At 45.9% G+C, this 72,089-nt stretch overlaps 1 protein-coding gene and 1 long non-coding RNA gene across 3 annotated transcripts; both read left to right on the forward strand.

Annotated features, from left to right (window-relative positions):
- The first annotated feature begins 3,201 nt into the window (after positions 1-3,201).
- On the forward strand, positions 3,202-3,666 carry LOC118727875 (ubiquitin-conjugating enzyme E2 L3-like). 2 transcript variants are annotated; one of them, XM_036453886.1, is made up of 2 exons: positions 3,202-3,222; positions 3,310-3,666. In XM_036453886.1, the coding sequence occupies exons 1-2, from the start codon at positions 3,202-3,204 to the stop codon at positions 3,664-3,666; spliced, it is 378 nt and encodes a 125-aa protein (XP_036309779.1). The 2 variants fall into 2 exon arrangements, with proteins under 2 accessions (XP_036309779.1, XP_036309778.1); XM_036453885.1 differs by having other exon boundaries at positions 3,202-3,666.
- A 20,205-nt stretch (positions 3,667-23,871) lies between these two features.
- Positions 23,872-33,531, forward strand: LOC123653016. The gene is made up of 3 exons (XR_006742640.1): positions 23,872-23,882; positions 26,543-26,548; positions 33,298-33,531. It is a non-coding gene; the product is annotated as an uncharacterized LOC123653016 (long non-coding RNA).
- The last annotated feature ends 38,558 nt before the right edge of the window (positions 33,532-72,089 follow it).

Genomic DNA, 72,089 nt, shown 5'->3' on the forward strand with positions numbered 1-72,089 from the left:
CCTTAAGTGGCTATTCTTTGTTATGAGAATTGTTTCTCAATAGTTTTAGTATTATGATATCCTTTCTTCTAAGAAGTGATGTCGATAGAAAATGTTCATTATCTTTCCCTCTTTTTTAAATTTGTCTTTATTTTACTAAATAAATAGTTGCTCACCTTATATCTAAAGAAATTTTTAATTTGACTCATTCAAAAAAAAAATCTTGAGATAATTATTTCTGAATTTTTCTGACTAGTATAAATTCTTTTGTAAAGCCTAGCAAAAATTTATTTTGAAAGAAATACATAAATTTTAGGAGAAACACATACACATACCTATCCTCCTTAGTATGATTTTATTTTTAAGTTTTTCTAATTCTTTTTTTTTATTATTTCTAATTCTTTTTTTCACTTATCATCACTGAAGGAAGAGTGTAGAAAAGCAAGAAGGTTTCTTGGCAATGTTGAGAGATTTTAGTAACAAAGGAATAATTGGATGCATTAGTGAATAAAGTGAAATTTAACAAAATATTTTTAAATTGTTTTTTTATGAAGCCACAAGAAATCATTTTTTGTTGGACAACAAAAGGTATTTTTGTCTATTGCAGAAGGAAAACTTTCAAAAATTTCTCAAAGTTTAGGCTGCAGCAAATGCTGATAAATATCTGATCACACACAAAAATTTTTTTTACGCAAATTATCTGACCTCATAGCATGATACTCAAGAAACAAAACCTCTACTGTGAAATAGACTCTGTTTCAAAAGCAGACTGAGGGGGGATGGGGGGGGGTTTGAAAATGCAGTTTAGGCTTAGACTAAATTTACATGCTAATAAGAACTTCCAAATAAAAGCTGCTTCACAATGGATACAACCAGTTAGCAGACTAACAAGATTCACACCAGAATAGGAATTAGACATGTTTGTCCTATGACCATATGTCTGGAGAGTTAGCCTGTCCTGGAGGTGTTGAGGGAACAAAATAGTTAAGAATCCCAGATAAATCAGAATATTGCATAATCTAGCAGCCTTCATACAAGGAAAATGCAAAGTTTATGTGTAACTTCTTGCAACTCCTTTCAGTGCTGGAAAAATGTATCTTTCAAAATGTTGTGTTCCTTCCCTCTCCTACAGTCTCTAGAATCTGAGACAAGGTGGCAAAGCAAAGAACACAGGTTTTAGAGCCACACAATCTAATCTATAGACCCTAACCACAAGTAAGTATTCCAACTTGAAATTCAGTTATATGAACCACATTTCAAGTGCTGGCTACCATGCTGAACAGCACAGACACAGAACATTTCCGTCTTTGAAGATGGGCCTGTTGGTCAGCTCTATTTTAGGGTCAAAGATCCCACTACCAAGAACTTGAGCTTCACTCAATTTACTTATCTGCAAAATAATATCTATCTCATAGGAACATTAGGAGACTCCAATGCATTAAGAGATCTTTGTAACCTATAAAATAAATAAATATTAGCTATTTTGGTGATGATGATGATGATGATGATGACAACAACAATGAATGACTTCTATATAGGAAAACTTCAGATAGTTAGAAATACAAAATCTAAGTCTTCACTCAGAGTGGACATAATCCTAGTCATAAGGTGTTTCCTCCAATCGTATGCTCTCCCTTTTTTTCTTAAAAGTTTCTCCTTCTCGCCGAGACCGGTTTGGCTCAATGAATAGAGCGTTGGCTCGGGGACTGAAGGGTCCCGGGTTCGATTCCGGTCAAGGGCATGTACCTTGGTTGCGGGCATATCCCCAGCAGGGGGTGTGCAAGAGGCAGCTGATCGATGACTCTCTCTCATCGATGTTTCTAACTCTCTCTCTCCCTTCCTCTCTGTACAAAATCAATAAAATATATATATATTTTTTAAAGTTTCTCCTTCTCTCCATGACTGGGGACAAAGAACTAGACTAGACCAGTGTTTTTCAACCTTTTTTGGGCAAAGGCACACTTGTTTCATGAAAAAAATCACGAGGCACACCACCATTAGAAAATGTTAAAAAATTTAACTCTGTGCCTATATTGACTATATATAAAGTAATTCTCTTGAATAGGAATCAAATAAACACAAAGAAAGTATTTTATAATTACTTTATTATGAAATATTAAGTAAACAAAATAGTGAAAAATTATAAAATTCTTGTCTTGTCTGCACCTACGGCACACCAGGCAACATCTCGCGGCACACTAGTGTGCCGCGGAACAGCGGTTGAAAAACGCTGAACTAGACAACATATAAGTGAATTTGAAACCCATTTGAACTCAATATGCAACTACTACTAAGTCTTTTTAAAAACCACATCAGACAGAATTCATGTTTTATACCTAATTTAATGTTTCTCAAGCTAATGTCCCCAACCTAAGGAGCCTTTCAAAATCTACAGGTAGGGAAGAGCAGGGCAGATGGGGAGAGGGGCCCTTAGCAGGGGATGTAGTGTTAGAATTATTGCCATTATTACAAAATTATTCCCAGAAGTTGTATGTTTTCCTACCCAGGCAACATTTAAAGCATCGGTTTGGTCTGAAATTGTTTTAGTTAAGTCTAATAATACTGTTTGGTATATGAAACTGCCATTTTTGTAGGTCAAAAATAAACACTGGCAATTGCTTACCTCAAATTGGCCTGTAGCATAGGGGCCAAGAGCTCAGGTTTTAGCTGACAGACTGGAGTTCAAATCTCACTCTGCCCCTTAATAACTGTGTTTCTGGGAAATGAATAGAATAATGGGGAAAACAAATGGAACTTGCAGACCAAATCTTTCAAAAACTCTGCATCCACGAGAAAAGAAAGTATTAAAGTGCTTTTGGGTGCCAAAAAGGCTGAGAACCAGTAATCTATTCCTCAAAGTAGGGCTTTTGATTGACAATAATATACTACCCCCTTCAGGCAACATTCATCAAGTAGAAGAGAGAACAGAGTCCAGTAAGCCAAGGAGCTCTCCTAAAAAAAATAATAAAAATATAAATAAAAAGACCCCAGAAGCCCATGCCCTTCAGACCTTAGGTTTATGGTAACTAAGTCAATTGTGCATCAAAAGCTACCCTAAGCCGCCCCTCCCCCGCTCCCGGAAGTGCAGAGGCTGCTCCGGAAGTGCAGAGGCTGCACCCGGAAGTGAAGAGGCCACTCCCGGAAGTTCCGGGGGAAAGGGGTCTCCAGCCGCCCAGCCAGGATGCACCCTGGGAAAGCAGTGCCAGGCCCGCCAGGTCCGAGATGGCGGCCAGCAGGAGGCTGGTGAAGGAGCTGGAGGAGATCCGCAGGAGCGGGATGAAAACCTTCCGTAACATCCAGGTGGACGACGCCAACGTGCTGACCTGGCAGGGGCTCGTGGTGCCCGACAACCCTCCCTACGACCAGGGCGCCTTCCGCATCGAGATCAGCTTCCCCTCGGAGTACCCATTCAAGCCGCCCAAGGTCACGTTCAAAACCAAGATCTACCACCCCAACGTCGACGAGAAGGGCCAGGTCTGCCTGCCCGTCATCAGCGCCGAGCACTGGAAGCCCGCCACCAGCACCCACCAGGTGGTCCAGGCCCTCGTGGCGCTGGTGAACGACCCCCAGCCCGAGCACCCGCTCCGCGCCGACCTGGCCGAGGAGTTCTCGAAGGACCGCCAGAAGTTCTGCGCCCACGCCCAGGAGTTCACCAGGAAGTATGGGGAGCAGCGGCCTGTGGACTGACACCTGCCGCGGGGGACCCCGCGAGGGTGACAGACACCCCAGCAGTGCAGACACCCCACCAAGCAGGCCTCTGACCCGGGCCTACCCCCTGGCGTTTGCTTGTGGCCGTTACGAACGTTCTACAGTTTTCTTAATCAAAAGTGATCTCAGGTAACCTGTAAGAAAGGATTAAAAGTTTAAGATGTAAAAAAAAAAAAAAAAAAAAAAAAAAAAAAAAAAAAAAAAAAAAGCTACACTGATTGGGGGGATGGAGGGGGAAAACACCAGCATTAACTGCAAACGCCAGAAACAGAGGTAAACGAACAAACAGAATAGAACTGTCAAGAGATTTTTGGTCTTGACCTTTTCGGTGGCCTGACAGCTTTGCCATATTACAGTAATGTTTAGTGTCACCACTTGAGAAAACTAGAAACATGTAGTATCGTACGGTCAGGATATTTCTACTTAAAAAAAAAAAAAGAAAGAAAGAAATTATTGCACTCAAGCTATGGTGCAGATAAAGGGCGGCCCAGTGCTCCCCAGGCAACTGCCTTCAGGAACACCTGCCCATCGGAGCCACACAGAGACCCGGGAGCAGACACCAAGGACTGTCAGCACCAGAGAGGACCCAGACGCAGAGAACAGCAGCTAAGACGCAGAATCCAAACAATCGGAAGGAGAAGCTGGAGAAGCAAGAACCCAGAGAGCTGGTCAGAGGAGAGCAGACTGTCAGATGGGGGCTGATGCGGCTGAAGATGAGTCCACAGACCTCAGCGAGCATGGTTACCTGCGGGCGAGCAGGACCCATTCAGAGTGACCAGAAAGGGGTGAACTTCTTTGTCCAGAAAACTCTCCCATATAGGATTCAGCAGGGGCCGGCGGTAACTGGGACAGTCTGGTAGAAAGGACATGGGCCTCAGATTCAGAGAGATCTGCGTTGTTCGGCCCAGCAGCAGCTTCGTGCCCAAGTGCAGGCACTGATTCCCTGAACTTTGGTTTCGTTATCTTTAAGACAAGAACACAATATGACTCTCGCAGTGTTGTGGTGAAGACCAGATGAGGACACACATACTGGAAAGTGCTGGGGTCAGTATGTGGTACTTAGTAGCTACTCAATAAAAGATCTGTCTCTTCTCTGTAGCGATGATGATTTATCTGGGTTTATTCTGTCACACCTGTACGTAATTGGTCATTCCCCTTTCCATCTGCCAAACACATTCCTTCTTAGGAAGGCGGTTCTGTTTATTCTGCCAAAGCAACAGGAATAACAATCTCCACTTTGAGGATTCCTTAGAATGAATATCTGAGCCTTATTTGGGGTCTTAACGCTGTTAGTATCCTTCAGCAGAATGTCAACACTAGAAAGACTGCATTGTTAGCGGACAGTGCCCGTGGAAAAGGAATCCTCAGAAAGCAGGAGTCACTCCCCCACACCTGCCAAGAAACAAAGAGCCCAAGCCCACGGCCTCCCAGCTGGAGCAGCTGTCCGGCCCTCCACCCTCCAGCAGAGCCCGGATGGGTCCCCTCCAGCCCTGCTCTCTGGACTTATCAAGAGCAGACATCTGCAGCGAGGTCTTTGGGGGACCACCCAGAGGGCAGCCCGAGAACCCTGGGGCTCCCCGAGAATTTGCAGAAAGGTCAAGAGTCACTTGCTCTAACAGTTGACTGAAAGCATCTCGGAGAGACCCGAGGGAAAGGTCAGCTTAAGATAGTGACAGGGCACAGCTTGAGGGGGAAAAGGGGAAAGGACAGAATTTCTTTTTTTTAAGTAGCAAAAAGTACATCTGTTTCTGGCCCCGCACAGGCTTTCGAGTCTGATTTTTATTTCGATGGCATTTCCTCGGCTTTTCCAATTCGCGTCTGAATCGCAGAATGTGTCCATTGTGCACTTCTGGGCGCGCGTCTCTGGGCCACAAAGCACAACGCTGCAAGTGCATTTTCTCACTTCATTAAGCGTTGCTTTAAAATGGCATCCAAATGTCCGCTCTCCCCAGCATGTCTGCAGGGGATCCTGTTACTTCTCCCCCCAGTGGGAACAGAAGGAGCGCCTGAGTCACAAGCTGTGATGTTTAATATTTTTCAATTTCGCATGTCTGCCTCTGCAGGCTGGTTACAGGGCCGGCCTGGCCCGCCGTGGCCATGTGTGAAAGGGTCCCCCGTGTCCCCGGGAGGTGCCCCTGGCCGCGTAGATCTGTCTAGGCTGCAGCCACCCAAACTGGCCTGCACCCCGGGGAGCCCTTTGCACTTCGCTGGGCGAGGTGCTGACTCCACCTCCCACGGGCAGGCCAGGACGCATCCTGCTGACTTAAGAAGATGCCACGTAAATTAGAACTCATGTAACCATATGGTTCAAACCTGCGGGTCATATTTTATACACAAATGACTATGACAGGCGGTATTTTTGTGCTGACAAGTTGTATTTCATCCATGCTTACTTAGAATTCCATGCTATCATTAAAAGCTAAGCAGTAGAACTGTATCATATTTTTTATGCAAAAGTTGATTGAGTTTCTTATTTAGAAAAAAAAAAAAAAAAAGGAAAAAGAAAAAGAAAAATTTACCCAGGCAGCTTTTGCTTCCTCCTTAACTCTAATTATCCAAGTGTTTGGTGCTTTGGTGGTTTCAGATATCCCAACAATAGGAGTTTGAAAAGACTTCTGGAACCCTAGTTTTCAGACTAACCCTCATTGAATGTGCTAAACAGCTATTTTATTGAAATCCCCAAAATAAAAAGTCTAATAGTTTACCTACCGCCCAGTGCTGTGTGACCTCTGGATGTTCAAACACAGAACCTACTGACTCGACCTTCCTTGATTCCATGAGCTCATAGCAAACCAGGGCAATGGTGAGTAAGAGAGTCTCCAGTACAGTGATCAGTAATCTCCAAGGCCTCTAGGTTGAGAAAGAAAATAGTGAGATGCTGGCTGGAGCAGTCTTCAGCCTGCTTCTTAGAAAACAAACCTTGGAAAAATAGCTCTCAGGTTTACTAGAATTCTAATTAACCTCACAGCCAGCATCCTAGAGGCTCGGTGACTATATTAAGATTGCAAGAACTAAGAGACTTCAGCACAAATCTTGAACTGAAACGGAAATATATACCTGAGTGTATATTCAAAATGGTTCCTGTAAATATGTCTTCCCTCTTGGGAAAATGTCTTAGACCCCCAATTCATTCTCTGCTTTACCTTTGCAATCCAAAGTAGCCCTCTTTTCTGAATCAAAACTAGGCATGTGGTTTGGGAGAGGATTTTTCTGATTTCTGCATGAATTGATAGAAAAATATTCTGGCAAAGCTACCAATTATAGTCACATTTAGTTGCATATATAACAAATGTCCTTTCTTAAAAAGAATAAAATTTCTTTTAAGTCAGTACTACCTTGACCGCTCTGGGCACATAGTTGCCAAACCAGAACATCAGGAAGTTCCTCCCCAAAAGTCTGAGAAAGCAGATCACTTCTCTCCAGGCAGGTGGGTCCTGGGTTTGAATCCTGTCTTTGCCTCTTACTTTCTTTGAGCAAATCCATAATGCCTCCAAGCTCAAAGTACAGTGTCTAATGCACTTGTGAAATTGTCATGTCTTCATCCTTCCCCCAACTGAAAGAACACCTGTGGCCCCCTGCCTCCCCTGCTCTGAGACTGCCCGGAGAGTAACTGTCTAGGAATAGGAGAGTGTAATGGACCTGAAATTTGATTGTCTCCCTCCCACTCTCCCCCCTCTGTGCTTGTTTCTTAAGGCTTCTTTGGCAATGGCTTAGGGACCAACTCATCCCAGGTACATTTTAATGAGAGACTCTGCAAAATCTTAAAGCCTTTACAGATTAAAAAGAATAATTTTCTTTTAATGAGCATGGGTCCTTCCATTTTAAAATAATCTGATTATTACCAAAAAAAATGGAAAATGCATGAACAAACAAAGCAGAAGAACCACCCATCATCCTGGTACCCAAGGCAAGCATCCTGAGGGTGTGACCGCCGGTTGACCTTTGAGCTGGACATGGGCAATCCCACCCCTGACCTTGGAATGTACAGTTCTGCCTGCCATCCCTGCAGCTGTTCCAAGGAGAAAGCCTAGAGAGAGGAAGGTGTTGCTGAGACCATCTGGATGATATGTGACGGAACCCAGTTAAGGCCTCTCTATAAACTTCTAAGATTCTGACGGGCAGGCGTGGAGATCTACTGGCATGTGGTTGCCCAAAACAAGCCTCGTTTATTCAAGTTCCCTCATTTATTAAAACCACCACCTACCAATCTGGGGTCACCTGCCTCTCTCTCAGGTCTTTCCTGGCCCGCCATGTAAGGGGGCCAACATTTCTTTTAGTCTTTTCTGTTTGCCTGTTTATTGTGACCTTTATTGGTGTATGTATGCTTTTAAAAGGGATGATTAATTACATTGTTGTTTTTAATTTTACTTAGAACAGAATGCGTGCACAAACTTTGTGTGTGTGTGTGTGTGTGTGTGTGTGTGTGTGTGTGTGTTTTCACTTAACATAACCCAGGGAACATTTTTCACATTATTATAGGCTTCTCAAAAACAGTCATTTTTAATGGCTGCAAAATAAGGGATACATTTTTAAATGTATAATTTCCAACTCTCTTAGGAGCTGTGGGGGATAAATGTATAAAACCAAAACTAAATATAGGTTCTCTAAAAGGCAGGGGTCGGGTTCTCTTCACTCCCTGCAGTAACTGTGGTACCTGCCTTAGTGCCTGGCCCCTGAGAGGGGCTCTTTAATGAGTAAGAATAAAAATGGTGAGAATGTGGAGCCCTAGATGCCTCTGAGGCTGCCTCCCTGACCAGCACTGCCCCTGGCTAGCTATGAGCTCATTCTTCATGATGATTGACAAGCAACTCACTCTCTCCAGGCTTTGCTTTCTTCTGTGATCCGTTGCTAAGACACAAGTAAGAGCAAATACAAGATTTATAAAAATAGCAACAGGTTTTTTTTTTTTTAAAGCACCTGTTTTCCATTTAACACCCTCATGCGCGTGTTTTAAAACCTACAGGGGAATTGTTTATTAGAGTTTTTCAGAAATCAGAAAAAAAGCAAGTTATAAGAAAGCCATCTCTGTGATCCTCTGATCCCCAGGTATCTAACTATGTTGGAAACTTCACACAAATGAATAAGAAACAGATGCAAAAATAAATTGTAAACGGTACGTTGCTCTATTTCGCCAACATATTGGATGCCCAGGAGAAACAAATCAAGATTTTTTTCCTGCCCTAAAGTATTTGTGTGAAATGCTGGCAAATGTGGTACCTACTTAGGTCCCAGGGTCTCATCACCAAGAGTGAGGGCAAGACCAGTCAGTGGCTCTACCCAAGGACCAGAAACTAATTCTCAGAAATTTTTCAAATAACTGAGCAGAGTACAAAAAAAAACCCTTATTTTTGCCCCTCTAAAACCTAAAGATGCATGACCTATAAATGTCCACAGACCTACTGTCTGAACAAAATTTGACTTTGGAAACAAATCTAATGTGGGCAAGAAAAATGTTAAAAGTTACAAACACTGTCAATACCATTTAGCTTCGTGGATTAGGTCTAGCTCTGCCAGCCCCAGGAGAAAGGGAAGGACAAGAATGGCCACATTCTCTTTTCTCTCCCAGCCCACAGCTGGGCCTCAGACAAGGGGAAGATTGTGAGGCCAAGCAAAGGTGGGTGAGAGGTTGGGAGGGGGAGCCGAGGAGGGAAAACTGGGATAAGTGGGGAGATATCATGTGATAAAAGAGAGGCAGAAAAGACTTTTTGGATTCAAAATTTTAATCTTTAATTACGTGAAAGGATGTTTATGCAAGAGGGTGACCTCTTTTTTCCAATCTCTTCTGGGGCAGGTCAAGCGAAAATGGACTTAAGCTGTAGCCGAGTGGGTTTAGGTAAGACAGAGAAAGGAATTTCCTGAATGTGGAGGTCGTTAAACACTGGAATGAGTTACTAAGGGAGTCTGTGGACACTCTTCCTCTGGGGAACATTTAAAAATAAGATAAATTTTCATCTGTCAGGGAGGGTTTAGGAGTAATCCAACCAGAAGGCTTCTCAAAGCATTTTCCAGCCCTATAACCTGAAGGCCAAATTCCCTCCCGTTTTATTTCTACAGTTAACTAGATGTGAGATGGATGCCGGGAGCAGAATTCGGGGTTTCGGATACAGTAACCAGAGGCGATGGCTTTCTGTTCTATAATAAGATACCACTTTGCAAGAAAGATGAAAGTCAGATTCCTTTCTGGGAGCCACATCAGGAAAAACATTCACAACTGGGCAAGTTAACTACCGCCCAGACCCCTTCCCTCTCATCCGGGAAAGACAGAGTGCCCTGCCCTCCTCTGGGCTGTTCTGTTCCCTCCGGTCTTCGGAGCGCACCTTTCCAGTTTTTAAGTTTATCTTTCCAGACCACCATCCCAAGAATTCCATTTTACAACTAACTAGTCAGTTTCTCCAAAGAGTCTTTTGAAACCTAATCAAATGTTTCCCCGGCAATTATTTGGCTCCCTTTCCAGCTCGGATATACAGTAGTAAAATACAAGCTTGCATTTTGAAAAATTGTCAGGCGCGTTCCATTGGCTTGATTTTTCTCCTGAGTTTTAAGCAAGTCAGTCTCTGGATTCCCACAGGCCTTGGGAGGGCAGATAGCCTGACCCAACCCATGGGCGCTCCCATCCCACTTTGTAGTTTACTAGCTTTGTGTGCAGGCCGTGGTGAGCCTTTCTTTTAAATGCTTCACGTCTCCTTTGTGTCGGGCCAGAGTGGGAATCTTAAAGGAAATGGATCCTCAAACCCGCCTCCATGATCATGGGACCTCCTCCTCTTCATTCTCAGCCTAACTCTCCTTTTTCCCTTTCACTTCTCCCACCTCATTCTCACTCCCTCAAGTCAAGACGTTTGTCAAAAGTTTCCTCTGAGTTCTCCAACCCCTTTGTCCAGCATGAACTCTTTGAATTCAAGTGTAAAGAAAAGGAATTTAGTTTAAGTAAGAAAAGGGAAGACTGGATAGGAAAAGAGGCTAGAGCTGCTCCCAGCAATGGGCTAGATGCTTCGTAACAGAGATCTCTGGAGCAAAGAGAGAAAGTACTTCGGGAACTTTCTGTTACATATGGCAGGAACTTTCTGGTACATATGGCAGGATTTGGGGCAAAACGTCCTAGGGAGACAGCACAAATTTATTCATCTTTGTGAATTAAAGTAGATCATTTAACTTACCCTTTTCTTGAAACCATCAAGTATTTATGGTTCTAAATTAAGGCAAGCACATTATAAGGATCCAAATAAAAGAAAATCATTATGTTTCCTTCTGTGGAAGCTCCCTCGAGAACTTCTAGTCTTGATGGGGCTCCGGTGAGGAGGGGGATTTCCTTAATCTTTCATAAGGGAAGTAAAAGCGGGTATTCTCATCTTGTAGGAGGTGGGGAGACCAGGAACGAAGTGATGACATAATTCACCCATTGTGGCCAAAACAATCATGGGAGCCTAAGCATTCATATGTATACATTCTTTACCAATACGCCCTGTTAGAATGAAATTTATTTATGCAGTTTTAAAAAATACATTTTATTGATTTTATACAGAGAGGAAGGGATAGAGATAGAGAGTTAGAAACATCGATGAGAGAGAGTCATCGATCAGTTGCCTCTTGCACACCCCCTACTGGGGATATGCCCGCAACCAAGGTACATGCCCTTGACTGGAATCGAACCTGGGTCCCTTCAGTCCCCAAGCCAACGCTCTATCCATTGAGCTAAACCGGTCCCGGCTATTTATGCAGTTTTAAATAGGTAGTAAGGTGTTTTTTAATGTGTGCATAAAAACATATTAAATTGAGCTTATGAGTAACATCCTTCAAATAACAAAGTGCCTCGTTAATATTTAACACACTGAGAGAAGCTGATCAACAGCAGTCAGTCTTCTTGGCAAGAACTGGTTTCATCAGCTTCTCCAGGTCTGCAACCCCAAGGCTCTAATCGGGTTTACCTAGAGAGCTAACCCCTGCCCCAGTTCATTCCAGGCCACTCAGAGCTCAACTTCCCGGTGGGGGGGTGGGCGGGGGGGAGGGAAGAGAAGAGAAGAGAGAGACATAACAAAAGATCCTTTGCATTGGTTCCATCTCTGGGGACCTACGTTCTCCTGGACATCCTCTTTACTGGTTATAGCCTGCACTGAGGAATTGTATGTTGGATGGTTAAACCAACTGTTAATTGGTAGTCCAGTCCTTCATGAAACAAACCTTGGACCTACAGGGTTTTTGTCCCCGGAAACATAGAGAGATCAACATGAGCATAGTTACTCCCTTTCAGCTCACCACATCCTTACCCCCATTCACCCAACCTCCACGCTTAAGCTCATTAGCAGATGAGAATATTTTCCCACATGGTCTGAGACTTCAACCTTAAACCCTTTGCCTTGGGACAGCCAGCTGGTTCTGTCTGGGTCCCTCTCCCCCACCTCAGACAGGCAGAACCCACATTGCCTGCTCACAGAAGCATGTAGCCCGGCCCGGGGGAGTTGGCCAAAGCTCGGGGTCCCGCGGAGCGTCGGGTCCTCAGCTAAAACTTCTGCAGACACAGCTGGTTCCACTACAGCCAAACAAATCACTCCTTTGAACAAAAAGCTTCAAAACTTGGAAGAGATGAAAGCTGCAGATCTCTGTAAATTATATATTATCCGCGTCTAGAATGCCCAGAGGGGTCATGAATTTAGAGACCTCCACAAAAACAACATCAACAAAAAGCCAATATCTGACACCTTATGTTCCTGAAACTCATTACAGCTCTGGGAATGAAAGTATAGAGAGAAAGAAACAAGCCGGGAATAAATTATTTAAAAGAGAAAAAGCTTTCATCATTTTCTTGCATTGTTCTTGAGCTTTTCCCAATTGTTTCAAAACCGCTGGGAAGAGAAGTGCTGTCTCCTCAATTATCCCTTGATTTCAAATTATCTCTGGTCTGGGCTGAAAACTACAGACGCCTCTAATCTTTAACCCTTTCTTCTCTTTCTAAAATGTCACCAGGAAAACCAATAAGGAGATTTAAATGGCATGTCATCTGAAAGACAGGTCTTTTTTTTTTAATCAGCCTCTCAAATTAAAAACAAACAAACAAACAAACAAAAAACGTTATCCCTTCTTTGAAGTGGGAAAATCCCTTGGGAGAAAGGTGCCAATTCTTCCCCGATACCTGAGATGTGACTATGTATTCTCACCCTTTATTCAGAGCACTTTCCCCCCACAATGCTTTGCTCCCCGGACCAGGGGACATTGCCCTTGTGCTGGTGCACAGAGCTGGAGCTGGACAAATTCGAGGTGTACAGTGGGTGTGGGCTGTAACTCCTCAGGATGCCCTGCTCACCTCCACACCCACAGGATCTCGCTCCCAGGAAGGACTCAATGAAGCCTGGTTGACTTGATGAACAAATGAATGAGCGATCGACTCTAAATCTCTAGGATACCCCCTCCACCCCCATCCATCTTTCCTAAGAATCACTCCTCGCTCGTTTCCTTCCTCTAAGACACTTCACTAATCAAAGGGATGCACCATATTCTGAGAGTCTTACACATTCTGTTTCTTATTTCATCTGAGAAAGAATGTACTGAGGAGTCCTCCCCACCGCATGTGGATTGAATTTCCATCTCTTCTCCCCATTTCCACCTTTCTTTTATTTCTGTCTCCATCAGAGCCCAGCACTCAATGCTCTGCAGAAATAATTTTCTGCTGAATGAGGTTTGGCCATAAGTCAAGGGCAGATTTATTAAGGCCCCTGCACAGCCTGTTCCCCGGCTTACTGTCGACATGACAGTTTAAATCTTTGATCACCCTTACACGTAACCCCTTCCCTGCTGCACAGGCTGGACCTGCAGGGTGAGCGCCTCCTGGCACACAAGCTGCGCTGAGAATGGTCTGAGCTCCCACGGACAGGACACCTTCTCTGGGACCCAGGGTGCCCAGCGCTTCCATCCATGATCCAGGTATCCCCCACCCTGCTCTTTTCCACCTGCTCTGCTTCCGAAGGTGCAGCCCCTGTCATCCACTTCTTCCTTAGGGAGCGGGAAAACGCCACTGCATTTTGTCACCAGGTAGCTGTCTTATTGAGTGGGTTAGCTGGGTGTTCTGGGAAAGACGTTGTTGTTTCAATTGGTTTTAGTGTCTTTTTAATGATTTTACTTTTTCTGGGACAGTGCACCCAACACCTGGTACCACCTCAGCTAGTCCTTTCAAAACCTTTGAGTCAGTTGGGTGGTGGGGTGACCCGGGATGCGATGATGATGACTTCTCCATGTAGTTGGGTGTCACTGCATATTCCATTTGGGCACTTTGGTTTCACACACACTTATCCTCCACAAAACAATGCTCAAAGCTGCTTGCACCACCGTGAAGGCTCCCAAAGGGTCACTCCATTCACACCAACAAAACACAAGATATCATGTGTTTTAAGACACCAGTGGGCACACGCCCTTGTTTCAGATGGCTCGATTTACAGCAGCCCCATTCGTTCCTCCTAAACCAGCAATTGCTGTGGCTATTCCTCCTCTGTGGGTAGCACCTGGCATGAATGGACGTTTTCTCCGTACGCCATCTCATTAGATTCTCATTAGATTCTCGCCATGTTTCCTACAAGGGGCAAGTACTGTCAGGGACACACTCATACAGGCAGCACACTAAGGTTTTACACTTGGGTCTTCTTTGGAGGTGCGCTCCTTACAGATGACCCCTTAAAAAACCAAACCGATGCTGAATAGCTCATGGAGATGGTTGTTAATAAAATATTTTTTTAAGTATAAACACAAATTCGAACTATGTAGAAAGGTATAAAAAAAAAAATACAAAAAATGAACCAAACCTCCCTAAGATAACCAAGCTCTACCATTTGGGTACATATCCTTCCAGGCTTTTTTTCTATGATACGTTATTATTTTAAGGTCAGGTAATGATCCATTGTATTCAGATCCTCTCACAAATCTCCTTAAGCACTTACTCATGGGGAGGAGGGATTAGACTCTGATGAATTGAAATTGTGTTGCCAAAGAGAACGAATCAGCCAATATGTTTATTTCTTTAAAAAGTCCTTTCATTAACTTAGTCTAGAAATAACCTTCAAAATTTTCTTACTTTTAAATGTTAAAATCAGAGCATGGCAAACTCGTTTTGAGTGATTCAGGAATGTTTGGAAGCAAAATATAAGATGTAGACTAGACTATAGGTTACCTTTTTTTTTTTTAAGGTAAATGACAGATGATGGAAAGATTTGGGCAGGAGAAATATCCCTCAACATTATGACGGGGAAGAATATGCCATCCAAATCAGTAAAGGGAGCCCTAATCTCCCACGGAGACAAGTAAAGAGGCATGGGGAGGGGGGCAGGCAGGGAGAAGAGAGAGGAACTAGGGGAACTTTCCAAGAATGGGGAGATCTTTTCACAAAGAGAAGCAGAAAATCATGTATAAACAAAACCAACACAACCCCAAACACTCACTGACCACAGTATCAACTGCAGGGTATATTTCTGTAAAGTTGCAATTAGTTCCAGAAAAAGAGGCGATTCTCAGAAAGCAGCCACCGAGTGGCATCATCAGAAAAGGGTTGCCAGAAGGGCTGGGAGAGGTCGGACATCTGCTGCTTTTGTTTAGACAAACACAAGCTCCTGCCCACACCCAGTGGCTGCCAGAGACACTTGAAGAGAAATACGAGTGCATTTTTCTTTCGACCGAAGAATCATTGCATCTGCTGACTGGAGTGTTGGTGTGGTCCTCGGGGCCTCACAGACCCGCTCTGAGGAAGGAAAAGGAAGCAATGCAGACGGTGCCCAAGGAGCTGGAGAAAGCGGGTTCTGCAGACCTGGCTCAGTGCTGTTGGGCGCTTGCGAAAGACCCTAAGTGTTCGCGGTGAGCCACAGAAGGCCGTGGGCTGCCACTGGGACCTCAGGTCCACCCTGCGGAAACAGCCCAAGCCCTGGACTCTGCATTCGGAAATTTTGGTTTGTCAGAGGGGTTGCATTTTTCTCCAGGCAAGCCCTCCCTTTTCTCTTTCTTTCTTTTCAAAAATATATTTTATTGATTTTTTTACAGAGAGGAAGGGAGAGGGATAGAGTTAGAAACATCAATGAGAAACATTGATCAGCTGCCTCCTGCACACCCCCTATTAGGGATGTGCCTGCAACCAAGGTACATGCCCTTGGCCGGAATCGAACCTGGGACTCTTAAGTCTGCAGGCGTACGCTCTATCCACTGAGCCAAACCGGTCAGGGCAAGTCCTCCATTTTCACTCACACCTGTCAGTGTACAAGGTCACCCACCAGCTTGCTTCTGGGATATTCTCATTAGCTGCTAAGTAAGTGGGGGGAACACTCACTCACCGAGGAATATATGTTCCCTCCCCGGACACATCCATCTCCTTGAAGCATTTCAGTGGGGCCCAGCAATGTTTTCAGGAAAGCATTTACCTCAGGGTTTAAGGGATATTTGACCATCTCTGCCAAAACTACAAACATTTTCTTTAAAAAAAAAACCCCACAAAACTCCATATTCTTTCATGAGCAGTTATAATAATAGAGGTATGCCATTTCTTGAATGTTTTCATATTTAAATGTTTCAAAACCATTTTTTGTAATTGAATTTGGTCTCATGAATTCTTATTCATTAAAAAAAAAAAGTTGGCTATCAATGATATGCTTGAAAAGCCACTTTCTCAACATTCCCCCCCCCCCCAAAAAAAAAAAAAAAAAAAAAACACTGTAAAAGCCACAGAGCATGGCAGACTCGTTGGGACAATGGGGGTAACTGACAGGTTTTGTGGGTGTGTAGTCTCCCCCCATGGCCCCAGGTTTCTGAGCCTTTGGGAGCCCCAGGGACAATGGCTCTGGTTTAATAACTGTGAAATGCTATTGAACCAGCAATCAAAACATATTCCCCACCGCGGAACAATATGATGCGGCAGGCAGCGCTCCTGCCAATCACAGGGCATTCAGGAAAAGGCGGCTTGAGCTCCTTTAGCAACAGGAATGCCCCTTTGGAAACTGTGTGTGGACAAGCATGAGGGTTTGGCAGCACCAGACAGCTATGCAGCCACACACCGCAGTCTGGATTGCGCGGCCCTGCTGAATTTATGTTCGCCGAGAAGCAAAACATCTCTCCTGTTTGCGAACGATAAATCATACTTGCGTGCTAGGGACCTCGGCCTTCACCGCATGCATTTGCACTCTTCGCAGGCATCATACATACATTAGAGCCCTTACTCTTTAGGTCCACATTTCCAAGGCTCCTTACGTGGCCGAGGAAGGCTAACCAAATGGCTACTCAAAGAAGGTTAGCAACCGTGCTCTCAGTGGGCAATTCTCTTTCTCCATGAGATCAGCGGCCAGCCTGATTAGGCAAATGATAAGGGTCTGGCTCTGCTTTTCAGCACACACATGTGTGGGAGAATTGGTGGGCACACACGCTACAATGGACATGTTTAGAAGCAATCATCACAGCAGATGGCTGCACCGTGTTGAGAAATCAAAATAACAAAAATGTGGGCAGAAGAAGCACAAAAGTTCAACCCCAATGTCACTTAGTGGAAGAACCCAGTTACCTCCAGCTTGAAAACCATGTGCCGTTATTATTCTCCAGCCTCAGCTCGGTGTGAATTAGGGATCTGAGGCAGCACAGCTAAGATGTGAAGTTGGGTTCCCAGACAAAAGGGACAAAAGGAAACCGTTCTCATGAGGACAGCGTGAATCAGCACAGAGATGATTGAAAAGGCATATTGTGTTCCATATTTTCCTTGGTCCTTGATGCTTTGGGGTCATTGTGTGAGTCCCAAAAGGGTTTGAAGAGAGGGGGCTGCAACAAGGAGGGGCTCCAGGAAGTGCAGTGACAGGACCCTCCTTTGAATTTGACACCATCTAGATCCTTCTTAGATTGCACAAGTCACATTTCACTGGTAAAGATGACATCTTTGGGGGGAGAAAAACAACCTAGTCTTTTCATCAGCTTATAGAAGGGGGCCAATAGGATAATAGCAATGGTCTCTTAGTAAGTTGTAAGTCCCTCTCCAGGCTGTGGTCTCCCTGAGAGACCTTATATCCTCTATCTTTCATTCCTTCACAGCATCTAACACAAGGCCTGCACATAGTAGGTTCCCCAAAAATTCTTGACAACTCAAGTCTACTCTCTCAGTAGCTAAAAATTCTATTCATGAAATCACATGAAACTGCACCTTTTGCAGGTCAACAATTTCATATTATTAAACCCACTACATTTACTATTACTATCAGCTCCTTTATTTATTCCACAAACACTTCCTAAGAGTTATTGTATGCCCACCACTGTCACTAGACCTAACTCCACTTACAAGTGAGAAGATGTGTATATTAGTTAAGAGTTTGCCACAACGTTAGTTGAACAATAGCTAAATCTTGTGTATTAGTCCCTATACCTTGTATGTTAGTCAGCCACCTTTCCATTGTCACAATCATAAGGCAGAAAAGTGAATTCAGTGGCTCATAAACTAGAAAGTTAAAAGGTAGATTTTTTTTTTCAGGGACAGAGATTCAAATAATAGCAATATTTTCTCCTCAGTGCCCACCCTGCTCCCTCCTTCCCTCCATATCTTTGTACTCCTTGTCTATATGATGGCTTCATACTCTATCATCATAGGGCTTTCCCCATATTTTCCCCATATATAAAAGCACCCCCAAATCTGTCCCAGTGCCCACATACAGGTTCCATGGAAGGATGTGATTGGTCTTACTTTGGCCACATGCCCAAGCCTTGGCCCAATCCCTGTGGAGAGGAAGACTGGATGTGGCCAGGCCTGGGTCATAGGCCTACTCCCTCACAAGCACCAGTATTATGGACTGGATATTTGTGTTTCCCCCCCTAAAAAAATTTCTGTGTTGAAACGTTACCCCCCAACATGACAATATTCAGAGATAGGGCCTTTGGAAGGTCAATAGGATAAGAAAAGGTCATGAGGGTGGAGCACATGAAGGGGATTAGTGCCCTGATAAAAGTCACGAGAGAGCTTGCTTTCTCTGTTCTCCACCAGGTGAGAATACAAGGAAAAGTGAGCAGTCTGCAACCCAGAAGAAGGCCCTCACCAGAACAGGACCATGCTGGCACCCTGATCTTGGACTTTCAGCCCCCAGAACTCTGAGAAACAAACCTGTGTTGTTCATAAGCTATTTCCGATCTATGGTACTTCATTATAGTAGCTCAAATGGACTAAGAGAGCCAGGGAATGAGGCTCCATTATTAACAACACATCAGATCCACCCAGGACAGAGAAGCAGCGATTTCCCAGTGGAAAAACAGGGGGGCAGACTCCAAAAATGGTGCCACCCTCCTGCCTGAGAGTCCCCAAATACTTTATTTGCTGATTTATGGACTATGTCCTCTTTACAAAACTGGTATCCATGAGACTGATAGGCCAAATCACTGCCACTTCTAACTTGGACCACTCTCCCTCGCCCCCAACAACAAGATGTCTTCATGGCTTGCTTCCTGTTAGGAGTAGGAGTTACTGGAGTTGGTACGCCTTTGCTGTGCCTAAAGGATGTGGTCTTCCTGAGAGCCAGGGAGTTCTGAACTGTATCACACCTTAGACTACACTGGGGCCACCTCAGCCCTAGTCCAAGTTCAAAATCAGATGCCCCTTATTTCACCGAAAAATAAACAAAGGGACAAGGCATCAGTGCAAACCCACCACCTATGGGCAGCCCTGCCAGTGGGAAGAGCTGCATTTCTAAAATGAGGCCCAAAATCACAGGCATTTCTGAATTAATTTGGGGAGGGCCAAGAGCATCAGGAAAGGACACCAAAATAGTTTGATTCTGCACATTTTCTTGTTTCAAGGTAATTTGTACCCTTGGTTTATGTGTGAGGAATAAAACGGATGATTAAAGGCATAGATGTGTTTGATGAATATTTGTTGAATGAAACTGGATTACATGAAGGGCTGCTCCGCCTTTTAATTAAGTAGCCGAGCATGCCGGGACTGGTGCACCGAGCTGTCATCCTGCAAGGTAAGTGGCAAACGTGGTAGCAATCAGGAGGCCGTGGGCACGGCACCCTGGCAGAAGTCACTGTGGTTGAGCAGAGGGTTCACTGTACGCGGTGGCCTGACATCACCCCGGGGCGGGCCCGGGAGAGGTCTTGGTTTTCCAGGACACTCTCGCTCAGCCAGCCTGCTCCGCGGTGTGCCCGGTCAGAGGTCTTCTCTGGTTTCAGGACCCTTTTCCTCACGAAGGAGCCACCGCAATACCCTGCCCTGGCCTTCCCGCTGCAGAGTGAGAGCGGCCTGGGGGAGAGCCAAGGCCGCGTTAATGAAACAAGGGTCACACATCTTGAAAGAATATGGTCGGTCCTGGGTCTGGGGACCCCCCCGCACTTCAGAGGCTCCATAGCGAAAAGGCATAGGAGCCCCGAGAATCAGTGCCACCCTGTGGCTCCTCCGGCACCGGCCGCCTCCCCCAGAGCACTGAGCTTGATGGGGATGAAGCCAGCGTTAGCCGCTCCCAGAGCGAAACCCACTGGCTCACCAGACTCCTCTCCTGCCTGCCTTGGCCATTGTATGCACCCACAGGACAACGCCTGGGGGGTGAATGGTGGTGGAGGCAAGGCCCGGTGCTTATTGCTACTGACACAGACACAGAACGCGGTCCCGCACTGGTCGAAACCACCCCTTGAATTATGAAGTAGGCCGCACGCAGTGGAACAAAATAATAATACTCCTATAGCATTTACCATGTACCAGGCACAGTGCTAAGGGCTTTCCACCTGTGAACTCATTTCATTACACAGTGATGTGCACACTGTGGTCGCCCCTATTTTACAGATGATGCTCACGCACGGGAAGGGGCAGGCCCAGCCTTTGAAAGCAGGCAGTTCAGCCCAAAAGGCCAAACTCTTAGCAGCGGTAAGCACTGCTCCAAACAGGGGTTTTGTCTTCTAAATAAGATGGCGTATATAGAATGTGTGTGGAATGCACTTAGCACACATTATTATCATTGTTATTGTTATTATTTAATGCCTAATCAATATATTACATCTAATTAATACTTATATTTCTAGGATTATGATTTTAACTAATTAATGGTAAAGGTGATCTGATTTGACTAAAACCACATGAGAACTAATGACAAAGGCCCTGGACCAGGAGGTGGCCAAGACTCAGCCTGTTTCCCTCCCCAAGTGGCTGATCTCCTGCTTCACAAACTTGCATCTACTTCCCCCGGCTCTGCCTGCGGAGGGGCTGGCTTTTTGCTAATCTGGTCTGAGCTCTTCAGATGCCACTCCAAGAGTGCATTAGTGCCGAATTGGCACTGAAGTTGCCGTATATTTAAACAGTACCACTTTTTGAAAGGAATTTTGAACCCAAATCAGTGCCCCCCCCCCCCCCCAAATGGAGTGAATTCAGCTTCAATGCATTATGGCCAATATGCGAATGTTACGTCCACCGCCACCAAACCACAGGACAGACGGACAGACTGCACTTGGGACTGAGTGGGCAGGAGGAGCTGGCCACACGCGGGTGCAGCAAACCCACTACCCCTCCCCCTGCCCCTCTGCGCCCCCTATCCCCACCCCCGGCAGAGGAGAGGGCACAGGGAGAATGAAAAACCGTCTGTTCCTAATTGTGCCTGCAGTGACTGAATTCAGGGACTGCCAGAGCCTCCAGCAGGACTGGGGTTTATTTTTGTTTTCCAGTTTGTGTGTTTATTTGCTTGCAAACCAGAGCAACTAACTGAGTGCCACCTACGGAGAATTTGGAGGACTAAGGTTCTTCATCCAGAGTTGTTGTTTCCTCCCCCCGACTAGAATAGACGTTGCCGCTTTAAGGACTTTTCTGTCGGCAGCAAACAGGCCTCTGCCTGCACTTCTTCGTGGAGCCATTAATGTTAAAAACAGAGCCACGGGCGCATTCCCAGTTGCAGACCAGGGAGAAGGCCCTGTGTCTCAGCAGCCCGGAGTGTGTTTGTTTTAGGCCGAGGGCAGGGCGGGCGGCGGAGGCATGGCTTCTGCTCGAAGGGGGCGGACCGTTAATGACCAGTGAAGGATGCACTCAGGAAGCCCCCGAGCCCATATTTCTGGGCCCGGGTGGGAAGGCTTCATTAATGTTCTGGAGGCACATCGTTCCCATGAAGTTTCCCGGGGCCACAGGGGCCCCCGCAGCCCCGGGACCAGCTGGGGCGGGAGGGCCGTGCGATGGCTCCCGGATGCTGGTATCAGTGGAGGGAAAGCGGAGACGCACACTGGGCTGCTCGGCTGCTGGGAAGCAGCTCGTGTTTGCTCCGTTTGGACGCTTTCATCTCGTAGCTGGTGGCCAAACGCTGGCCTCCATTTCTTCGGGGAGTGTTTGGCCTCGGGCGGCGGAGCGCGCTGTATTTACTTTAGCCATGTTTAGAGTTTCAGCTTGACAGGGTTGGCCAGCCCGTGCCAGCGGCCTTTCACGGTTCCGTTTAGCGTTTCTAAAACCGGCTTTTCCCCAGAGACCGCGCACACGGAGAGAACAAGACCCAGCGTCTGCATTCTGGCTGAAGAGGGAGGGGAGAGAGAAACATCGCTTTTGTTCGCCCACGGTACCCATCGGGGTGCATGACACTACGTATCACCGGTGGTCCCAGGAAGAGCCGGGAGACAGACACCCCAATATTCTGATTGGGAAAGGGGGAGAGGGGAGGAAAAACAGGGGAGGAAGGATTTTTGCTAACTCTGCCTGTCTTGGGAACCAGATGTTGGGAGGTGAATGGCAGCATGGCAAAGAAATGAAACTGGGGTGGGGGAGAAATTCCTTTTGTTTTATGCAAAATCGCCCAAGGAAAAAAGAGCGAGCAGGCAGTCACCAACTGGCCCAAGTTTACCCTGCACCCAGGGCCGCTCCTACCCGCCCCCTGCAGCCAAGGACCCGCTCCTCCCGGCGCCGTGGCCACCAGCAGGCCCCAGGCCGGGCCGGAGGGTGGCTTTCCTCCCTGCACTCGGCACTCGGAGAGAACAAGCCCTATTTGTTTCCATATCAGGGTCCTCCCCCCCCCCCCCCCATTTCCACTCCGCCTCGCCCTCCCCCGTTCACGTTCTGGTGCGTGAGCGCCCCTCCGGGAACTGTCCCCGGGGCGTGAGGAACAGACCAGACCACGCGTGTCTCTCACGGGGGACAGTGTTTCATGGAAAACTCCAAATCCACAGCGAACAAAAGCAACTGTTCAGAACCCTCCAAAAAAAAAAAAGAAAAAAGAAAAGAAAAGAAAAGAAAAGAAATTGCCAGGCAATTTTAAGCTAATGGGCAAGATTAATGGATTGTCATATAATGTGAAGGGAAAGGAATAGGGGAGAAAACAACCCGAGCGCAGCTCCACAAAATTGTTCTGGGATCGGAGTCTACCTGGAGGCCCTGCCGCCGGAGGATTACTGTCTGCGGTGCGTGTATTAATCTGAAAGCCATGCCTTGTCCCGGTCCCCGGCACTTAGCGGTTGGCTTTATGTTAAAAACGCTTAGCGTGAGGCCTGCGCTGAAAGTCTGCCCAAACATCTCAGAGCTGATGGCAAAGCCGAGTGCCTGGGGGCGCTGGGCCGCGCCTCAAGAATGCCGCTGATGGGGTGACATCTTGGCTCCACACCTGGGTTCCTGAAGGCCTCTTAGCGGCTGCTGGGAATGTGCCCGCCCGGCCCCTCGCCCCCCACCGCCCCTCTGACAGATGAAAACACAACAGGGTCTGTTGCCTGACTGACACATTCCTCTCCTGTCTGCTCCTGAAAGGACTTTATTTAACAGCCCTGGAGTCGGGCTTTTGACTGACAGATTGTGAAGGGTAAAAGTCATTCAGTCCCATTAAGCCCTGTAACTGCTCTGGAACAAAACACCTTTAAAAAAAAAAGAAGTGTTGGGGGGGTGGGGGGAGGGAATAGAGCTGTGGAGAGTGGGGGCATGAGCTTTAGGGAGAAAAAAAGGGGACTCTTTTCAGGTTCAAAAACAATCCTTCTCTTTGCCTTCTGTCTATCAATGAGGGCGGCGTTCCCAGAGGGGATACGGGCCGGGCCTCATTGGTGTCATTCAGCTGCCAATCTCCTGACAGGGACACCGAGGGGCCTCATGTAGCGCTGCGGAAACTGTCTGTCAGGCCATCGGCAGCTGCTATGACGCCATCACCCCTGCTTTTCCAAGGCTGTTGCAGAGAAAGGGGGTGCAGGGGCTCACCCCACAGCGTCTGAGAGTCTCGGCTCCAGATCTCTGTTCTTATTTTCCTGTGACCGCTGTCCCTGTCTTCCCTGAGTGGGTCTCTTCACAAGAACAAGCCCGAGATGTCCCTGACTGGCTGGGCCACCGGGTAAATAACTCGCCAGCCAAGGACACGGGCCTGGGCGTCAGAAGGGGGCTCTGTTTCTGGGGAAATGGAGGTCCTGACTGAACACATTCAGGGACTCCGGTTCACAGGGGTGCAGGGCAGGGAGAAGTGTGGTGAGAGCGGGCTCGCCGGGCCAAGAGGCCTGCACAGGCAGAGCTGTGTGAGACGCAGCGTGGCCCCACGCGCAGCTGCCTGCCAAGCCCCGGCCTTGTTTGGGTTCCTGTGGGTTCCGTTCCACCCCCCTGAGTTTTGCTTGGAGCCTGAAGGCTCAAACAGAGCTCTCAGCTCGAAGCCAAACTCAGCACCGAGCAACCACTTCCCACTTCTCTGTTTGCCCGCCGCCCTCTCGGCTCTCCTGGGGGCCAGACTCACACCAGCGAAGCTGGGTCTGCCCCAAAGACTCCTGGGCCTCAGCCCATCACGAGGAAGACCTGAGACTACGGAGGAGGGGGCGCTCACCTGCTGGGGAAATTCCCCCACACCTTCCACCCTCTCCTCTCTGGGCTCCAACCCCGGTGGGGGGGGGGGGGGCAACATGCGGGGGCCCGGGCTGCCCTCCCTGCCCCGAGGGCTGCTGCTGTGATTGCTGGCCTTCCCCAGGTCGTCTTTTCACATTACAGGTGCTCCCTCCAAACGGTAATGATAGCGCTTTGTACCAAACTGAGCGCTGGAGAGTGCGGTTGCCAAGTCCCAGGGTGGGCCATCCTGTTGCAATTCTCCACTTCAGGAGCGATGAGGGGAAGGGGCGGATTCAAGCGCTTCGCACGTTCCCCAGGAACCGACAACATATTTAGCCAAATCCCACAAGAACATGCACACAGAGCCGTCTGCGTGCGACCAGGCCGTGATGCCTGCCTCCTTCCTGTCACTGCTTTCTTCCTTCCTCCTGCAAGCCCCCGGGCCCCACCCCTTCCTGAGCATCAGCTCCACCTGGGGTGGCTGCCACATGGCCATGCACCCGTCTCGGCACCCAGTCACTGGGTCCAGGTCACGGACCTCCTGCAGGACGGAGACGCCTGGGGAACGAAGTGCGGAATCAGCCAGGTGTGTGGCAGGGGGGTGTGTGCAGAGGAGCAAACAGGCAGGGGGATTAGAGAGAGGTGAACTTGGCTGTCATCTCCCTGCCCTCAGCCTCAGGAGGACACGGTCAGGAGCCAGGCCTGTGCCACCTGCACCGTCAGGAATGAATGCAGCAGTCGTGGGAGGCACTAGTGAGTGAGCATTTCCAAATGGCTTTGGTGCCTTTTGCGGTGGTGACTCCTGCCCAGAGGAAAGGGACGTGGGAGGCAGGGACACAGTCACAAAGAGCTCCACGTCCTAGAGGCACCCCCCAGAGGGGCTTCAGCCACTGGCTCACATGATGTCGGGAGCATGAGCTAGGGATGGGTTATCTCGCAAGCGCCACCTGGAGTGGCCCCAAATGAGCAGGCGCTTGGCGCTCCTGGACGCTGATCTGGGACACGGATCGCCCTCCTGGGTCCCAGGCACCACCCGGAGTCCTGCAGGACCTGCTCTCAGTGGTTTATTCTCACAGTATTTCCTCTCCACTGCTTGTGGGTAGCCTCACTAATAAACCAAAACCCGGTGCAGTGTAATTTCTAGGGAGTCCATAGTGGCTACTATTTAGTCTTTACCTATAAGTTTAGACAATTCACCCTCGCTTACATAAGTGGATTCCCCACTGTGGATTAGCCCACTCCTCTTACGGACGGACTGAAAAGAGCAATAAAATCCACCATAAACACCACTCTTCCATCTTTCGTTTTCACTCGCATGCGAGCCGTGAGGCTCAGTCAGAGGCACGTGGCATAAAATGTGTAACAACTTCCCCACCTCCCAACCCAGGAACATTCTGAGCCAGACATGTAACGGTACAGCATGTGCCCTGTGCCAATGGGCACATCCCCCGTCTCTCTCCAGAACGGGGCAGGGACGAGGGGCGTGAGCGGCCATCTGTAATCCCCAGGGAGACAGATCCTGTGAGGAGGGCGCCAGCGTGTTCCTTGAAATATTACAACGTTCTAAAACATCACATATGCCCATATTCAAAGGTATATGAAATTCAATATTATTAAAATTATGCACCATTTCCTAGCCACGCATGCAGCTGTCCTGGTAAAACAGACATACGTTGGAAGGAATTGGGATACAGAAAGTGTCAGGATAACCAAAAATAATTGATAAGGGGGAAGCGGGGGGGAGAACAATCCATCTGCCTTAAATAACAAAATTGCAATATGAGAAATATATTTTTGGCACTTCACGGAAGCATTTTGGAAAAGCTCATTTGAAAAGATGAATGGAACTGATCTATTAAAAGTACAAAGACAGCTGTCAGATCCCAACACAGTACGGAGGCTACATTTTTCCAAGTTAAGACCTTGATCCTCAGCAATGATCTTAGACGAGGCATTAAAGATACAGGCACATTAATCTTTGCTTTGCTTTCCTAGACCCTATGGGTGATGACATCATGACTTTACTAGAATAATCATTATGTAGGAGAAACTGACTTTTTAAAAAGGAACTTAGCTAAGAAAATGTCCATCTCTGGGTAAAGTTAACCCTGACTGAGAGCCCTGAGTATTGAGCATCACGTGCCCTCTTTTTTAAAAAATATATTTTTATTGATTTCAGAGAGGAAGCGAGAGGGAGGGATTGAAACATCAATGATGAGAGGGAATCACTGATTGGCTGCCTCCTGCACGCCCCCAACTAGGGGATCAAAACCACAACCCAGGCATATGCCCTTGACCGAATCGAACCTGGGACCCTTCAGTCTGCAGGCCGACATTCTATCCACTGAGCCAAACTGGCTAGGGGCATCAAGTGCCCTCCTTTTTCTTTCTTTCTTTCTTCTTCTTCTTCTTTTTTTTTTTTTTTTTTTAATATATTTTATTGGGTTGTTTGTTTGTTTTTTTACAGAGAGGAAGAGAGAGGGATAGAGAGTTAGAAACATTGATGGGAGAGGAACATTGGTCAGCTGCTTCCTGTATACCTCCTACCGGGGATGTGCCTGAAACCAAGGTCCATGCCCTTGACCAGAATCGAACCTGGGACCCTTCAGTCCGCAGGCCGACGCTCTATCCACTGAGCCAAACAGGTCAGGGCTCAAGTGCCCTCTTAATAGCAGTGGACAATAACTGCTCCTGCATCTTATCCAGTCACCACCTCCAGAACCACCTCTGGGACCAGACAACACACCATTTGGTTTTTTTCTACCTGAACTCCTTATTGCCAAACAACCATGAGCTCAGCTACCAAATTCGTCAGAATTATTCCACCCAGGTGGAGGCTGCAGTCACCCGCCCGGCCAACCTGCAGCTGCGGGCCTCCCACACCTACCTCTCTCCGGGCTCCTACTTTGACGGGGAGGATGTGGCTCTCAAGGGCATGGGCCACGTCTCCCAAGAGTTGGTGGAGAAGCACAGGGGCGCTGAGCGTCTCTTTAAAGTTGCAAAACAAGCGCAGTGGCCGCATTCTCTTCCAGGACGTGCTGAAGCCGCCCCGGGACGAGTGGGAAAAACTCAGGACGCCATGGAGGCCGCCCTGAACCAGGCCCTCTGGGAGCTGCAGGCCCCGGGTTCTACCTCACACAGCTCAGCTCCCTAACTTCCAGGGGAACCACTTCCGGGGCGAGCAGGTGACACTCATGAAGATGGGCAACAGCTGACTCCCCTCTGCAGGCTGCCTCCCCCAGGCTGGGCAGGGAGAGGATCTCCTCCAAAGGCTCACCCCATGCAAAACTAGGAGCCTGTGAGCCCAGAGGCCTTAGGGGGGCCCCTCTGCATCCCCTCGTCTCTGCTTCTCCCTGAGCCTCTCCCTGAAACAACTAGCTACTCTTTTCACCACCCCATCACCTTCTCCCATGCCTTGGATCAAAGACTGTTGCACCCTTCCACTGTAAAATCTTTGTTTGGTTAATGCCTAAGCTAACCAATGAGGGAAAGTTCGATCTTGTTCCAAAATGAAGTTGGGTAGCATAGTGCTTCATTGCCTGAAGGAAGTAATTATCCACCAAATTCTGTCCCATAAGCTTTTTTTTTTTTTTACTAATTTTTATTGCCTTTTGTTGTTGTTGTTACTCCTCACCTGAGGATATTTTCCCCATTGCTTTTTTTAGAGAGACTGGAAGGGGAAAAAGAGAGGGGGAGGTGGGAGAGAGAGAAAAAGATAGATTGGATGCTTCCCATGCTGGCCCCAGCAATGTAGAATCGGCACCATACCAACTGTGGCCTGGGATCGAGCCTACAGGCCAGGTACATGCTCTTGACCAGGAATTGAACCCACGATCCTTTGGAGTATGGACAAATATTCTAACCACTGAGCAACACTTGCCAGGGCAATCTTATGCTTTTAGAAACTGAAGCTGCCTGTATGAAGATGCTGTTTCACCTTTTGTGAAAAAGCAAGTTTTCCCAAAGCCCCGTGCCTTCTGCTGCCCTAGGAAAGTATGCCTTTCATTGGAACCAAAAGCCCAGCATGCTATTATATGTTAAAAATGAACGCATTTCATTGAGTTTTGTGGTATTTTTATTCTAACGTTAAAGGGAGTGGAACCTGAGGAATCTTTGGCAGGAGATCTTTGTTTTAAAATGTTGTTCCAGGTCCAAGCTCAGTTTTCTTGACCCTCACCATTTGTTTCTCCAACTGGTGGTGTTGACAAGTCCACAATGCTAAACAGCCAATTCTTATTCCTTTCTGGGACCTCTTTATCTTTCTTGGGAATGGAGAGCTTTTTAAAAATAAAATACATATTTTTTTATTTCAGAGAGGAAGGGTGAGGGAGAGAGAGAGACAGAAACTTCACTGACCGACCTCCTCCTGCACGCCCCACACTGGGAATCGAGCCTGCAATCCAGGCATGTGACCTGACCTGGAATCGAATTGTGACCTCCTGGCCGTAGGTCAATGTTCAACCACTGAGCCATAGCCGGCCAGGCCGGGGAGCTTTTTAAAAATATCTAAGCTTCTTCTAAGACTCTGAAGATGAAAGAGTCAAATGAGAAGAATCTGGCTCACCTTGCTTTTTATTTGTTCCATATACTTGACCAGAATATTTTAAATGCCCAATTTGCCATAAAAATTGGTCAACACCTGACCAAGTTTCTACTCGTTTCATAGGTGAATATATAAACGTGGAACTCAACCATAAGGTTGACAAGTGAGGATGGTTGAAGCCATAAACCAACTCATGATGCTAACAGATGTGACTCCTGCTCTTTCTAACAGTCTCTCACACCAAAGACAACATGGTTAAGCCTCAGTCCCTCTCTCACCCCCAACTGCACCACGTGGGCAGTATTCCACACCACTCTTGCCATGACGGGATATGTGTGGCCTTTCTTTGAGTCCCTGGTTAAAAAAACAAAACAAAAATCTTCCCTGTTCTGTGACCTAAGCCACAGGAAAAATAAAAACCCAAGCCGGACCCCATCCAGAACCCCCAACCAACGTCTCCACCTGAAGTGTTTATAAAGACCAAGCAAAGTACAACATCTCCTCAGTACTTTTTACATGCATGTTTCATGTAAAACAGTTTTTTCTACTTTCAATACTTGAAATGTTTATATAATGGGCTGATTTCTAGACTTTTAAATCGGTGTCAGAAAACTCCATGGTGCTCGTCGATGGGTTTGGCATTTGCGACTCGGGCAGCTAGTGTGCGGAAGGGGCTTTCATGCTAGGTTGATTCAGCACCGTTTCCAGATAAATGCACACAGGGACACCTGACAATAGTGATAGGAAGCGCCTGTATGTGGAACATCAGTTTAGCAGTGATGCTTAAAAAAATGTCTAAAAGTGCCCCAGCCAGTTTGGCTGAGTGGCTAGTGTGTCAGCCTGTGGACTGAAGGGTCCCGGGTTCAATTCTGATCAAGGGCACATGCCCAGGTTGTGAGCTTGATCCCCAGTAGGGGGTGTGCAGGAGGCAGCGGATCAATGATTCTCAGCATTTATGTTTCTCTCTCTCTCTCCCTTCCTCTCTGAAATCAATAAAAATATATTTAAAAATAAAATAAAAATGTCTAAAAGAGCAGGATCCTCAATATAACACAATTATTAATTTAATAAATATCTATAGAAAACAGAGCAATTCAAGTTCCCTTACCCCTCTCTCCCTCCTGCCTACCACCTCCCCCAACCCCCCACCCTCCCGCCCTGACCCCAGATATCAGCCACCACACAGATAGAAGACCAGAAACGATCATGTTTTCCTTTTAGGTCTGGATCGGAACTTATCCCATCACCAGAATTTTCTTTATAATAGATTCCTCTTTATTTCTGGTTTCTGTAAGCATCTGAGTATAATTTCAATTCTTTTTTATAAAACTTGCTTTAAAACAAACATAAAGCAATGACAAGGACTCGTTTTGAAATCAGTATGAAACCAGACACAGACTCTCCACTTACTGACTAACCACACCTTCAGGTTGGTCGTATGCCTCTGGGCAAATCCGAAATGTTTTATTTACAATTATGACATTTCCCCTCCTGTCAGAAGCCTGTTATCTTTACTGGAGCTTTATTTTCATCTCCATTAGTTAAAAAGCAAAGGAATTCAGCCCATAATGCAAAATATTTCAAGAAATAGAATCCACCGTTTGAAAACTCAAACCCACCACCGGTAGCACTTATAATTACATAATAACCAGATTCGGGTAACATGGCTCTGGCTGTTCGCAGAGGCCCCATGTGAAGTGGAGACACTGAGCTCAATTATGCAGCTATTTTAGGTTTGGGTGCCTGGCTTGAATGATTGGGATAATCGTCCGAATTACTCTCTGCTCTTTGTGTGTGCAGATCTAGACTTACCATGCGGGTTGGTGCAGAGCATCCCTTGGGAAGACAGGAGTCCGGGTTCTGTGCTTAACTGGGTCAGTGAGTAAGCCTGTCACGTTGAACAGGTTGCATCCACGGTGTGTCCCAGTTTATCCATCTCATAAATGGGATGATAGAAATCTCACTTCATTAGAGTCAATAGTGATTATTGAACTTAAAAGCCTTTTCAGCAGCTTTAAGGAAAACGTCCGCTGAAAACAAAACAACGCGTTAGGCCAGGTCTCCTAGAAAACAGAGCCCGCAGCGGGAATGAAGTCCAGGTGTTTGCGTTGGGAGAGGAAGGCCAGGCTGATGAAAACGAACGAGAAGAGGAGGAGGTGGGGAAGGATAACAAGCAACGCAAAGTGATGCGTTAGTATGTTGGCCATCGCTTCAGAGTCCACAGAGGGAGCACGGAGAGGAAATTTATTCACTGTTTCTACCATCGGTCACCCCCACACATCCAGCTTGCACCACCAGGCCCCTGTGGCACAGCCCATGCCCTGTGGAGTGGCATTCTACCAGACCTGGGACACGGTGGGAAGACCTGGAGATGTGGGAAGACAACTGGTTGGCGTCAGGCTGTGGACAGGTGCTGGGACTGCCCAGAGCGAGCAGTGAGAGCCAGGGGCAAAGCTGAGAGAAGCTGAGGAAGCTCGTGAGATGTGTCCAGGTTACCGAGAGCTACCAAATTGCCAATCGATTTGCCAAAACTCACTGGCTGAACTCTCAACTATTGACATTTTTTACTTTGAACAGTTGGAATACTTTGCTTGGATGAAAGGGACAAAATGCTGAGAACATGGCAGACTTTAAACCTTTCCAGAGGCCATCGTGTCAGCAATGGGAGGTCACATGGGAGTGAGACCCTGCACTCGGAGTTAGGCCCAGGCCTTCCTGTAACTAGCAAATCACTCCCATCAGCATGTGTACGTCACTAGTGAGCCAGTCATGGCCCTGGGAAGTAAGACATGTGAAGTCCAGAGGCCCTGCCTCTCCACTGGAGAGCTCAAGGTCTAGTCGGGAAGTGCAGAGGCTGGGCTTCTTGTCTGTTGCTTTGTTCTGCATGCCCGGTGTCCATTCCTCCTCTTTCTAACAATGGTGTCCCACTTGCTGTTGGAGCACCAACTCTCCCCCTAGTCTCAGTCCCTGCAGTTCAGGTATGGCTGTCTCCACACATGGCTCCAGGGGCACATGCCCCAGGCCCAGCCAGCCAGAGCCATGTGATTTGCTCAGCTGTTATTCAGAGCCCAGCCAGTGTGGCTCAGTGGTTGAGCCAGGTCATGGTTTGATTCCAGGTCAGGGTACATGCCCAGGTTGTGGGCTCCATCCCCCATGGGGGACGTGCAGGAGGCAGATGATCAATGATTCTCTCTCATCATTGGTGTTTCTCTCTCTTTCCCTTCCTCTCTGAAATAATTTTTTTTTAAAGTCATTCAGAGCCAATATGAACCAATGTCCTTCTTTTTCCTCTGGATTTGGCACCTGGCCGTCTACTTCCAGGACCGCAGGCAGCTGTGTGTCCTCACGGGGCAAGCATGCAGGAGTCACAGAGCCGGCACAGGGGTGGCAGGACTCAGAAATGGAGAGACACTGGGTCCCAGGAGTGCTGTTAGAACCTCTGGATAAAGCTGAACTCCTTGGTTACCAGGCCAATAAAGTCCCCCTTTTTCCTGAATGTAGTTTGAGTTGCATTTTCTGTTACTTGCGGCTGAAAGAGTCTGAGTAGAGCTAGGAAGATAAATATGTAAATAAGGGGAGAGAAAAACTAAATGCTCGGGAAGCTCTGGACGGACAGCATTGCTGCATAGATAACTCTTAAAGTGCCGCACCCAGACCTCCCCTGACCCCCGTGGCTCAGGCACACGTGGCTCGCGGGGGCCTGGTTTCCTGCGTCCAGGACTGTACGAGGGCGTAGACACACACACAGCCATTGCTGACTTGTGAAGGGCGGCCTTTTCTCTGCCTCCTCGGAGATTCCTTCGGATGATTAACACGGTGGGTCACAGTTTGGAAATGCGAACCCATAGCCAATTAATGGGAAAGGAGGTGCGCCTGCCAATTGATAATCGCCGCACCACCTGAGACCCTTCCAAAACTTACCTCATGACATTCCTGGGTCCTTAGGTAAATTCAGGCTTCGGAAAATGAATCACATATGTGCCTCTCTCCACGATGCGATCCGCATTGGTCTGCGTGAAGCACCATAGCTGTTCTGTGTAAACAGGAAAAGCATTTGAATACATGGGATGATGGGTATCGTAGGACGGGTAATAAAAATCAGAGAAAATTCCAGGAGTTGTCTTTCTCACCGTGGACTGCATTCTCAGTTCTTTTCCCATAGTGCCTATAATTAGGTTATTATAAACTAGAGGCCCAGTGCACAAAATTCGTGCACTCAGCAGGGTTCCTCAGCCCAGCCGGAGCCCTCTCATAGTCTGAGAGCCCTCAGGGGATGTCCAACAGTGGGCCTAAGCTGGGAGTTGGACATCCTCAGTGCTGCCCTAGAGATGGTAGAGGCTCCTAGCTATAGGAATCTCTTTCACGATCCACATGGAAAGAGTTCCAATTCAGGGTTCGGGTTCTGGAGAAGGGCCACACACAAATGAAGAGACTTGATACTTGAAGAAATTCAAGTTGGCGATACAGGGGGCCAGGTGGTAGTCCAACTCTAGTGGGAGAACTACTCCTGCTCTGGCCCTGCCATCCCTTTTATTGAGGCTTTGGGAAAACATCTTAGGCAACATAAATAGAAATTTACATGTAGCCCTTAGGCAGGAAATAACAGACACTTACATGGGACAAACAAGGTGGAGGCTGCTTCAGCTAACCATGTCTCAACTAAAGGGTGAGTGGCTAGAGCAATTAAGGTTGTTGACCAGCCTTCCTGGCTTCCTGTCAATATCTCTTTTTAGTGAAACTGATTTGTTTTCCAGCACCTAGCACCTCTGCTCTGCTTGCCAGCTGCCCCTGTGGGAACGCACTGACCACTAGGGGGCAGCTCCTGCATTGAGCATCTGCCCTCTGGTGGTCAGTGAGCATCATAGCGACCAGTCGTTCCACTGTTCAGTAGACTTGCATATTAGCCTTTTATTATATAGGATGGGCCCAGAATGAATCCGGAAAATGGCTTAGTCTCCTTCCATCACCACAGATTCTTCAGCCAGAGACAGGGTGAGGGTAGTCCTTTTACAAACTGAGGGTCATCTAGACCAGTGTTTCCCAAACTTCTCTCATGATGAGAATCACCTGGTGGAGTTGTTAAAATACAGATTCCTGAATCCCAACTAAGAAGTGCTAAACTAGAATTTTTGGGAACACATAGGTAAAATTGTATCCTTAACTTAGTGCTCTGTCTTAGTATCTGGGAAAGATACTCCAAACAGAGGCAGGACAAAGCAAATTCTCTGAATGTGCTGTTAGCTAAATCCTTTGCCAGTATGGTGGAAGAACTGAAAGTATAAGGAAGGTTTTGAAGAAAGTAGCATTTTAATTAAGCTTTGAAGACTGAAAAGAATGTTGGCAAGTGAAAAAAGGAAATTAAAAATTTTCAGGGAACACTAGGTGTCAAGGTGAAGGCAGGTTTTTATCAAATGAAATAGTCCAATGTGGTTAGTAGGTTAGACGCTAGAGAGAAGTCTTAGGAGGTGCTGTTCAGGTAGGAAGGGCCAAGCCACAGAAGCCTGTCTAGAGGACTTGTGATTTTCGTCTATCCACCGCCATACTGCCTTTAGACAATGCTCCTCCTTCGCCGTTTGTGGTCCCATTGGGGCTGTCACCACTGGGTCCAAGCACCCACGGCCAGGGGTGCGGGCACACACGGCTCACGAGCAGCTAACCAGAGCTAGAATTAAAGACTAGCCCAGGGCGGACATAAGATCCACACAGGGTCCATCAGGGCTTCCCTGGATTCATGGCAAGATATCAGAAGGAATGCCTCTTTCCTCTGAGGTTGGAAGGATACTGATTTTGGACACAGGCAGCCATCTTCCCCGTTATCTGGAAAGAGCTTGTCTGCAGAATGAAACAATGAGAACGAGGGACCTGGAGCCAGGAGAAGGCAAGAGAAAGGCAGAGGCCAGAGGGCATTGATAGAGCCCAGGGGTCCACCTATGTCTGAAGCTCCAGATCCATCCCTGGACTTCTCGGTCACATGAGTCATGATCTTCTTGAGCTAGTTTAAGCTAGGAGTCCTGACTAGGACAATGATGTATGTCGTGCTAAGGAGTTTAGGCTTATTGATGGAGGACTGGATACCTCTAAAATACTTCTGATCTTAAGTGCTTGCAGAACAGATACTTATACCACAGACAGAAAAGTCATGAAGAGATTAAGGAACCTTTCAGGGTTTGGGGGCCATACTCTACAGAACCTTCTCATTTATTCTGAGGGAGAGAAGTTAAGCCAATACCATAACTATAATAAAATGACATCGTCTGCTACCCAAGATCCACACTGAATGATAACAATATGTGTACTGCACGTGACTCCCAGTATTATTAGCAAAGTCTGGAGGATAGATGTCTCGCCCCACAGGGTGACAATATCTCACAAGGAACAGGTGACTCGTAAGGTCAAGGAACAAGGACTAAAACAGCAATACTATAGCAAATGCGAAGCGTCTGGTTACCTTCCTGTCTGAAACCCAAGATGTTTGAAAGAAAAGAGGTGCTGAAATAGCGGCCGTTGGTAATGAAACCTAAGATGCCGGGTGACCACCCCCTCACCACGTACAGGGGCAGGGATCACGCCTTTTGCTGCAAACAGCTTTGAACAGTCTGCTCACCTCCAGCCCTTCCTTCTCTCCTGGAGGAAGAAGAAAGCCCGGGCCTAGAGCATCAGGTTACCTGTGGCTTTGGCAGGTCCATATCCTAAGATGAAGCAAATAAATAGGAGCCGCTCAGGGCCAGGGAAACAGTCAAGTGAGCACTTGATCTCCCAGTGCCTCTGGGCAGGAGAACAGATGAGCCCCGACATGTGTGTCCTCCGAACTGGAAGGGTCTGCCTCTGGGAAGACTCCTTACCATGCTGACTTAACAGAGCAACCGGGGACTGAGCGGGCAGCATTGCCAAGTCAAAACAGAAAGCCTCTCGGGCGCCCTTAGCCTCTGCCAGCCTCTACTTAGCCTCTGCCAGCTCCTCCTCCTGCTGCTCCCGCAGGACACAAAGCACAGGAAGAAGAAGGAGGCCAGCTGGTTGCAGCTCAGTGTAGGGGCCTATGAGGACCATTAAGATTTAGCTCAGCTAGGAGGAGGTGAGGTGGATTCCTGTGTCCAGTAAACAAAAGACATGATATATATAGAGCTGAGTACAGAGCAGGGTGCACAGTGAGGGTCCTGGAGGGGAAATAGAAACGAATAGCAGTTTCTCTAGAGAAAATTAGGACAGGCCTGGCTGGAAGAGGGAGCTTATAGTGTAGAAAGAGAGTGTTCCAAGGGCAGGTTGTAATGTTCCTTGAAAACAAGATTTAAAGGCGTTTGGATCTTAACCTATAAATAACGAGGAGGCACTGGAAGATTTTGAGCAGGACAACTGGTGGTGAGAGTGGGTCTTAGACAGGTGGTCTGCCACAGGTCAGTGAAGAACCCAGAGGAAACAGCCGGGAAAACAATGGGAGAGGATCAGCGAGACAGAGGCTCTACCTAAGGTGGATCTGGAGATGGAACTAGTCGACTGTTCAGCCCTCAGGGACAATTGATAGTGTTTAGGCGGTCAGTGGACACACAAGTAGAAATGTCCAATGGTAGTACTCAGGAGAAAAATACAAACTATATAAATTGATACAAGTAGACAAAGTTTTCCACATTGATTAAAAAATTTGTACAGCTAGTTTGATGTATGTATAGATAATAGATAGATGATGATAGATGATAGATAGATAGATAGATAGATAGATAGATAGATAGATATGGATGGACAAACAGAGATACATATGTTTGTCATTTGTGCTTCTTATTCTCTCTCTTTCCACCACTCCCCACCCCCCCCCCCCACTTCTCCTCTTTTCTCTAGAGTCTAGCACCTTACCTCATTGAGATAAGTTCTGACACTAAGTTTTTCAAATAATGACCAGGTGCCATTCTAGCAACCGAAAAGACGCCAACATTGCCTTATTTCTAATACGTGAGAATACTAAAGACAGAAATACCTGTTGAAACCATTCATTCATTCATTCATTCATTCATTCATTCGACAAACACTGACTGAGTGCTAGCATGATGCTTGGTGCTGGAGAAAGAGCAGGGACTAGGACATTCTTCATCCAGTCACTCAGCAAATGCTTGAACACATTCTGCGGCCACAGCTCGGCGCCAAGAGCTGTGTGCGTGGTGGTTCCTGACTTCAAAGGATCACAGCCTCGCAAGAAAGAAAATAAACCCCTACTGGCAATATCAATATACATGAAGTCATCGCCTCGCAGGGAGTACATTCACGACTCCAGCCTCAAATAAAGTGCTCCACTCCGCACACTCGGGGAGGGGGGGGGCGAGGGGGAAGGGGGGGACAACGGTCTGGGGAGGAAATGAAACCTCTCTAACTGTCCAGAGCACGCGGAATTAACAAGTGCTCTTGTAAAAGCAAATGCCAGCCGCCGCGCTGCCCATTGGCCAGCCGCCGCCCCAGAGGCATTTACGTTTATTTATTTATTTGTTTATTTATTGGCTAGATTTATCACATTCGCAGGCTGTGCCGTTTGGCCTCAGGGTCAAATAAATCTCTCTTAAAACTCTAACATCTTTCTGAAGCCGTGTGCCCGCCCCTGTGTGCCCCCGACAGACGTTTCCAAAGGCTTTGCAAGCACAGAATTAAATCCATTTTACAAATAAACACGCTGGGGATGGCAGAGTTTAAATGCACCACAGAAGAAAAATAAATACATTCCAGGAAGAACCTGGAGGTCGGATGAAAGAATTCTACAGTCCCCTTCTGAATCCTCAGAAAGCCTCAGAAATAACAGAAAGGTAGACGTGGAATGCTGCCCCTCTGCCTCCTGGCACAAGCCCCTCCACAAGAAGGATTGGTCATAGGATGCAGGAAGACAGCCAAGGACCACAGCAACATGCGTAATGGAATGGACTAGAAATACATTTTTAAAGAAAGCTGACCTTGTCATTTGCAAATTCAGCCAAAGCAGATTCCCTCCTCTCCTGAGGCCCAGGGCTGTCTCTGGGAGAAGTTAAACGTGTAGAAAGCAGAGCTGACTCTTCGGGACTCAGACTTAGGATAGTATTTTACGAACATAACTACCGGTAACATTGTGTTATTTTATCTCTTCATTCATTCATTCAGCATTTATCCAGCACTACATAGCCAATGCAGGATTCGTGGTCATGAAATTTCCTGGTTTTAAGGAATATTTGTGCAAATTAAAAATTACTGGATAACAAATCCTATGAAGTTTGCTATCATAGCCCGAGAAGCTTAATGTTAACAGGTGGCTGTTTCAGTGTCATATTGCCTCAGCCTGGCATTTTCTCTCTCTTTGTTTTTTTCCTGTGCCTTCTGGGAATGGCAAGATATATTTATTCTACTGGTAGAGGCCCGGTGCATGAAATTCATGTACTCATGGGGGTGGGGGGCGCATCCCTCAGCCTGGCCTGTGCCCTCTCAGAGTCTGGGAGCCCTTGGGGGATGTCTAAGTTGGCGGTCAGACATCCTTGATGCTACCATGGAGGCAGGACAGGCTCCCACCACTGCCGCTGCACTTGCCAGCTGGGATCCCAGTTCAAGACTTCTGGCTGAGCAGCACTCCCCTTGTGGGAGCTCACTGACCACCAGGGGGCAGCTCCTGCATTGAGCATCTGGCCCCTGGTGGTCTGTGCACATCATAGCAACCAGTTGTTCCCTGTTTGGTCAATTTACATATGAGCCTTTTATTATATAGGATAAAACAACTTTCTTTTTTACTATCTTTTTCAAAGGCAATGACTTATTTTGGCTAAATTGGCTTACTTAGAAAGACATTGTGATATTTGATATTTAAGACATTTTATGTTTTTTGTTCTGATTATTATTACCTTCAACCATGATTTTGGAGCCCCAACTGCATTAGATCAAGGACCTCCTACTCTACAATTTCTATTACTACATTAATCAATAAAGATCAGAAACCACTCCTTAAATATCTTTGATTCTCTGTCCACCCATCCCTAAAGCCAGGAATGGTTATTATTAGTTCAATAAAAATTTAATAGTATGGACAAATTATTGCAAGATCCTGTCATCTCATAACTCTCTTCCCTTCCAAAATCAAATCTAATGAAAATGTGACAAAATTTCTATGCAATTGGCATTATTAAGGGTAACTCTACTTCATTATTCATTTATATTGTAAATTTATTTTTTAAATTAAAATAAAAAGTTTTGACAAAGGTTGCGTGTTCTTGGACTAGCAGCTGGACTCTGAATTGTAATTTCCTCACCTGCACTGGCCTCACAAAATGGTTTTGAGGCTCCAATGAGATAATGTTCCCAAAGGTAATCGCAAACTATCATGGGCAATTGACTAGGTCCAGCGAGGCTGATACATGTTTTAGATAAATAAGAAATTTAAACTTACTATTCAGGATTAGTATTTTCCTGTTATTCCCCAAACAAAAACTATTAGCATTGGAATTACATTATTTGTTTGATAAATCTTAGGTACTATTCAGCTACATTTGGGGTTAACTAAGTTTTGAAGGACTTAACAATTATATTGTTATTTCTATGAAATTACTCAATCTGTAGTCTAAACAACTGACTTAAAAAAATGAATGTTTAGGGCATGATCCATTTACAAGTCAGGGCTGTGCAGCAAATAGGATTCTGAAGCTGCTTTAAACACACACACACACACACACACACACACACACACACAAATAAATAAATAAATAAATACCCCTAAGGGAATAATTGAAATACCAAAATGGCACCATCTGCCAAAGGAAAAAACCACGTACTTCACAGACATACCAAATTGTAACCGTGATTTAAGCCATTTTGCAGGTTTGGGGATAACAAACTGCAGACTTTTGCTCTCTGATCCTCACACAGAGTCCTGTTCATCAGAATGGCAAGCTCCCCATGGGTGAGGGTAGGGATTGGGATCACCAGAGCAGCCACCAGGGGCAGATCCAACCCCAAGACGTGAATATTTAGCTGGGAAATGAGCTTTCTCCAAAAGCACTTGAAGTCCTCTCTCCAACAAAAACCTAGACAAGAATTGCTGAGTTTTGTAAAGCTCGGGGAAGTCCACATTTACTGGGACCATCTTGTCTCCCAGATCGAACAGTCCTGTTCACTGCCCGCCTCCAGCGACCCTGCAGATGCATCCCTCACCACCCGCCCTGCAAAGCTTCGGTCGTTCCCTGGTAAATGCCCACCGATCCCTGGACACACTGAGCCTCGCAACACCTGCCTTTGGGCGAGCTCTTCCTGAGTCCTGGCATGCCCCCTCCCCTTCCCTGTCCATACTGCCTCCTCTTGGTCTTTCAAGGTCCAAGTTCGCCTCCTCTATAAAGCCTTCCCCACATCTTTCAGAGGCGATGGCTTCTTTCTCGAGACCACTGACCACTCTTGCAAGCATTCTCTTCTGTTTGCATGTCTACAGACTCTACAACTTGGGGAGCAGAAATCTTGCCCTAATGATCCCTGTATCTCCAGCTCTTTGCATAGTGCCTGGGACATAGCAGGCCCTCCAGGATAATAGCAAACACTTAAGTAATGTGACCCAGGTACTCCTTGAAATGCTTTTTTTTTTTTAATGCTTTCTGTGTGTGTGTATGTGTGTGTGTTGTGTGTGTGTGTGTGTGTGTGTGTGTGTGTGTGTGTTTTATTGATTTTTTACACAGAGGTAGAGAGAGGGATAGAGAGATAGAAACATCAATGAGAGAGAATCATTGATCAGCTGCCCCTTGCACACCCCGTACTGTGGATGTGCCTGTAACCAAGGTACATGCCCTTGACCAGAATCGAACCTGGGACCTTTCAGTCCGCAGGCTGACACTCTATCCACTGAGCCAAACCGGTTCGGCTTGAAACACTTCAATATATATTAACTAAGTTACTACTCATAAGCATCCTATGACTGTGACAGCTACTTTGCATTATCCCCCAGTTTACAGATGGGGAAACTGAGGCTCAGAAAGGGTAAGTAACTTGCTCGAGGTCACACACCTATAAAGGGCACGGCTGAGATTTGAACACAAGCGAGCAAGTCCCAAGATCTACGCTCTTTTTTCTCTATGCTATTCTCACTCGCGATCGTTTTACAGAAAACAGAAAGCGAAGGTCGGGAAGGGGCCTGAAATCTGTCCGGACTGTTTTCCTTGGGGCAGAACACCGCAGGCAGAGGCAGAGCGGGCTTTTCCTTGGGCTCAGCCTGTCTCCAGAAGTGCTTCAGACGGGAGGGGCAGCAACATTCTCATTTTGTGGTTAATTGGATTAGTGCCTCCCGCTCGGACATAATGAAATTCAAAGCCATTTCATGAGTCCTCGTGGGACTCTCTTTAAAAATCCGTCCTCTGCTGTATTAGATTAGCCCCACCGAGATGCCCTGTATCAAATAAGGTCAGGCTCTCTCGGGTTCTTCCTTTGTTGCCGCTCTCAGCACCAGGGCACAGGGAGGTCACTGTGCTCAGTCTTCCATTTCCTCCCCTAAGACCCCAAAGGCTATCAGAGTAGCCATACTACCCTCTGTCCACCACATGCTCTCAGTGGCGAGGACTGGGTGCTTCTGGATGTCATTGAAACCATCACCTAACCATCAGGGTGACAGAGGTGGCCTGTTTTCAAGAAAATGGCCTTTGTCCCTGGCCAGTACCGCTCCATCCATATACACAGCCTTTGAAAAACTTTGGCTGTGCCCTAAAAGGGCAACATGGCGTCCCCTTTATCGAGTGTGCAACTCGGGATAGAAAGTCAAAGTTTCCTTCCTCCGATGAACTTGGCCACACGTCCTCAGGCTGGTCAGAGCATCAAGGAGGGGCACTTCATGACTGCACATCAGCCTTTCCAAATAATAACCCTAATGACAGCTACTGCTGATGGAATGCTTACTGTATGCGCCTGGCGCTGTGCTGCGCACTGCCCACCTAGGGAGGGCATATTGAAGGTTGACTCTCAGGTAGCACAGTAACAATGTGGGCTCCAGGACCAGACTGTGGGTTTGGACCTAGCTCCACCACCACTTGCTGTGTGACACTGTCTAAGTTACTTAACTTCTCTGCCATGGTTTTCTCATGTGGAAAATGGGTTTAATAAAGGGGCCCAACTCATATGATAGCTATGAAGGTTGCATGTGTTGATATATGTGAAGCTCTTGATGCCTGGCACTTGGTAAACTTCTTAGAATTGTTTGTGTCTGTCTTTGTTTCTCCCCAACATCTATTTCTCCCTCAGAATGCCCCAGTTAAAGGAACGGCCCAGCCTCAGCCATTCACCCTGATTAGCCCAAGCTAATGTTCCTCAGCTTATTTTTCATGAACTAAGTTCACAAAATGGGTTTTCTATCACAACAAAACACGTGTAAAAATACATATAAAACGTAAACAAAAGTTTCACCCATTATTTACCGTTAGCACATGTGTGACATACTCTAGGATCCTCTCTTCACTGCTGTTCTATTTTGTGGTTTTCAAGATAGCCACAATCCACTAAGTTTATTTTATCACTTGCCAATAGGTTGCTACTGACAGTCTGAAAAACAGCACGGATCTAAGGTGACCGTCATTCACTAAATTTCAACATCACCCCTATGAGGTGGGCACTGTCATAAAATCCACATGAAGAATTAGGAGACTTAGGTTAAGTCACTTGCCTAAAGTCACACACAGCTTTCCAGCAATTCACACAGGAACTCAATGACTGTTCCTGGTTCAGAGGCAGGCACTGGCCTACGTTAGCCCAACTGAAGTGGAAATGGATGAGCCATGTGGACACTGACATCCATGCTATAAACATGAATGGAGTGGGTCTGGGGAAGCTGCCACTGTGGATGGCAGAACAGGGTTTGAAAAGGCTTCGTCCTGGATGAGATGGTTTGACCAGGAAGCCACTCCTCTCTCAAGCTAGTGAATTCCCTGTCTCAGCCACGTTGGGTTGGGTTTTCTGTTACTTGTAGACAAAAGTATCTGCATCTCTTAACTAATATATTGCCTTGTGGTACCCCAATAACAAGTACATGAGCTAATTAATATCATCACCATTTTGTAGAAAATGAAGCTCTGAAAATTACCAGAGGAATCCTATCTCCTAAAAGGTGGAGCCAAGATTCAAACCAAGGTCTCTTTGAACTTTAAGATACTATATCAAACAGCCCACAGTAGATAGTGCATTGAATTATTATAAAGGAGGTTGACATAGGCTGTTATTCTCCTAAGAAAAGCCATCATTATCCTCGGTACACACCCCCAAGTACACTATCTGCACTCTTCTCAAATGCTCTAACCCCTTTACACTTCCTCTGACAATTATTAGTATTCACATTTATGACTCAGGTTCTATTCTGGACTCTAAGCTCTTAGAGAACAGGGACCATGGGGTGCTGCATTCCAGCTCCGTACCTTGCTCCGTACATTGAAGGCACAAAAGAAATGCATGAGGAGCTGACAGTCCTGGAATACCTCTTTGTCCCATTTAGAAGTAACATGGAAGGGGAGGAAACGCTGAAGCATTTAGTGGCTAGTTTCATAAAAAGTTCACCCAACATGGTTCATCTTGGGTTGTGGACTGGTGCTCTTCGCTGTTTCTTGTATCAGGCAGGCAAACAGGCAAAGGCAAGATGGGTGGGATCACTTTAAACACAGATAAAATACTGGCACTGCCTGTGCTGCAGGGATCAGACTGGCTAAATCTGGCCCCTTTGAGTTTTCAAGTCTGATCTAATCTTCATTCTTAAAGCCAAACTCAAATCCACTTTGGACGGGGGCCTGGCTCTGAGTTCATTTGAAATCCCAGCACCGATGGCTTTGCCAGTATTTGTGTGTGTGTGTGTTCCCTGGGTAACTCCGGGAGAGCCACTGCGTTCGAGAAGCAAGCAGAGTGGCCCGGGGTGTTCAGCACTTACAGTCCCCGGTGGCTTCCTTGCCTGCCAGATTCGGTGCCATTTCTTAGCAGGCATCGGTGGTATTGCACAAGATGTTTTCAGTCTTAACTTATAACATTGGCCAGCTGGCCTCGTCACAGTTGCCTCCGACATGCCCTGCACTGTTCTGTTCCCGACCCAGTCTGGGTCATGCTCCTGCTGGAGTCTCTGCTCTCATGCCTTTGCAGTCACTCTGCCTGTTGTGATCACATCCATTCTGGAATCTCCAGCTCCAAGACCATCTCTGCCTCAATGCCTTTACCCCTCCCAGAAAGATTCTCTCCCCATTCTGAACCCTCAGAGCAGCCTGCTTAAGCCTCCTTTAGAGTATATTATTACAAATATTTGGGGAATAATTAAAATGATGAAAATGTAGTGTTAATTACTATTATCACTAACATTTACTGAGGTCTCCAAGTGTCAGGTGTTGTGCTACCTGCTGTATATGTGTTAACGCATTTAATCCTCACTTTATCCTAAGCAGGAGTAAAAATGGAGCTAATAGGAACCTACCTTATTAGGTTATTATGGGGACCGAATAAAGAATACATGAAAAGCTCTTACAACTGCGTTCCTGGGGAGCCCGGCACCTGCTAAGTGCTACATGGTGGTTAGCACCATAAGCATTACCATTATCAGATTCATGTTACTGACGAGGAAGCTGGGCCTTAAAATAGCTTGCATATAGCTGCACCACCAGCAAAACATGTGCTAACCGATACAGCATTTCACTGCAAGTCCCTGTGGGGCTGACATTAGATGGACACATCTTTATACCCATTCAGTCTTCAGCACAGAGCCTGGCCCAGAGGCAGCCTATAAGTATCCGATGAAATGAATGAATACATCTGAAACCATCAAGAACTTCACAGTCTTGCAGGTGGTTTCCACTGCTGGCCATTGAATAAGTTATTTTCCTGGTGAGGCGAAAATTTACATGCCTGGTATATAGGCTTTTCTAAATATAAACTTGTTTCCTATTCTTTAAGCCTTTCCAAAGAAGCACTTTCCTTCAGCTATTAAAACGCCACCTTACAAGGCAGGATGTAAACAAATCCAGCCATTCTCACAATTGTAATGTGAGCAAAGCATGCTGTCAAATGGCCCCAGCCCAATGCCAAAGCCATCTTGCCCAGACTCACGCGACAGGATGTTAACCGCATTCTCCACGCCCAGGCTTCTCTCCCATCACCCGTAGCTTTGTAGTTTCAGTCCGGGCTGCTCAGGTTTGTTTATGTTGCCATAAATTAAGGGACACGCTTTGTACATGTCCTGGGTCCATTCCACCCGGGATGACAGAGTAAGGGAAACGTGGTTTCCCATGACGCTCTCGAATGTCCCGGTACGAAATCACCTCAAGGAGCGTGCCTCCCGCACCTGAAAGGGAGCCTGGCCACCTGCAAGTGACCGCCGGCACCAGCAAGCTGCCCTGAGCCAGGGGATCACTTTCACTGGGGCATGCACTGAAGGCTCTCACCCCAGGTGACAGGGTGCGTCTCAGCTAACCGTGGAAATCACTTCCACGTGTCTCCTGGTCTCTCCCACTGCTCCATTTGACCACAATATTTCAATTTGTTTCACCAACATTTGCAAAGTGACCTATGACTTCATCCCAAGTCCCAGCTAGTCCACCTGTGCAGAGCCCACAGCCCGAGACCCCAAGTCAACCACAATTGCTGAATCTTGAATAGCCACGGTACCACCCATCCTGACTTGCACCCTGCCCGCACCCCCTGCTGTGTGGAAACCAGGCCAGATCCGGGGATTTTGCCACACGAGGCATACTGCAAAGACTGAGCTGCCCCCCAGTGAGGAGAGGCCAGAGGTTAACATCTCAGGCTGAAAAGGAGCCCCAACCTACTTACAGAGCCCTGTGTTTTGTTCAATATGGTGATTATAAATACAAGCAACAGGCATACAACACACATTCACTCCCACCTAATAACAAGGAAATTGTGCACTTTGCATATCTCCTTTCATTGGTGTCTCATCATCTTTGCAACAATCTGATGGCCCTGTTGTCATGAGCTCCACTTTGTAGAGAAGACCGCTGAGCCTCTGACGCTTAAGAGTTATGAGTCTAAGGTTTTCAGCCAGTTAATGGCAAGGTCAAGACTCTAATGACAGTGATGTGAGTGACTATTTTGTCTGAGGGGAATAGGGCAGCTCTGGCAGTAGACCTCAACACGAGATACTTGAGAATCACCCAGAGATCTTTTAAAAATAACACTGCCTGGGCCTACCCCAGGCTGACTGCATCTGAACGATAGGAGAACAGGGCTAGTCCACCTGTGCAGAGCCCAGCTATGGTTGTTGTATTACTCATGGTTCTCCAGAGAAACCAAACCAATAAGACGCATATATATAAATACAAAGATTTATTTCAAGGAACTTGTTGGCGTGATTATGGAGGCTGGCAGGGTGGGCCAGCAGGCTGGAGAGCCAGGAGAGGCCAATGTCGCAGTTGAAGTTCAAAGACTACATGCCGACTGAATTCCCTCTTCCTCACTATTCAGGCCTTCACCTGATTTAACGAGGCCCATTTACATTATGGAGGGCAATCTGCTTTAGCAATTTAAATGTCAAATTCATCTAGAAACACCTTCACAGAAACATGCAGAATAATGTTCAGCCAAGTATTTGGGCACTATTAGCATGTAGCCTAGTCAAGTTGGCACATAAAATTAACCATCACAGGTCATTTTAAAGCCCCACAGTTGCTTCTGCCAGTAGCCAGGATGGAGAATTACTAATCTGTCACACACTCACAACTACCTACCATATCTTCAAATCCAGAAACTGCCAAGCCATTAACAAATTGCCCAGAGACAGATGAGATACTTGTCTAAACCAGGTACTGCGTCTTTCAGGGGAAGTAGCAGAGCAGTTTCTATAGGTACAGATGCTGGTGTAACCAAGAGGCACATTCACAGGTTTTCCAGAAAGTAGGTAGAGCAATCACATTTTGGGCGCAGGTTCCAAATGGCTTCCAGCGAATGGCAAATATTTATTCTATTTATCCTCTTCCCAAGCCCTCTCAACGCAGAACTCCCTATCTTAAAGGGAAGGTATAATTTTTAAAACTTGGGAAAAGGTAGAATAAAATGGTTCAGTAACCAGACCGATGGCTTGACAAGCAGTACTGGAGGCTTGTGTTGGGAGACAATAAATCTCGCCAATATGGCAGGAAAACTGGTAGCCAGAGCTGACAAAGCAGTTTCTATGTGAGAAAACTCAAAAAAGCTGATAATACATTTGTAAGTTTTAGAAGATCTTCCCCCTCTGCGTGTTGACTGAGAGGATCTGAAAAGACAAAACATCATGCAGCTGAGGCATCAGGAGGCAGCATGCTTTAACTATCAAAGCTTTGGCATTTTTTGTGGTGTGTTGTTTTGAAATTTATTTGGAAGCATTTAATAATGTGTTTCCTTAACAAACTCAGGAATAGGTGAGTACTTACCTGTTTGCTAGAGGATGGGATTACAGGACGAGGTCCCCTGGGAATATATGAATGCCTCCTGGGAACCTGAGCATGCATTCTAAATGCCACACTCCTCCCAGCTGGCCCCCAGGAATGCAGTGCTGCCACTAAGTCCAGGGTCAGGGGTAACTGCTGAGTGGGCAGAGGTGATCTTTGAGCCCTTGCCTTCCTGCAGATTTCCTTCTCTTCCAATCCCTGCTCCTGGTCTAGTCTTCTTTTTGCTTACTTTGGTTTTCATCAAAGCTGATCTTTGATTGGACTGTCTCAAGAGGCTACTGTTAGCTGCTGGTTGATCAGTTTCCTCTGCCAATAATAATGGTTTTCTTGCTCATCCTCTCAGATCACCCTAATCTTATCTAGAGTTTCTGTTGTCCCATCTCAACTGAGCCAGAATAATAAGGTCAATTATGACTATTATTATTATTATTATTATTAATCCAATACTTATTCATTCAAAGTCACAGGTAAAGAGCAGAGCTCCTTAAACCCGGGTTAGTGTACACAACCTCAGTTGTACTCTCTATCTCCCTTACACACACACACACACACAGTAATGACTTCCGTAAAGTCCTCAACACCATAAATATTATTGAGAAAAAGGAAAGTGGGTGCTACCCTACGTCACAGGTGACAACTTGCCAGCGTAACCCAGGTTGAAACATCACCTAGGAATTGTAGAGCTGGAAGGTTCTCTTTGGAGCTTGAATTTTGAGGTTGGGTTTAAGTGACATCACTGCTGCCCATCTGAAATAAGGCTCCTAAATACTTTGTGGTAGTTTGTGCTTCAAAGTACTAAGGCTCAGAGTCACCATCGAGGAGCCACTGTGTGAGGTCTATGCATTTGATGCAGTTCAAGGATAGAAAATGCCATTGTCTCCATTTCACATGTGCTGCCTTGTGTCGGGGTCCAAACTTCAGCGCTGCAGTGAACTGGATGACATTAGCCAAGAATAACAACAATACTGCACATGTGAAATTGCGTGCTAATGCATCATGCCATTTTGCACACAAATCCAGGATAAGGTTAACATAATACTCTTTTCTTTAAGTCTACAAAAGAAAGCACTTTCAGTACAAAGACTTCAACTGGCATAACATTTTACACTTCTCAGAATGCTCTCACCTCATTTGATACAAGCTGAGCACTATTAGCTCCATTTTACAGATAAGAACGCCAGTGGTTGGAAAGCATCAGCTGAGCTATGCAGTCATATAGCCTGTCAATATTCCTGGGACTACAATTCAGAACAAGTGTTGCCAAATCTACTCAGATAAACAATTAAATGAGTTTTATTTGCTCGTTTTATTTTGTTAGAGTATCCTGATTAACCAACTAAATTATCTGGAACTCAGATGTTTTCTAAAGAGAACAGTTGCCTACAGTAGGTAGGGTCACTCAGCTGACTTAGCCAATAAAGGAGCCCGAGCTGCAGAAATGAAAAAGAAAACATACTCATTCACATTTTTGGATATTCCTCCTCACTGAGAACCTCATGACCAGGAGTGCTCTGGACCCTATCAGCTGGGCCCAATGCCAGCTAGAGCCCAGGATCAGGAGGGCTCTGTTGGCAATGGCAACTCCAGAATTCTATATAGAAGGAGCTTTATTAGGGATGACCTCCAGTTAAAAGGTGTTTGTGTGGTAGATGCAGGTTTTCCTTCAATTTTATGTTACATATTTTAATTTTTTTTTCTAAAGCAGTTTTCAATTGCCTTTACATAAAATTGAGAAAACTTTCATTGTACATATAACAGAGGACATTAGAAAGAGCACTAATGATAGTGGTGATCATTGCAATGTATAAGTGTAGCAAGGTGACTAATTCAACCCCGTATGCCTGGGACTCTCCCAGCTTTAAAAGTGAAAGCCCCATGTCCCAGGGTTTCCCCTCAACCCATCCCAGGCCAATTGAGTCCATTGGTCATGCTAAGTAATAGAATCATTATTATTATAAGAAATAGCTAGAGAGGAATCTGATGGGATCGGTGTTGCCACTGACCGCCTGAAGTAGGCTATGCATTGCCAAGGTGTTGGCATGCAATAAAGCTGGTCCTTAATGTTGCTTACCATCTCTAATAACCAGGTTCCTTGTCCCCATCTGGACCTCTGGTATCAATCTGCTCAGGTGACCCCCAAGCATTACCCCTGCAAGGCACACTTGGGTCTGGTTTTCTCTCAGTAACATCCGGTCCCCTCAGAGTAACAGAAACTTTTAGTACAGTCCAGGCCATTTCTACTCTGGGTTCTTGATTCTTCTCTGGGGTTCTGTCCTCTCAGATCACCCTAATCTTATCTGGAGTTTCTGTTGTCCCCAAAAGAGTGAGGGAGGCAGTAAACACTGCCTGTGCTAGGAAGAGGAAAGCAGTGTGGGCTGGGAGCTCTGAAAGGGGTGAGACTGAAGACATAGCTAAAGTAGGGAAGGAGCCAAAACTGGTTTGGCTCAGTGGATAGAGCGTCAACCTGTGGACTGAAAGGTCCCTGGTTCGATTCCGGTCAAAGGCATGTACCTTGGTTGCAGGCAAGTCCCCAGTAGGGGGCGTGCAAGAGGCAGCTGATCGAGTTTCTCTCTCATAGATGTTTCTAACTCTCTATCCCTCTCTCTTCCTCTCTATGAAAAATCAATAAAATATATTTTAAAAAATTTTTTTAAAAGTAGGGGAGGAGTCATATGAACACAAGCACACACCAAGAAAGGGGTGGGGGCATTTTAAGGGGGAAGGCACATGAGCAAAAGGCAATAATGAGCAAAGTATGTAGCATGAAGGCTGAGAGACAAAGGATGCCTCAAGGAGAGTGAGGGAGGTGGGGACCAAGCCTCTGTCAGTGGAGAAGCAAGATCTATATTTTTTATTGATAGACTGGTAGTTCTCTGCCAGGAGAAGTTTTGCCCCCCAGGGTATAACATTTGGCAATGTCTGGAGACAATTTTTATTACCACAACTGAGAGTGGGTAGAGGCCAGACATGGTGTCAGACACCCTACAATGCCCAGGATAGCTCCCACAACTAGAATTATCCAGCCCCAATATCAAGCATGCCAAGGCTGAGGAAGTTTGCAGTAGGCAAAGGAGAGACACTGGAGGGAGGTTTCTGAGCAGAGAAGTGGCAAAGAATGTTGGTGCTGATAGCCTCAGGAAGTCAGCCAGCGGAAGACTCGTTTTATGCAACAAAGAGATTCCTAAAAAGCTTCTTGGCAATCAACATTTTAGAAATTAAAGCCTTCTTTAAATGTCCTGGGGCCCTACTAGATAAATCCAGAGGTGAATACTCTTACAGAGTGAAGAATCTTTTCTCAATGCAAGCACCATTCCTACCTAGAATCTACTCCAATAAATACAAATAGCTGTGCTTTCGAGTCTCTTAATGTGGAGTACACCTGATTTTCTCTTCCAGACGCAGGAGGGCCATGCCGCTCTCCTCCCCACCCACCCCCGCCCCAGGAGTGGAAGAAGCCAGATTCTCTGACTCCCACCCACTGTCTGACCCCAGGGCAGCTCCATATTAGGTCACTGATTGGTTCCAGGAACATGGTTTCTTTTTCTCCATGATTCATTGACTCTTAAATGCAACTATTTCTTCACCCAGTCACTGTGGGACACTTAATCCCAAATTATATTGAAATCAAGAGATATTTTCCTTGCCTTTACATTGGGAACAGAATATAATTCCTTTGAAAACTTCAAAAGTTAATTTTTTTTTGGGGGGGGGGGTTTCTTGGTGACGGCTCTCAAGTCTTCAAACAATAAAATAAAGGATTTCATTTTCCTCTGGGTAAAGCTTGTTTTTACCCCGTCTTGGGTTTCTTTCCTTTCCTTTAAAACCCTCAACACATCGACGTACACTAAATATTTATGAATGTAATTTATGAGCCCTGGTTGTTTACTCCTTTCCAAAACTAAAAAGTATGTCTGTGTGTGGCCTGAAAAATCCCAGCTATGACAAAACCAAGACTGAGAAATGAGCAGCTACTTCACATTTAAAGGGGAGAGGGGGTGTATAAAATAGGTCAAATTTTGAAAACTCCAGAAATTATTCATTCAACATAGCATCCTCACTGCACCAAGGAAAATAAATAAACTGTCTTCTCCAAGGACCTACGTTGTTTGTCCTGGCTCAGATGGTCATCGGTAAACATTTACTGAGAGCATCAGGAAGCAAAACAGGCCAGGCATCTGAACGTTGGAGGACGGTCACTTGCTCGGCAGATGGGGCTAAAGGTGCCGCCTTCCTTGACCTGTCCCCCAAAACGCTTCCCAGCTGCCTGCCTTGAACTCTGACTGTGCAGAGAGCAAAATCAGCAAATCTTTAATGAGTTCCTGATCCGGCTCCAATCCCTCGCTTCCTTGCACACATTGCTTCGGAGAATCAAAACCCAACATCTGGAATTTGACTTTTCACTGTCACAGGATGTCTCCAATGCTGGCTGTTGTTTCTAAAGTTACATAATTTCTCCGAAGGAGTTTTTTTTTCCCCCCTCCTTCTCACTTCAAAAAGAAAGTGAGAAAGATTGCAGAGGAAATGCCTATGATATTAAAAAGTCATAAGTACTCATCCGTGATAACAACAAAAAAGCAATGGCATTGGACATACATAGGTTCTGATGGCTCATGGGAACTTGTGGGAACGGGGCCTGGTGGGACCAACCATAAGCGAACAGAAATAAAGCATGTGAGGAAAAGGGGCAAATGCTTTGTGATGTGCAAACATTGTGTTGATGATTTAAAGGTCTCGGGGAGGAATTGAACTGGTGGCTCAGACATCTCTCACCCAGATAATCTTACCAACGTTCAACCGATGGTTGGCTCCAAGTCTTTAAGCCTTGCCTCGGAATGCCTCCATCCTGCTGCAGAAGGGCCACCTTGGAAGCCAAGCACACATGGAGCTGTTCAAGGAAGAATCTCAGGGAGCTGCAGGGGCCTGTCTGCAGCAGCCAGACCCCGGGCTGGCCCACGGGATTCGCTGTGCAGGCGCTGACTCTTCGCCCGGATTCCACTGGCGCTTCGGAGTGGAAATGAGCTTTGAAACCACCGCTTGGCCTCTCCAAAGAGACCATTGACCTCATGGCTGATTACTTTCTAGACATGGCTCATTTAACTGGATTTCTACTCTCTCTGTGATAGGAGAGTGGGGATCAACACAGTCCAAGAATCCTTATAAGCAAGAGTTTTTACTCTCCCTCCAGCTAAAACGTTTACCACAGCACTTAAGAGTCAGAAAAAATTAGAACCATCCTTAAATTCTCAAATAGTTTCATCTCAAAGGGTAGGTAAGTTCTCTGCCCAACCCAGGAATGAGAGCTGAGAACCCTGTGTGTGTGTGTGTGTGTGTGTGTGTGTGTGTGTGCGCGCGCACGTGTTCCTGAGTGGTGGCATTGTCCTCAGCAGAGTGGGCGACCACTGAGTACTTTGTCCTCTTCAAGGAGAACAGGAGGAACATGTTGGGTTAAATTCCTCTGGAATGTCAAGGTCTCTCTCCATTCAGGCTGCTTAAAAATAAAGTGTCTAAAGTTGTCATAAAGTTATGCCTATTGGTGAAATAGGCAATTAAAGTTCAGGGGAATTGTTGTCCCCAATGGAAAGTTCATGGCTCTCTGAAAACATATGTGAGGCTCACCTCGCTCCAATCTGGGAGGTCAAGGAAGGCACCCTGGAAGAAATGACATCGAAGGTGAGATCAGAACAGCACGGTAAGAGGTAGCAGAGAGAAGTGATAGAACATCAAGGGAGAGGGAACCTCATTTGCAAAGCACTAGAAATTTAAGTACGAGGCACTTGGCTGAAATGTGAGTGATGAGAGTGAAACTAAAACAGATTCCGTACACCAGGGATCAGCAAACTTTTCTGTAAAGGGCGGATACTAAATATTTTAGGCTGTGTTGTCCATGTAGTCTTTGTCAAAACTCTTGCCACTGTAGAGAGAAAACACCTGCAGACAATTTGTCAATGACTGCATTCCAATAATACTTTATTTACAAGAAATGGAATCAGGCCAGATATGGCTCATGGCCTTACTTTGCTAGCACCTGAGCTCTTCCTGTTCTAGATGTGGTCCCCGCGCCAGTAACCTCAGCATCACCTGGCAGCTTGTTCAAAATGTAGAATCTCAGTATCCACCTATGACCTACTAACCTAAAACCTACATTTTACATTGGAGCGCTCCCCCGGGGGGGGTGGGGGGGGGGAGGTTGTAGGCATTGCTATAAGGCTAGTTAAGGCCTCTGGACCCATCCTTGGGGCCCCATTTTTGCATGTTTTGAAGATTCTTCTGGCTGTTCCACAGCACGCAAGAACAGAAGAATGAATCGCCTGCTTAAAGTTTGCATCCTAAGAGCCTCGCTTGCCTTTCTGTAGTCCTGGCCCAGCTGTGAAACAGCTCCTCTCTTCTCCCAGCCTGGGCAAACCACATCACCCCACCTCCCACCACGACAAAAGCTGACTTTCAAAAGCTGGTGTGCTCATCTTCCTTAAGCCTCCTAAAGACTAGCCCCTTTGGTGTATTTCCATGTCTCAGTTGGAGGCATTTTTCTAAGGACCTTTGCTCCAGACCAGAGCTTTTGTATCATGTTTCTCTGCTGTCCTTGGTCATCATTTGCTCCCATGTAGATTCCATGACACTTCGGGGTTCAGTCTTCTACGCCCCCTCCACCTCATATGGCATTTCTGACCACGTGAGTTCGGTGTCAGCTTCTAGACCAGCACACAGGCAGCAACCTCAAGCCTGAGCAGAATAAAGCCCCTTAATTAGGCAAGAGAAGCACGCTGGACCAGCTGTGCAGGCTCTGAAGGAAGACATCCATCAAAGAACGCATGCCCTCGCCTACCTTTTATTTATGCTTTAGAAAATCCAATTAGCAGAGCCCGGCACTCTCTTAATTTTTCAGCCACTAATACATACAATAGCATTGCCGGCTATGAATTTAAACACTCAGGCATGCACACAAATAAATACACAGACACATCCTGTGTCTTCCCTGCCATCTTCAAGGACTTATGGACTTGAGGGTGTGCCTATGGATACTGTAGCCAAAGGGATGATGGGAAAGGTGGTCAGAAAATGTCATCCAGCTGGCTTTGTTGATTTTTTTTGGTCTTTTCCTCTGCCTCTGGCGATTATATTTTATCCACCCGCCTTTCCTGCTCATGTTAGCTTGTCCTTGGAGATGGTTCACTCAGATTATGCTGATGTGAGCAAACGCTGTGAATAATTTTGCCTTGCTGTTTCTTTCACTGGTTTAAGGTTAGACTGATACTTTATAGTCCAACCTCCCCTTTCTTAGCAAAGCCTTGCTAATGTCGGCCCCAGAAAAAACACCCATGGAAATCACTGCTATGATTTGGCTTGAGCCTGGGCATTTCCTGGTGCCATGCTTACTGAGCTACTCAGGTCTGTAAATGCCAGATATTGTGTATCGGTTTGTTATCGTTTCAAATCCACTTGTTTAGGACAAAAAAGATAAGTTTTTTAAAGAGTGATTCTGTTTTCTTATAGTTGCCAGTGGGGAAGAAGGTTGGGGATGGATGGGGGGAAAAATGTAAGATTTAAGAAGTACAAGTTGGTAGTTACAAAATAGTCACAGGAATATAAAATGCAGCATAGGGGATACAGTTAATAATATTGTATAATTATGTACAGTGCAGTGTAATAACTATGTACAGTAGGTACTGGATTATCAGGGGTTATGGCACATGCTCGAATGATCCAATCAGAGTCTTCCCTGAGATATGTGTGGATCCTGGGAGGGAACAAAAAGTTTCTCTTCCCCTGGAATTAAGAGTTGCATGAACAACACAAGCTAGAAATACAAGGTGGCTGCCTTGAACACCTTTGGAAACTGAAAGAAACTTCAGGTTGACGTTTCAGAGCTGAGATATAGCAAGAGAAAGAAAAAAATCTAAGTTTTATGAGCCTCTGGATCATGACATAACTAGAGACAACTCAATCTCTAGACTTGTTGTGAGCCAATAAAATGTCTCCTTGCTTAAGCCAGTTTGAGCTATCTTTCTTTCACTTGCAACCAGAGGAACCCTGACTGAAACACTTTTACCTGTGTGAGCCATGTGTCCATTAAAGCAGGTCCAACCAAGAGCGAAGAGTTCACTTCTAATTAGCCGGTATTACATGAAACTAATAAAAGTTATTTTATTTTCTTATGTTTTTAAATCTTACTCTCACAGTTTAGACAGGCTCCTATCTGCTTACACCCCTTGTCCTCCATCACTCCAGGTCCACCCAGATACCTTCCCAGAGCTGTGAGAGCTCCCAGAACTTCCAACACAGGCCCTTAGAGTGAGGTCAACACTCCTGACTCACTCTCCACCAGCCCAAGCCAAAGCTTCCATTTCTGCCTGAGTCCCTGCTGAGCCAAAACTACCAGCCTTCCTCAGTCCCTGGCAATAACATGTTCCTACGGTGTGCTTTGCTGCAAATCTCAGAAAGCGATGAGTGCTAACAGATTCCGGTCCTGTGCGAAAGGAAAATGTTAGGATCCTACGTGGGTCAGCTTCTGATGTGTGAGGGGCTTGTCTACGTTCAGACAGACGCGGAAGTGCCAGTCATGTCTTTCCTACTGGCTGACAGTTCGCCTGGGGTGCGTACGTACATCAGTGTGAACTGAGGGCGATGGGCAGGGTCTCGTGAACAAGGATTCATTCATTTTTGTGAGAGAAAAACTTTGCTGTTGTTCTATAAGTCCTGGACCTGAGAACCCCCAACCCTCTCTCTTCCCAGCCTCTCCCAGTGTGTGGCTCCTCAGCCAACTCCATAACTCACTCTCCAACACTAAGCCCACAAATAGGATCACTTAATTCTTTTTGTTTACTTTTCATTTTAAAATTTTTTCAATTATAGTTCTCATACAATAGAATATTCGTTTCAGGTGAACAATATAGTGATTAGGCATTTATATAACTTACACTGTGATTTCCTTGATAAGTCTAGGACCCGTCTGACATCCTAGATGGTTATTACAATATTATTGACTGTATTCCCTACGCTGTACTTTACATCCTCGTGACTGTTTTTATAACGGGCAATTTGTATATCTTAATCCCTTCTCCTTTTTCACCCATCTCCCCAACCCCCTTCCATCTGGCAACCATCAAAATGTTCTCTGTGTCTATAAGTTTGCTTCTTTCACTTCAGAGAGTGGGGAAGGAAGAGGAGGAACTAGCATGGGCTGGTTGTCTCTAGAGCCAGGCAGAGTGCTAGGAGCTTCCTATTATCCTAACTGTAAATCCTATGAATCGACTTTTACAGATGAAATCACTGAGGCTTGGAGAGGTTGTGATTTTGCCCTTGCCACATAGCTAGAAAGTGCGAGAATAGGAATTGATTCTATGTCTTTCTGAGTTTAAAACAAACAAACAAAAATCTTTGTTCTTCCTGAACCCAATAATGCAAAAAAGCCTATGTTCACCAGTTAACCTCTCACCAGTGCCAAGCCCAGAGCCATAGACAATTTGGAGTCAGCACCTGTGACCTTCTGGAAAAGATTCTCCACTTGGAAATGGCTTTGGGCATGTTTGAAGCCAGGCCTCAAACAGTAGCAGGCCCGACGTCCAATTTGACATTTGGAGACAGACACTTTTTACCAATGAGATGGTAAAACAACAACAAAACAGTCAGGACTGTTTGATGATGGGTGCAAGACATTCAACTAACAATAACTCAAACAAAATAAAGGAGGTAACCAGGCGGTCCTGGGGTGGTCCACAGAGCTCACCTGGGCATCCCAGTAGGAAGCACAGCACCAGAATTCTTTCTGTTCATCTCATCTCTCTGTGACTGTATCTGTTTGGTGCCATTTTCTCTACTGTGCACGGGATCATGGTCCTAGGCAGCTCTGGTTTGTGCTTTCCTGTTTAGACCTGACAGTAAAGATACCCTCACTATCAGAACCACCTCCTACCACTCTGAGCAAGGCCTCTGAGTCACCTGGCTGGCGCTATGTCACCGGCCTGCCCCAGTTACTATGGCTCATGGAGCAGACAAAGCCCTAACTGTCTACAGAGGTGAGTTCTGAAAGCTTTCACAGTCTCATGCAGCTTTAACACCCCATTTATTCACTTCTCCAGACATGATCATGTCATCTTGTTCGATTTCTATAAGGTGTCAGTTAACCATTTTTCATTCTCTGCCTCTGAGACCTTCCCCACAACCTGTCAACACTCTCAGCCAGTCCTGGGCCCTGAGCTGCAGCAGTGAATACACAGGAAGGCTCAGAACAATTGAAAAGATTGACAGGAGAAAAGACCATGTAAAACACTTTGAATCTGGAAAACGAGTAGTTTACAGACACTTCAGATTTCTTATATTCTGATTCACTTTAACATCCATAAATCCCATTGATCAGATCTCTAGGCACACGTACTTACACATGTATTCACCTCTTCCACCAAGCAGAACCATCACAACTTCAAGAATGAAGATCCCCAGGGAGTAGCTGAGGAAAGCTGACTGGGTGAGGAACTATGGAACCTGAGAGGCAGGACTAAAGGATGCTAGCCTCACCAACTGGCTGAATGATTTTGAGTGATTGGCTTCGTCACACTGAATCCATTAAACCATCAGTAAAATAAGAAAATAGGACCAGATCAGAGGTCAGCAAACTGTGGCCCACAAGCCAAATTCAGAGCACTGCCTGTGTTTATAAATAAAGTTTTATTGGAACACAGCCCTGTCTACCCTTTTAAGTATTTCCTATATCTGCCTTCGTGCTACGAAGCAGAGTTGAGTGATTGCACCAGAGTTTGTATTGTCTGCGGAGTCTAAAATATTTCCTATCTGACCCTTTACAAAAAGATGGCCAGACCCTGATCGAAATAAGCTCCCACAAGGCCATTTTTCCTTGAAACACTTTCAAGTAAATGGTTTTAGACCTGAATTAACCAAATAATTGCTACTTCTTTGCCAGTGCCAATGCTGTTGACCTAAGCCCCCTGGCCATATGTCTGCACAGGCAGAGACCGGCAGGAAACCTATCCGTCAATGGCATTCATTCAAAATAAGTAGCCAACCACATTACTCATATTTTCCCTCCAACAACTGCGACCTGAATGTGAGATATCCAAACACTTTTCTCATCTCTCTCATTTCTCTCTGGTCATAGAAATAAACATGAGAAAGTTTAAGACAATTTGATGTCTCTTTGGGTCAAAATAAAGTGAAATCACATATGCCAGGAGATTTATTTATATTCAGCGAACATTGCTGAATTCCATGTAGATGGCAATAGCTGATGAAACAGACAAGGAAATCTATTCGGGGGTTTGAATTTTCTATTTTGCCTGTCAAATAATCAAGTGATGGCTGAAATGCCATTGGATTTTATATTGGGTATTATAGCAAGAGAAGGCAAAGGCTGCACTAATAAAGCATATTTTTCGGTTTTCTTCTCGGTAATGCATTAAGTTGGGAAAACACTATGCAACCTGTGAAACCAATACCTCTCAAAAAAACTTTCTGCGCAATATCATGCTGACATATTGGGAAAAGCCAGAAGGGAGTGAGCAAGAGGTTCCTCAAACACACACACACACACACACACACACACACACACAACCTCTGTCAAAAAAAAAAAAAAAAAAAAAAGGAATCCGAAAGCAATAACCAATCCCAAAATGCCAGGAAGCCGGGTTGTAAATTTAACACAAACAGCTCCCTCTTCAAATTTTCAGCCCGTTTATCAAATTTTAAAAACGAAATGACAAGTTAAGATTATTAGTCAAAATATATAAATAAATCACCTTCCACATGTGATTTGCCAGGCCTGCGAATGATTTCACAGTGGTTAGCTGTAATAAGTGAATACACAGGCAACCTGGGCTGGGGAGCGGGGCTGGGCCAGGTAAGGCTGGAAGGCGGCCAATCCCCGGGCCCGGGAGTGAGCTCAGAGGGCAGGCTCGGGCTGCAGCGGGGCCTTGGAGGAGTCACGATGGGGAATTCCTCCCACAAAGCAGCCCTGACGTCTCGCCCATGGCTTGGTCTACCGTCCCCTCTATGCAATCCCGTTGTTTACAGAAGGAACTTATTTTAGACATCTCTAAGAAAGCAAGGATCAAGTCAACTTATCATAAATTCCTCCTGCTCAGAGGCCGGCTAATGGAAAACTTCTTTAAAATATGGTTTGTCAAATGCTCGGGGGTTTTAACGAAATGCCGAGTCCTGGGAGTCATAAATTATCTGGCGGAACAGGAGAATGAGGAATGCTGCAGTCCTGGGTTCAAGATGAATTGCTGGAAAATGCTCTGCCTTAAACATTGGCCCTTACCTGCATAGAGCTAGACAAATCCGGCATGAACAGCCCCTGTGTGGCTGCCGAAGGCTATAATATAAACAGAGGAACAAGACAAAAAGGTCTTTGAGCAGATTCCCCTCCACTGGCCCTGAGCCAGGTCTGCCAAGCGGGACACCCCTGTCCCCAGGCATCCCTCTGTCTCTGCTATTAATAGTTTTATTGGTGTTGGAACGAGGCCAGCTGCCTTCCTTCTCAAACCAATTTGTCTGCTGGCGTGGATTGTTGTGTTAGGTGATCTGTCACCTCCCGAAAGGACCAATCTTTAAGGTCCTTCCTACACTTACCGCTCTCAGCGTCAGAAGGCATGTTGGTGGCACCATCCATGCCTGGCTTGTTTATCTCAGAATAAGCGGCCTCGTTTGACACTCACTGGGCATTTTCTTGAGGATATTTTATTTATTTGTTTTTAAGTATGTTTTCTGTTGATTTCAGAGAGGAAGGAAGAGGGAGAGAGAGAGACAGAAACATCAATGATGAGAGTGAATCACGGATGAGCTGTCTCCTGCACACCCCACACTGGGGATGGAGCCCACAACCTGGGCATGTGCCCTGACTGGGAATCAGACTGTGACCTCCTGGTTCCTAGGTCCATGCACAACCACTGAGCCACACCGCCAGGCAGAGAGTATTTTAAAGTGTAGGGAAGCGTTACTGTGGTTAGAGATGTTACTCAACACAGGCAAAGACTCTCTTTGGAAATGGTGTCCCCAGAGAGACTCTCTCTGTCTTTCAGCTGGGCCATAGCCCTGAGTGCTCAGAGCCCATTACAAATGCTGTGCCCTTCTCTCTGGCATCCCTTATCCATAACAAGTGGCAGGAATTCCTGCTCTTGCTTTCCTAGAACATGGTTTTTAGAGGAAGGCTGTGGCTTGTGCAGAGCTTACTTTTGCAAACACATCATACTTTCTACAAAAGCATTTATTATTCATAGTGTATTGTAGACACAACCTCGGCTTTTAAAACATTTATCTACCCCTGTAATATTTCCCTTTATACCTATTCACACTACCATTCTCAGCTGTGTGTATCATTGTATGAATTCCTGAGATAAAATCATTTCCGTGCTGTTTGCCCTGGGAGTTTCCTTGTTTTGAAAGAGATATTCTTCTCATGCCCCTATCCTCCCAAACCCTCAACATGAGCGTTTCCTCAAGTTCAAGTACTCCTTCAGAGGCACATTAAACATTTTTTTTATTCCTTTGCAATGCAACTCCTCATTTTCCAGATCACTCATAAGAAGGTCTCTTTCCAGAAGATTCTATACCTTATGCACAAACCATTTCTGTTTTCAAATAACCAACCAAACCAAATATTTCCGTGATTAAAACACACACACACAAATTGGTAACATTACTTAATTACTATCTTGGGACTGAAGGCACAAGGTGATTTTTGGTAGTTGCAATTTTTTTTTCCTTGCTGGTTCTACTTTGAGCACTATAAAAAAATACCTCCACTTTATTGCAAGTATTATTACAAGGCCAGCATTGAATTGACAAATGAAAACGAAGTGTTAGCTTAAAAATGTAACTTTGTCCATTAAGATAGCTTATAGAGCAAAACGGGCCTGCGGGCTGCACTCTTGGGGTACGCTGCCAAGTCTGTGGTGGGGAAAGGCTCCACCACTTAGCTCTGGTTAATGATTCTTGTCCGTGTGCGTCTAAGACACACATAAAATACACTCGGTTAGGGCCGGTTCCACCCCCTTTGAAGCTAAAAACACACAAGTTGGTAATTCTTGGTCTACCACCAGGGCAGTTTAATGTGTCCCATACTTTGCCACAGCAGCAGAAGTGGGGACCCCCGGAGCTATGGTGCCCCATAATGAAGGTGATATTGGAAGGAGGGGAGAGAGCACACTTTCACCAAACTGCATGGGGTCCTGGTCACCAGGCAGATCCGGTATTACTAATCCTAAAACTTGTTTCAAAAACAAAGTCTCACAATGCTAAAGCGGAACAACTCTTACAGCCGCAAAAACTTCCTCTCTCCCAGTCCCGCCCCTTGAAACGCACACTCTCCGGGACTCCGGTGAGTGGCTGCCCTGTCTAAAGAGGGTCCCGTAGGAACAGCCTACTTCTAGGCTTTACAAAAATTTATGAGATGGCCACCAAAGAAGGTTTTGGAGACAATACCCTTTGTTGTAAGAATGTCATCCTTCATTAAAAGTTTTGTGGGGAGTAAAAGGAGAGTCACAATGAGGCACACATTATAGATATAAAATGCAGAAATATCCAAGAGAAAGGCCCCCACATTTCCATTCTGGGAAGGAAGCTTGGCTTCTAGAGCTGCTCCCAAGGATGATGCTGGAACCTCGGTGCTGTCACCAGCACCGCCTCTGGCAGGACAGTAGGTGCTGGGACTTGCCTTACACCCTCCTGAAAGCTCAACGTTGTTATGTGTACAAACCAGGCACATGCAGTCTGCGCAGGGCAGCGCTAACTTTGTGCCAAGATGGCATCAACACCTGTTTGATCTGTGGCAATGCTAGGCACAATTTGGACACCTTGTTCTGGCTAGCCAACTGCAAGAATATATCCCAGTGAATTTCTATAGGAAGCTCCACAGAGAGTGGGTGTGGAAATGCTCACGTGGAAAGATGTTATGGAAACATGTCGGAAAGGCCATGTCCCAGGCGGCCTTACAGACGGTGTGGCAAAGTCATTGGTCCAACCAACAATAAGCATTGATAAGCTGTCAGGTTCACAAGACTGAGAGAGATAGAGAAGGTCCCTCAGCCTAGTCTCATGCTTCCGTAAGTGGGATGTTAAGAGAGTTAGTACCTTTTTTTTTTTTATTAACATCATCTATTACTTGTTTTGGACTGTAGGTAGGTTAGTTGCTTTGCTTTATTTTGTTTTTAATCTCCTTCGCATTTGCTTTCCACCTTCTTGCTTGAAATTTGTAAGCGATAAAGCACCATAAGTATAGCTCCTCAATACTGTCTATCCCAGAAAGGAGCCCTAATGAGACTTCATAGCTTCCTTTAAAATAATTACTGGGAGCCCTAGCTGGTTTGGCTCAATGGATAGAGCGCCAGCCTGCGGACTGAAGGGTCCCAGGTTTGTTTCCAGCCAAGGGCACATGCCTAGGTTGCAGGTTTCAAGCCCCAGTAGGGGGGAAGCAGGAGGCATCCAATCAATGATTCTCTCTCATCATTGATATTTCTATCTCTCTCTCCCTCTCCCTTCCTCTCTAAAAATCAATAAAAATATTTTTTAAAAGAAAATAATTACTGGGACTTGATGCACATATGATGATGTTCTTGTGAGGCAACAGAGCCTTGTAGAAAAGGCATGAAGTTGGGAGTTAGAAGTGGGCTTGATTCTGAATCTGCTCGTCATTCAGAGTTGCAGCCACTAAATTCCCCTTTCCAGAACCCACTGCATTTCTTCTTTATCCCATCACAGCGGAGATCTGTTTGGTTGTCACTTAAAGCATCACTGTGCTTAAGAATGCATTGCTCTTGTAACCCGCAGACTGTAAGTACAGGAAAGAGCATTTGCTGGGCTTTACCTACCGGGGTGGGGGACCTTTTCTCTGCCAAGGGCCATTGGATATTTATAGCATCATTCTCAGGCCATACAAAATTATCGACTTAAAAATTAGCCTGCTATACTTTGTCAGACATTTAATTAACTCATCCCTGATGCTTTTGCAGGGCCAGACCAAATGATTTCGCAGGCCTTATCCATCCTGCGAGCCAGACATTCCCCACCCCTGCTTAGGGTCTGTCAGGTACGACAATTAGCTATAAGTCAATAACAGAAACATCCATTCATTGAAAACTAACTTGCTGGAAATCAACTGCCAAATAATTCATCTATCTAAATGCCCAACTCACTGAATTTTCCAGATTTACTGATTTATTAAAAATTAGTGTCTTTCAGTGATTTGTAAAGTTTACAGAAATTTATGTTGGGAAGAATGGTTTTTAACAGCTATGGAAATACGATTTCTTCAAAGTTATAGTTAAGTGTGTTCTGTTTTTATAAAAATCTATCAAGCAATATTCCATTGGTCAAAAGGGAAGAATGATAAGATAGTTTGGTCTTCTTATTAAGAAAATATATTTCACTGTTTTACAAGTAATATTTTGGTTTATACGATGTCTTTCTTGTATCCTTTTATGTAATTCTCTGTCTTGTTCTGAGTTCAAGACAAGGCTCTGACACTTAGTGTCTGGGCAGCCCTGGCCAAGTTGCTTCATCTCTCTGCTTTATTTCCCTCACATGGATGAGGGGAATTATATCAATAATAGTCCCTACTTCATAGAGATGTTGGGAGGATTAATCTACTTTACTAATATATGTAAAGTGCTTAGACCAGCAATTGGTAAGGCTCAAATAAATGTAAACTGTTAGTACAGCTTTTTAAAAAATATTATATGAACACATGTCTTTCAACATTTGGGTCACCTTCAATGGATGTTGAAAAGGCCTTGCCATAATTTACTCTACAACCCTCCCCCACCCCCCGACATACACACACCCCCCCAGGAAATGTCCCTTCTTGCCTCTTCTGCCCTGTGATAGCCTCTTGAACAGGCCTATGAAAGCATGTTCATGCCCACCTACATCCCCACTACACTGAACAGAGGCCAGCATGGTGCTCCATGCTTGGAGCTTGGTCAATTTCCCAGAAACCTTTGCCAAAAGAGTAGGTAAATGATGCAAATAGACCTAGCACAACGTGGGATGGCTCAAATGACCAGGGTCTGGGCTCATCCCTTTTGTGTTGTCTCTTGCTGGCTCTGTTTCAAAGGGCGGCCTTTGTGTGACCTCCTGCCCTCCTTCTGGAACACGCTATCTTATAAGCACACAGTCCCCATCTCCGCTTAGCACCAGCCTCCTTCGCTCGGAGCCAAGGAGCGGTATTGCATTACCAGGTGTTCTCATTCTCAGAGGTGCCTTCCTGGGATGAGGTGTAAATTAATGCCAGCCTGGCCACTCTGGGTCATTAAAGACCAGATGGTGATTTTTGCAAGAGGAGCAACTGAACCCTACTGGCCTGGCCCAAGTCCAGCCTGGATAATTGCCTCCTGCCTACACAATACCCCTACCCCCCACCCCTTCTTATTTCAGACACAGAAATGGTTTTTACTTAGTCCTCTGAAAGCTAACCGGGCAGGGCTGTGCTGGCTCTGCCCCGAGTGCTGGTGCAGGGATGCTGGGTATTCCCCTGGGGAATCTGCAAAGTGCTCTGGGGCGAGGGGAGGGGGCGGCATAAATCTAATTGTTGTCATAGTACTAGTATATCTGGGGAAATAAGACTTAGTCATCTTAAGAAAACACTCAATCTCCCATTTTTTAAGCTCCAAGAATGGTCAGAAATTTATTATGCCTAAAAATTTTAACTTGGACATGAATTATCTTTTATTAGAATCATAGAGATATATGGATTAACCCCTGGGCTGGGTCCACTTCTGACACCTAAGCTACATAAAGCAGTCATGGATGGGTTTTGCTGGAGTAGTTCCCATTTCATTTCTTACATAATAAGGGGAAGCTGAGGGGCATAGCAAGAACCTGGGGTGCTTGCTCAGCAGGTTACCGCCTACACAGGGAAAGACTTGATTGGCAGGACGGATGGAACAGATCAGTCTGAACATAAAACATCCAGGGCCAACCGCCAAGGTCAAGAGTGCCCGAAGTTGACTGATTGGCACAAAGATAAATAGACGGAGCATGCAGCATAAGTGAGCAACGGCTGGTTAGGAGCATCATTCCCAGTGTGCCTGCAGGTCCTGACCCTTTCGCATGAGTTTATCCAGAGTACGCTGGATTCACTTGAAGGGGGAGAAACGTTCCTGAAGTGGTTTATGGTTATACGTTGGCTTGCCACTCTCAGAAAATCCTGAGGCTCAGAATCCTCCCCACCTCCCTTTGTGTGCTGGCCAGAGGTATGGTTTGCCTGGAATGGGCTAAAGCATATTTTCTCCACCCAGAAAAATATCCCCAGGCCTCAGAGGACCACTGCATAGCTTATTGCAGGGCCGTAGGGGAGCCTGACTTGCCCACAAACACATTCTCCTCAGCCGTGGCCTCGGCTCAGGCCTGGCTTGGAGAAGCTGTGTCTTGAGTCAAGCTCATACTTAGTAATAAAGCTTCCTGGGAAAGCAGCCCTGCCAGAGTTTAAGTGGTGGGTTTTTATGACCAGAATTATGGTCCATTAAGGGACAAGGATGAAAACACCAGCTCGTTTCATTTTGATCTCTTGTCTAGGCTGGACCACAATTCCATTTCCAATTAAAGTTCCACAAGAAAAATGCTGATGTTTCTCCTCCAGAAACAACCTGCCTGGCCCTTTCCCAAAAAAACCCACCACAAGCTGAGGCCACACGCTCCCAACATTGACATTCCGTGGCTTTGTTTTCTTAGAGAGGCTAAATGGCCCATAAATAAAATGGGTTTTCAACGAAGATTTTTTTTTATTATTTGAAAGGGGAGCATATGAGATATATTCGGTGTGGAACAGGATATGGGAGCAGTACACCATTTGGATAGTAGGAAGTAGGGGCTCTTCCCATTGGTGAGCTCCATGCTTTGTGTTGTATGAAGAGGCACATGGACAACCACTTCTTGCAGTGAAGCCACTGTGACCATGAAATATAACTCAGTTTCTACCTTTCATGGCTCAAGCTGGTCCCTCCATCCTTCTCACACGAGCAAATGCCAACAGTGATGCTATGCATGGCAAAGAAATGTTTCCCTTTTTCCAGACGTGGTGCGGTCCTTCTTGGGGCAAGGTGCGCAGGCATCATAAAGGGATTGTAGACCAATCCTAGTGGGTATGAAGATGGACTAGGAGATAATTAGGGCTTTCCACTAAACAACTTGTCATTGTAGTAAGCTACGGTATTCTTTGAATTTTCCCAATAACAAGTAAAAAGGGCTTTTATATCATGTACCAAAATAGATTTCAATCTAACTGAAGAGATCTCACAGCAACACAAGGAACCTCCAAAAGCAATTGGAAATGAAGTCAATAAAAGAACTAGTAAACTTTTTACACAAAATATTGAAGGACCATGTCAAGAAAGAACTCAAGTAGATTGTAAAGTCATCTTCAGGAAACACGGGAAGGCCAACTTTTCCCAAGAAAGTGAAGTAATTCCTTCCTGAGAATATGTCTGTCAAGCTATGAGCTTTCCAATAAGTTCAAATTGAAGACAAAACAAATCAACATCACCGATTTTGTGCATGCCCTGCTATGTCAACCCATTCACCTATTTTTAAGCAGACAGAAGAAAAATATTCTTTCTGGACAACCAGAACCAAATGTTTTTAATAAAAAATTAGGGACAAATAGAAATCCTTATAACAACTATGGCTTCAATCAAAAATTCTTTGCCTTCCTCCTTCTCTTCCTACAGCCCACTCCATAATATTCTTATCCAAAATGATTGCTTGGCTTATATCTAGATGAGAGGGAGTGTGAGAAGAGAATATTTCCATGAGGAAGATTTTCTTTGTTTCTTTATCCAAGCTCTAGGGGTTGTTTTGTTTTTTTGTTTTTTTTTGTTTTTTTAGGGGGGGGAGCGGGGAGAAGGACAGATGTCTGCGGGCTGTGGCTTGGGTTCTCCCCTGGATGAGCATTTTGGGAGGAAATCCTCCTGAGTCGGATCTCCTGCTTCTAGAGGGGCTCAGAGGAGGCAGAGGTGGTGCCCCGGATACACTGAACCTGGAAGGTTGATGCTAGTGAGATTTGAACTTGGAATCTGTTTCCATGTAATTGCATATGGAAAAATAAATTACAAATGACCACACACCCCTCCCCCCAAAATCAAGCTACTATACCCTAAAGATAACTAAATAATGAAATATTCAGGGCCATCAGAGGACCCCAGATCTACTGTCCACCTGTTCCCATAATGCCCTGCTCTCTTTCTCCCTGGAGTCACTCTGAGCTAGAAATACCCAAAATTTGGGGTAAGAACCCATGAAATCCCCTAACCTACCACTCCACAAGAGACGAATAAAAGAGAGATAATAAGTATTTGGTTAGGAGCATGAAGTCCAATAAGTATAAATAGAAGTGTAAATTGAGGGTCCAAAATGGGTTGGTTTCTAAACAAAACACAAAATCAGATGTTACAGAAAATGTAGCTGCTTCTCTCACCAGTGTGTGAAGAAAACACAAAAGTACACTCAGGCATTATCCCAAGTAAAGATAACAGATGCAGGCCATTTTCAAACTGAAACTATTATGCCTTGTTATTAAGAACATTCATAGAAATGTTCCCTGAATGTTTATAAGGTGTTCACTCAGTTTCTATTCTGAAAATCAGGACATCTTGGTACTGAAAATATTCCATGCCCATCAGTTCGGCAAAACCACTATTTCTTCGGTTTATGGCCTCTCTTAATCTCTTTGTGGAAATCTCCAGACCTCAACTCCATTCCTGGAAATTTTACAGGGCACAAGAGGAACAGAAATCAGCTCAAAATGAATATGTGTATTCAGAATGCTTGAGACTGTTCCAACTTTTCAAGGACCTCGTTTAGATTAATCTTCTTAAGGGCTCTCGCGGTCTCTGGATCACTGCTGCTGTGTCTCCCCGCCTCTCGGCACCCCAACAGCATTCTCCTGAAAGAGAAACTGCCCATCGTTAGGGAAGAAAGGTTTATTGAGTCCGATCTGGGAGGGCAAGCGCAAGGTCAGGAGCAGGCACCACCCATTTTACACAATCTTTGCATCTGCAGCAGTTTGACTTAAGGCCACAGTGGAATTTACTGGGGACATCGCATTATAAAAAGTGGCTAATACAGGCAGTCCTCGAGTTATGTCAGACTTCATGTATGTCGTCTCGTGGTTACGTCGCTATCTCCTATTTATTTATTTATTTATTTATTTATTTATTTTAATATATCTTATTGATTTTTTTTTTTCCCCCAGAGAGGAAGGGAGAGAGACAGAGAATTAGAAACATCAATGAGAAAGAAACATCGATCAGCTGACTCCTACACACTCCTTACTGGGGATGTGCCCATAACCAAGGTACATGCCCTTGACCGGAATCGATCCCAGAACTCTTCAGTCCAGAGGCTGATGCTCTATCCACTGAGCCAAACCGGTTAGGGCCCATTTATTTAGTTATTTGTTTTTAAAGTTTCATCACCGAAACCAGTCTGGCTCGGTCTGCGGACTGAAAGGTTCAATTCTGGTCCAGGGCATGTGCCTTGGTTGTGGACACATACCCAGTAGGGAGTGTGCAGGAGGCAGCTGATGATGTTTCCAACTATCTCTCTCCCTTCTTCTCTGTAAAAATTCAATAAAATATTTTTTTTAAGAAGTGGCTATGAGTTGGGAATGTTTATACCAGGAAGATGGGTAAAAGGGGGATTAGTACACTTTTCTTTCTACATTGGTATATGTTTAAAGTTTCCCATCGAAAAGGGTATTTAGATATTATTATGAGGAAGTAGTGTGAGTTTGGGTTCGGTTTTGGTCTGGCTTGATGTAGCTCTGGATGGTGGTAGCAGGGTGGCCCTTTGCAAACAGAGTCAGGGTACCGGCGCTTCGTTGTTTTATTGTGAGCAGATGCTGCTACTGACGCAGGGGCCAGAGCCAACGCTAAGTCCTATAAAACCCACTCCATGGGGTTCCCGCAGGGGCAGAACTCCAGCCATTGAGCAGGGAGGGCTGTGGAGAGAGCCCTAGGCTCCTCCAACCCCGTGCCTGCAAAGGACCACTCACAGGGGATTAGCTGGTGGAGGAGAGAATGCTCCAGTCCATGGACGGGAGGGGAGGAGAGGGAGAGAGAGGAAGTGGCCAGAGGGATGCCCAGGAGAACTCTTCTGAAAAGTGAAGTCCCTCCTGGGGGTCTGTCACCAGCCTGGCCGACAATGAGCTCCAAAGTCTCTCTCTTAGCAGGTAAGTCAGTACATGACAGAACCACTGGTCTAGAGTCAACACTCTCACCCAATTCTTTCTTTTATTGCCTCACTAGCACGCTTGATGTGTGGGCATGTGAAAGGTCAATCCCGATTTCACCATCAGTACTAATGACAGAAATGCTTCATTCTCCCAAACCACTATCTGCCAGCCCCTCTTCTAGCATGCTGGGTGTCTGCCTGTCTCCTTATGAAACCCATACTTGCTGATTGCCCAGGGTTCCATGCCAGGGAAATGAGCAAGCCATACTCTCAGAACCAAGGGGCTCCTAGGAAGCCCCTTGCTCCTAGTCATCCTTTTACTTATTGATTCAATAAATATCCTATGACTGCCTGCCATGGGCCTGGCACGGGGACATACAATAGTGAGGAAGACAGGCATAGCCTTATCAGATGTCAGAGTCCAGTCGTCAGGGAGAGATACTGCCTCAAGTACTTTCTAGAAGTGACAATCAACGACTGCATGACCTTTGGCAAACTATTCCACTCCACCACACTCAAGTTCGTTGGCTCAGAAGCTGGGTTTTCTGATCTGCTAATAACTGTAGGATTTTAGAGCTGCAAGGCCCTTACAGTACAGCTCCCCCATTGTGCTGATGAGGAAATGAGGGCCCAGAGGGGGCATCCTTTGCTCACTGACCCAGAACCAGCACCTCGAGAAACCCCATTTCACCCCGAATAAAGCTAACCATGGCCTATTCTGTAGTAAGAATTGAGAGGCCTTCAGAGGAGGTGCTTTCCCTCCTGAACTTTTCAGAGAGATGGTTGTGCAAAATGCTCAAACACGTGAAAAGAGCCAAATGTGAAAAGCTAATGAGAAAAGAACCAAAGTCACTTGTGGATCTCACCGAAGGGTTTTCAACAATACAGGGGCCCGGGGATGACAACAGCAGGGGCCCAGCTACCAGGAACGTTCCCCTCAAGCCTCCTAATAAATGCACCTTTTTCCTTTTTTGAAGTTTAAGTGCCCTCTAAGAAATGGCCCTCGGGTCGCCAGGATCCCCTCTGTTCCCAGGGCCTGGGTCCGCGGCGTGTGTTTGGTGGGTTGGTTATTTGCTTGATTGACCGGATGGATGAATGGGTGGTTTTTCCCTCCTTCGTGCTCTTAAAAATCCCAGCCAGCAGGCTAGGAGCTCCTGGTTTAGCTTCCCCAAAACCCAGCCATTTCCCTTAAAGTCTGTCCCATTAAACAGAAATCCACAGAACACACACCGAGCTACTTCTTCTCTCCCCTAATAAATCAGGGAAATCACCCCCTTTGTGTTTAGGACCATTTCAAGTTCACTTTTAAGATTCTTTGTTAAGGTTTTATTTATGTTGTGACTTAATAGAGATTTAATCCACTTTTCAGCACACAATCGTATCACCATACCCCTGAATTGTTCGCTCGTATTGTTAACTTTGAGGAGAAAGGCAGTTTTCCTCAGACGCGGCCCTGATCATTTCCAGACTGCGTGTGTCTGCCTGGCATCTGAGCCCACCTGGGTTTATAAGGCCCATTAAAATAAATAACAGTTTGGCCTGCGAAGGATTGGCCTGTGTTAATATATGCATAAGGAGGTCAATGTTTATCTCTACTTTCTAGAAACCTAAGAGTCTTCCATAAATATGTTTAGACACAGCAGAAACCATGTGAATCTCCTGGTAAATGTTTGCCTTCCCGCTCCTGGGATATGTTGGACACCAGATGGCTTGGTCAAAACAAAATCACACACACACACACACACACACACACACACACACACACGCAAATACAAACACACATATACACACAAACGCACACACAAGTTTGCACACTGTGCCTCCCCATTTTCTTTCGGATATTTTTTTTCTCCTTTCATGCATGAGAACGAATGTAGAAATACTTAGAATAATGGCCAGTATGTTCTATGTTTACTGCTGCGCTGCCTCACTAGAGATTAACTCATAAAACTTTACTCCAAATTAAACAAACTCAGGCACTCCTTGCAGCCAGTCAAAAGCTGCTCCTTAAACCAAAGGAAATCTGGACTTCAACCCTGAGAAGTCCAGCGGCCCCTCTATGGGAAGATACCAGGGTCTCTCTTTTCCTGTGCTCTGCCTGTCCGGAAGGTGCCACAATTCTCGTCTGGACCCTGGCACCCGCGCCTCTTCATCTGGAATTAGCATGGAAGCTACAGGAATCGCAGAAAAGCTGCATTTTCAAAAACTCACATCTCTCCTGCTGTTTTTAAAAAATTATCCGATTGATACAATTACACTTATTTAGAAAATCAGGCAATGAAGGATTTTACCAACAGGCGGGCAAGGAAGCACCGTTGACTGTGACAGGAAGCTTCCAGAGAAAACCATGTCTAAAACCAGCCTAGGAACTCCCTCGCCATCCTGTCTCTTCAGCCACCTCTTCTCTGGGGATCATTAGATGTCTTTGAAGCATCCAAACGAGAGACGGCGCATAAAATCAAACCATCCAGGTCTGTGCCTCGCGCAGGGTAAACTCTCAGTGGCTATGAATTCCGTTGGAATCCCAGACTTGAGACTGTAATCGAAAGAGGCATGTAAGAGACCCTGAGAAAGAAAACAATCCCAAGGTCATGTCATG

Source organism: Pipistrellus kuhlii, unplaced genomic scaffold (assembly GCF_014108245.1).
Source record: "Pipistrellus kuhlii isolate mPipKuh1 unplaced genomic scaffold, mPipKuh1.p scaffold_m20_p_26, whole genome shotgun sequence".
Taxonomy (NCBI): domain Eukaryota; kingdom Metazoa; phylum Chordata; class Mammalia; order Chiroptera; family Vespertilionidae; genus Pipistrellus; species Pipistrellus kuhlii.

Coding starts and splice junctions, on each gene's coding strand:
- LOC118727875 (XM_036453885.1), top strand. CDS start 3,202: ATGGCGGCCAGCAGGAGGCTGGTGAAGGAGCTGGAGGAGATCCGCAGG.